The sequence below is a fragment of the Ochlerotatus camptorhynchus genome, unplaced genomic scaffold (assembly GCF_037179485.1).
Source record: "Ochlerotatus camptorhynchus isolate MF236.1 unplaced genomic scaffold, CSIRO-AGI_Acam_v1.1 ptg000976l, whole genome shotgun sequence".
NCBI lineage: Eukaryota > Metazoa > Arthropoda > Insecta > Diptera > Culicidae > Ochlerotatus > Ochlerotatus camptorhynchus.
Genome location: NW_027041410.1, coordinates 8,414 through 80,502, shown reverse-complemented (window position 1 = coordinate 80,502; position 72,089 = coordinate 8,414). Strand labels below are relative to the sequence as shown.

Here is a 72,089-nt window from a genome sequence, read left to right as displayed (position 1 = left end):
ACACCCGAAGAACGTTAAATTTTAAGGTTTTGTACGTCTAAAATCATCTAAAAAATAAAAATTCGATTAAAATTCTCGACGTCAGAACCTCGGTCAGAACAACATTTGAATAGCAAAATTTTATTTCACGTTACATCTAAATAGCAATGTTTTCTAATGTTTGATGACAGGAATATATTTTATTTCAATGCTGATGTAGACATCAAACGTTAGGCAAACGTAAATTTTTATTCGGGTTCCCCCGGGACACCCGGAATATGTCCGGATGTGGCCAAAGTGGTTCTTGTTCTGGTTCTTGTAGTGGTTTGAGTTCAACTGAACCAGAAATTGAATTCTGATGTATTTTTTGTATTTTGTCGCATGATGGGTTTGACCATAATCAGATGTTGGCCTCTTCCCCCGGGACACCCGGAATATGTCCGGATGTGGCCAAAGTGATTCTTGGAACTAGATTTAAGTTCTATTGAACCAGTCGTTGAATTCTCATGTAATTTGATGTGTCGCATGATGGGTTTGGCCCTAATCAGATGTTGGCCTCTTCCCCCGGGACACCCGGAATATGTCCGGATGTGGCCAAAGTGGTTCTTGGAACTAGATTTGAGTTCCATTGGACCAGAAATTTAATTCTCATGTAATTTGATGTGTCGCATGATTTGTTTGATCCTAATCAGATGTTGGCCGCTTCCCCCGGTACACCCGGAATATGTCCGGATGTGGCCAAAGTGGTTCTTGGAACTAGATTTGAGTTCCATTGAACTATGCTTTGAATTCCTGTGTATTTTGATGTGTTACATGATGGGGTTGACTTAGTTTGTAAGATATAATTGTTAGGTTAAGATCTATTTAATAAAAAAACATATGTTATTAGAATAAGATAAATAAAGATTATTGATGAAGTCATGTTCATGCTTCAACAGTTTTTATTTTTATTGATTTAAAACCCATTGAAAAAAAAATGGTGGTGAACAACCGGGAGCACGCCGGGGCGCCTGGGGGCGGACAAAATGGCCGAAACGATCAGTTTTTTGACAGGTATCGTTTTCGCCTCAGGCGCCCAAATGTTGCAAATATGGTCGCCCCCGGCGTGCCGGCGACCAAATTTGCACCAAGTGGCGCCGCGAGGTTCGAGTCGCCCAAGTCCGCCCAAGTCCACCCCGTCCGCCGAGCGGTCCGGGGGCGAGCCGTGGGCGACTAGCCCGCTGTATGTGGGTGCTGAGGGCACTGCCCACCCGAATTGCCGGCGAAAAATTGACGTCATTTGACATTGGGCGACTTGAAGACTGATCGTTCGCCCTTTGTCCGGGATGCGGACGAAGGGCGACTCGCCCCGCTAGAGTAATTTCATCCGAAGGGCGACCAAATGGCACTCAGGGATCCGGACGAAAGGCAACTCGCCCCGCTAGAGTAATTTCAAGCGGCGGGCTACCAAATGGCGGATGGAACGAAGCCATTTTTTTGTGATTTTTTTTGCGTTTTTTTTTTTGCGGTGGCTGATTACTTGGTAAGCCATTTTTTTATCTCGTGCGTGTTTAGTACACGTATTTTTTTATCCGGCCGCGAAATTAAATTCCGATGGTTATCTCGGGAGTTTATCGGCACGATTAACGGAAGAAACAAGCCGGCAAATGGAATAAGAATAGGTAAATATGGTAAATATGCTGCATGCAAAAAAATAAGCAATGTTGATAATTTTTGCTGACATTTTTTTTCAGCCAGATCCAGTACTATTCTAGATTAAAGGAGGTGGGGCAGGAATTAGCTCTCGAAAACTGAATGAAGGTAAATATTATACTTATACTTATTGTGAACACGAAGTGTCTTTTAAGTGATCACTGTGAAATAACTTTCCAAAATGTTTGTTTTAGAGGACACCCGGCAGGATTTCAGCACTTCTACATACACCCGTGTTGGAAATAGGGAACCGAAGCCAGATCTCGGATCTCAATAAGGACAATGAAGTTAGATCCGAACATAATTACTGTTCCATCCATTGTTTATGGTGATGTGAATGAGAGCGATTGGGAAATTGAAGCAGGAACCCGATAGGAAGTTCTGGGATGTTCTTCGGAACTTGGAAGTTCTTGGGAACTTCTTGGAAGTTCTTGGGAACTTCTTGGAAGTTCTTGGGATCTTCTTGGAAGTTCTTTGGATCTTCTTGGAAGTTATTGGGATCTCCTTGGGATCTTCTTGGAAGTTCTTGGGATCTTCTTGGAAGTTATTGGGATCTCCTTGGGATCTTCTTGGAAGTTCTTGGGATCTCCTTGGAAGTTCTTGGGATCTTCTTGGAAGTTCTTGAGATCTTCTTAGAAGTATTTGGGAAGTTCTTGGGAACTTCTTGGAAGTTCTTGGGATCTTCATGGAAGATCTTGGGATCTTCTTGGAAGTTATTGGGATCTCCTTGGGATCTTCTTGGAAGTTCTTGGGATCTTCTTGGAAGTTATTGGGATCTTCTTGGAAGTATTTGGGAAGTTCTTGGGAACTTCTTGGTAAGTTCTTGGGATCTTCTTGTAAGTTCTTGGGATCTTCTTGGAAGTTATTGGGATCTCCTTGGAAGTTATTGGGATCTCCTTGGAAGTTATTGCGAACTTCTTGGAAGTTCTTGGGAACTTCTTATTAACATCTTGTAATTGGATGTTGACACACTAATAAAAACTAAACATTGTTTTATATGTCCCACACATGATTTTTTGCAATGTGATCAACAAATGATATCTATGTGTCGGACACATACCCAATGTGTGTACACATAAAAGCGATGTGTAGTCACACATACTATTCATTTGACTCATAAATTTCATGTGTAACTCTGTGTGGATTCTGTTTATGTGTGGTCACATGAAAATCTTGTGGAATTTTACATATAAATTCGTCGATAAGAATGTGTAGAATTTATTATGTGTACCAATTTTAGGCTAAATATGGTTAATATGGTAATCTGCACCTAAAAGTGTTAGTTGGGAAGTTTAGTTTAAGTCTAGTTATGTTGATGTTAAATTTTCGATAATGTTTGGTTGAATTTAAGGTGAGTTAAACTTAAAGTTAAGTTAAGTTAATAAAATAAAGTTAAGTTTAATATATCTTAAAAATATGATGGTGTGTACGGCTAAAGTTAATTTTCAATAATGTGAAGCTAAAGAGAAGTTAAATATTGATTAATGTTATTTTTAAGTTTTCTTAAAGTACAGTGAAAGTTAAGTTAAATATATTTCCAGAGAACTTTATGGAAGTTTTTTTTTAAGTTCTTGCCACTTCTTGCAACTTTTTGAAAGATCTCAGAATTTCATGGACCTCCTTGAAACTTCTTGATACTTGTTGGAAGTTCTTGTTAAGTTAAAATTGAGGAAAATTTATCAAAAATTTAAATAATTTTTAGTTAAAGTTAATCGTTTTTGTTAAATTGTAATTAAAGTAACGTTAAAAGTATTATCAAGATAAGTTAAAATTTAGTTAAAGTTAGTGAAAATTTAGTTGAAGTTTTTAAATTTAAGTTAATGGTGCATTAGAGTAAAGTAAAAGTTATGTTAAAGTTAAGTTAATGTTAAGGAAAAGTTAAGTTAGTGTTACTTTAAATTAATTAGACAAGTTTAGTTAAATTTTTGTAAAAATTTAGTTCAAGTTATGTTAAAGATAAGTTATGTAAATGAATTAAAGTTTAGTAAAATTAAGCTTATGTCAAATATTATAAATTAACAATATGGTTCACTTCCAGAATGCCCATATATTTCCGAAAAGAAAGTTCAAAATAAAAATAACCCCCGTTAATATGCACGAAGTGTCATTAAGATTAGCGGGGGTCCACACTATTGTACACGGTAAGAAAAAAGTACCCAATGGCCCAGTTCGTTTTTACCTACTTTTGACTAGTTTGTCTCCTTTTCTCCTTCTAATGTTGCCAAAAACGGAGGAGCAAAACTACCCAACAAGGGTAGTAAAGTGTGGGAACCCCACTTTGAGTATAATCATATTTACCTACTGTGGGGTACAACTTAGTGAAAATTACTTTGAACCGCTTTACCTACTTTTAGGTTCCTGCACTATAGTGCCGAGATGAGTGAAAAGAACTTAATTTTGGGTAATTTTTTCTAACCGTGTAGTATATTTGGGCACCGCAAAAATTTCCCTTTTATACCTGCACCATATTCTAAACATGCGATTATAACCATTTCCCCAGAATTTGGGTACATTTTACTCATCGTAATAAAACTGGTTTACTCAGATTCTGCCAACTCCTTAGTGCACATAAGAATGGGTACCGTCTACCCAGTCTCAGGGTAGAGTCAGAATAGTGTGTAGAAGAAGTAAATTCTACTCAATTTAGAGTTGTTTGCATGGACCACGTACCGCTAACATCTGTCAATTTCTCGGTTAGCTAAACATTTAAACTATCTGGATCGTTTTGGTTAATAGTTTTTTTTTTAACGCTATGGGTCGATCATTTTGCGCTGTTTCTGGATGTTCCAGCTCGAAAGAAGGCCCTTCTAGGATTTATTTCTTCCGGATTAATGCTTCAAACAGGTAAACAGATTTGGATATATAGTAAATTTCAGCTAAGCCATACCAAGTTTGCAAAATTTTAGGGAAGTGGATGCCTGGACAAACTTCTGTCGCAACCCGTCACTCAACAAGAGCAGTATAATTTGTTCTTTGCATTTTCAAGATTCCGACTTCTACAATCCGAACAACAAAACCCAAGGGTTAGTATATACGCTAACGATTTTAAATTGATTCACTACTTGAATAGCCTATTGGTCCCAAGCAAATCGATTAACGTATCCTATTCTAGTCGAAATTCTAGTACTACACTATGTTTGTTTTGATTCCGTATGGAAGTTTGACAGATAAAATTAGGGGTTCGTGGATTTTCCTATGTTTCGAGGGGTGAATCGATTAGCTTGGGACCAAAGATAGTACCAGAACTGAGCCAAAAAGTAGAGCACATTTTTACGGGACTTTCTGGTCTTATACCATAGTGGTAACTCTAAGACTAGAAGGTCCCGAAATAACGTGCTCAACTTTTTGGCTCAGCTCTGGTACTCTCTTCGGTCCCAAGCTAATCGATTCACCCCTTGAAACATAGAAAAACCCACTAACCCCTCATTTTATCTGTCAAACTTCCATAGCGAATCAAAACAAACATTGTGTAGTAGTAGAATTTTGACTAGAATTGGGTACGTTAATCGTTTGCTTGGGACCAATAGGCTAGTCAAGTAGTGAGCCAATTTAAAATCGTGAAAACTAGATGTATGAGTGCTCATTGCAAGACAGCGTATATCACGTGATATACGCTATAATGTGAACGGGGTATTAGAGTTACCTCTATGGTACTATCCTTTGACTTCACCGAAAAATCCCATAAGAAACTGTCAATCATTTCTAGAAGAGACCATTTTTCGACGGTGCCGTCAACGCCAATAATGGAGCACGAACGAAGGCGATGAAGCACACAAAAATGACAGTATCAAAGGCAGCGCAGGTTGCTATGATTTTCATCCAAAAATAAGTTAAAATTTCCCAATGGTGAAAACATGACGGTTGAGTACTTTTAACTGAAAATCGAATTCATTTTTATATTTTTGTTTTTGAGCTTTTTTTAAACTCAAGTGTTTTTGAGTGTTTTTTTCTTACCGTGTTTGTTAATCTATTACCGAAAATTGGGTTAACGATTATTAGCGTGTTGAAAGTTTTCTTCCTGTGAGTTGCCAATGTGGTATGTAAAGAGGGATGGCAGATATAATCTGCATTTTCTTTTATTTGTTTGGATTACCTCTAAGCTTATTGTACATTCAAACTATAGCAGATATCACGTTATTTAGGCACTTTTTATATCATATTATATTACGTTATTACGTTATTAACATCAACAAACTATAGTCTGAACGTAGTATAATTTCATGACGTCAGGGTAGGCGTGTAACATGCATGAGAAGCTAATACTGTTTGCCACACCTTTTATTTGACTAAACGTATGGATTGATTACACGCTTAAATATTGTCGTTCAAGTTGGACATCGGAAAATCCCACACGCGACATTCGATTTTACCCTCGTTCTGTACGTTAAACATAACGTCGGACATAGTGCGCTGAATAGCGCATCATTGTGTGAATACAGCGCACTATGTCCGACGTTATGTTTAACGTACAGAACGAGAGTAAATTCAATTGGCGCGTGTGGAATTTTCCGGTTTTCTACTGAAACGATAATAATAAGGCCACGAATGTTTTTAGTCACCTTTCTCACCGGGAGAGGGTATTACTTATGCGTCTTTTCGGAAATATATGGGAATTCTGGAAGTGAACCATATTGTTAATTTATAATATTTGTTGTAACCCTATGACCATTAGAAATTTGAGTTTCTGGTAGCCTTATTTGCGGTTTTGTTTTGATTCTGCTTTCCATTTAGCATCTTTTCATTCCGCTTTATTATTTATTACGCAATTACAGCGGAAGCGGAACGGCAGCGCGAAAAGCGGAAAAGTCCAATCTGAGTAAGCCTACTTGTCGGATTAAAAACTATTCAGAACAAAATTGACTCCGGCTAGGCATCTTGATGTCATTTGTGACAACTGCCAAACTGCTCATAAAGACGATAATGAATAAAAACTGAAAATGTTCACGCATTTCCAAATGGCTTCCTACCATTCCCATATATTCGAAAGTGACTGGCCCTCTGGATGTGGATGATGTCAAAAACAACAAAACATGATTAATTGAGTACATGGGACTTTACTTACTTTTGGCTTCCCACATAGTACCTAGTAGGGTGAAATAAACTTTTTCCCTTGATTTGTTTTCCGTACTGAATACCAATGCTACCGACGCCCGAGAAGCAGCTCCCACACCTACCCTTCGTGATCAGATATAAACGCTTGAGATATAAACTTAATTTTGACTATTTTTTTCTTACCGTGTGTTAAATTTTACTCAACAGTGAGTTGTTTTTGATAGCCTTGTTACGCTCAATTTACAGTGTACTAGTCGCCTTTCGCGTCACTAGAGCCGCTACACAGAAACAAAATCCCGAGCAAAATCCATTGGCAAGAATACTATATTGATGGTTTAAATTAAATACTCCCACCAATAAATTTTTGCAGAAACGAAATTCATTTAATTTTACTATTTTTTGTATCAAATTACTATGCCGTTTGAGTAAGCACAGTACTTTTTACAGAATGGTAGTGAATTTGAGTATATTTATAGTCAACTATACTGAAATCATGGTAGATTTAACAGTATTAAGCGTAGTTATACTGAAAATAAGTTTTTTTCTGCAAAATAGTATTCCTAACTATGGTCTTTGTTTCAGTGTAGTGTCGGGAAAAATCGTGTCTTGGGGATAATACAAGAGTGAACCATATTGTTAATTTTATAATATTTGCTTATGTGTACTAAAAAATAAAATCAAGATAAAATTTATGCAAATGCAGGTTTAGTTAAAGTTAAGTTAAAGCCATATTGAAATTATTTCAATGTTAAGCTAAGTTAAAGTAAAGTTAAAGTAAATTTAAAGTGAAGTAAAAGTAAAGTTAAAGTTAATTTAAAGTTAAGTTTAAGTTAAGTTTAAGTTAAGTTTAATTAAGTTTAAGTTAAGTTTAAGTTAAGTTCAAGTTAAGTTTAAGCTAAGTTAAACATAAAGTTAGGATCAAATTTTGACAAATTTAAGTTAAAGTTAAGTGAAGATTTAGTTTAAGTTAAGTCAACACTAATTCAAAGTTACGATAAATTAATGAGTTGAAGTTTAAAAAATATAATAAAGTTTAGTTAAAGCTAAACTCAAGTTATGATAATATTAAATCAAATTTAAGTTAGTCATTAGTTAAAGTTTAGTGAAGGTTAAGTTAAAGTTTAGTAAAAGTTAAAGCAAAAATATGTTAAAAGTTAATTAAACTTAAGCTAAGTATGTGTTGAAGTTAAGTAAGACATGTTGAAGCTAAAGTTGAGGTTAATTTAAAGTTTGGTTAAAGTTAAGATAGTTATGTTAAACTTAAACTAAAGCTATGTTTAAATTTTTATAGAATTTGTTGACACTAAAGTTAGAGTTAAGTCAAATTGCAGTACAAGTTATAAATAAGTGAAGTTGAACATATTACAAGGAAACTTCAGGGATCCTTTCAGAGCACATCAGGAATACTTCAGCTCTTGGAAGTTATTGAAATCTCTTGAAACATCTTGAATTTTATTTAACTTTTTGCAAGTTTATGGAGCTTCTTTAAACTTCTTTACATTTCACTTGGATGTTCTTGTTAAGTTAAGATTAGGTCTAAATTTTGTTAAATTTAAGTTACTGTTAAGTTGAAATTAAAGTTATGTTAATTTAACAAGTTAATGTTTAATTAAAGTTAAGTTGAAATTTAGTTACATAAAATCGAGCTGAGTAATAATTAAGTCAAAGTTAAGTTAAAATTTAGTGAAAGTTAATATTAAATTAAGTTAAAATTAAGTAAAAGGTAAGTTAAAAATATGTTAAAGTTAAGTTAAAGTAATGTTAAAGTTATGTTAAAGATAAGTTAATGTTCAGTGGCAGTTAAATTAAAGTGAATGTTTATTTAAGGTGTATTTAGTTAAAGTTTAATTGAAGATAAGCTAAAGTTTAACTAAAGATATTTTGAAGTTATGTTTAAATTTCATTAGTTATGATAAAGTCAAGTTGAAGTTATGTGAAAGTTATTTCCAGGCAACTTCAGAGAAACTTCATTCTTTGAACATCTTGGAAGTTCTGTTCAGTTAAAATCAAGTCAAAGTTAAGTCAAAATTGATTAATATAACTAACGTTTAGTAAATGTTAAGTGAAAGCTAAAATAAACTTAAATTAAGAAAACAGTTAAATCTTAGTTATGTTAGAAGTTATATTTATGTTACGTAATACTCAAATCGGAGTTAGGCTGGACTTAAAGAAAAGAAGTTTCCAGCCTTCCAAGAACAACATAGAAGTTCCTGGGAACTAACTTAACTTTAACAGAACTATAACATAGTTTTTACATATCTTTAGCTAACAACTTTAACTTAAACTTTCACATAACTTTAACTAAACTTGAACTGAAAACTAACGTAAATTTAACTTGGCTTAAATTTAACTTTTTTATAGCTCTAATTAAACTTTAACACATCATTAGTTAAACTTTAAATAAACCAATAACTAATAATACCTTAAATTTACTTTTTCTTTAACTTCCCACATAAAAATGTTATGGTTAATTTTCTTAACGATGTGTTCGGGGTATCATCCAAACCATTTGTAGAATAGTTCGATAATTCGGGTTATCGTTCGTTTATGGTAATTTTTTATTAGGGTTAGCTTCAACTAAAACTCAACTCAACTTAAAATTATCATTACTTTTAATTAGCTTTATCATACCTTTCACTTCACTTTAACTAAATTTTGAATTAATTTTTACTATTTAGTATTCATCCCGATTCCAAAAATAACAATTTTGATGGGTGTTTGAAAGTTTTTCCCAAATTTTCTGAAACTAGAAGCCACCATATTGGATTTCAAAATGGTGTCGGATATCAATTTGTGCCTTCTATTCGGGGTGACAAAAATATCCATAGTGATGGGACAGTGTTTTATACTTTTTCTGAAACTGGAAGCCGCCATTTTTATTTCAAAATGGAGTTGGACATCGATTTACGGCCTCAAAACGTCACCCCGATTCCAAAAATATCCATATTGATGGGAGTTTGGCAGTATTTTCCACTTTTTTTTTAAACAGGAGCCGCCATCTTTGATTTTTGGCCTCTATTTGTGACCCGAATTCCAAAAATACCCATATTTATGGACTTTTGAAATTATTTTTCACTTTTTCTGAAACTTTTTTTTTCCTTTATTTAACGTCGGTCTCTGTTCCGCAATCTAGTGCCAATCACCGACGGACATCGGTTGCCATCCATTGACGGCAATCGAATGTGCAGGAAGGCAGCTTCCACACCTGCGTAGGATATCGCACCCATTCATCAACACACATGGGCCGGGATCAACGGCTTTACTTCCCTTCCGAAGGAAGACGTGACCAGAGATTTTTATGCCTCAGAAAAATCCCACCGACCTCGACTGGGATTGAACCCAGACCCATTGGGGTGTTAGAAAGCAGTCACGCTTACCTCTACACCACCGGCGCCGGCTTTTTCTGAAACTGGAAGCCGTCACATTTGATTTCAAAATGGCATCGAATATCGATTTTCTCTAGACGACAACCTGATTCCAAAAATTCCCATATTGATTGATATTTGACAGTAATTCCCACTTTTTCTGAAACCTGAAGCCACCTCTTCTTGGATCTCGGAATTCAAATTGGCGTCGGTTATAGGTCCAAACTCTAGACGTCACCCGATCCCAAAAATACCCATTTTATAGATAATTGACAGTAATCCCATTTTTTCTTGAACCAGAAGCCACCATCTTTGATTTCAAAATCTCATCGGATATTGATTAGCGGCCTCTAGTCATTACCCCAATTCTAAAAATACCCATATTTATGGATATTTTACAGTATTTCCCACTTTTTCTGAAACAGGAATCTTCCCCCGGGACACCCAGAATATGTCCGGATGTGGCCAAAGTGGTTCTACACGAAACGAAAATCAATTATTTTATTCATGTGTTTCACTTATACATTTTTGCCAAAGCATCAGCCTTATATATTCCATAATACAAACCACATAGGTCCTACAAGAATGCATAAAAGGTATGTGTGACCACTTATACATTTCATTTGACACATGAGCTTCATTAACGTTTTGCAAGGCGTCTGCTTATTAGTTGACTTATACATTTTATGAATAATCAGCAATAGAAATTTGCCAAAAGGTATAAGGAGATTTCTATCCGTGTAGGAACTAGATTTGAGTTCCATTGAACCAGAAATTAAATTTTCATGTATTTTGATGTGTCGCATGATTGGTTTGACCCTAATCAGATGTTGGCCTCTTCCCCCGGGACACCCGGAATGTGTCCAATCTGGCCAAAGCGGAACTAAATTTGACTTCCATTGAACCAGAAATTGAATTCTCATGTAATTTGATGTGTCGCATGATGGGTTTGACCCTAATCAGATGCTGGCTGCATCCCCCGGGACACCCGGAATGTGTCTCGATGTGGCCAAAGTGGTTCTTGGAACTAGATTTGAGTAACTAGTAATTAAATTCTCATGTAATTTGATTTGTCACATGAGGCGGTTGACTTAGCATGTAAGATATTATTGTTAGGTTAACTTCTATTTAAAAAACATATATGTTAGTTATAAGAATAAGATAAATAAAGATTATTGATGAAGTCATGTTCATGCTTCAACTATTTTTATTTTTAATAATTTAAAATCCATTGAAAAATAAAATGGTGGTGCACAACCGGGAGCGCGCCGGGGCACCTGGGGGCGGACAAAATGGCCGAAACGATCAGTTTTTTGACAGGTATCGTTTTCGCCTCAGGCGCCCAAATGTTGCAAATATGGTCGCCCCCGGCGCGCCGGCCAAATTTGGACCAAGTGGCGCCGCGAGGTTCGAGTCGCCCAAGTCCGCCCCGTCCGCCGAGCGGTCCGGGGCCGAGCCGTTAGCGACTAGCCCGCTGTATGTGGGTGATTTTTTACACATTTTGCTGTAAAAATCGTTCTTGAAAAATGTGTAAAAAATGCAATTCTATTGACGTTACATTTTATGAGTAGGTCCCTTTTTTCACGAAATGTGTGAAATTTTACACGTTAATGTGTTTACGCTGGTTACAGTGAAAAGAACTTATTTTTGGGTAATTTTTCGGTTCCATGTACGATCGACTCACTGGGTGAGTAAGCTGAAGTTAGCGTGTAGCGTTATAAATTTGGATGTTTTCGTGTTGGAATACTTTATTATATAAACCTTGGCATTTTCGTGCAGTTTCTCCGTTACACGAAATCGTTGTAAGCCTGCCGCCGAACCGGCATCACGCCAATTTTTCAGCAGAAAATCATTGGCAGCCATCTATTCAGCAGCCATCATTCGCCTTGTTCGAACGCAGAGGAAAAATCTACTGCAGGTGAAAACGTGCGAGTCCAGTTTCCAAGCCGCGGATTGTTAAGGGTTTTACAAGTTTTAAAGTTTGTTTCTTTTTATTGAACAGTTTCAGTGAACTCCAAAATGTCTGAAGAAAAGAAGGTAAGAGGAATTGTGTAGTTGAAAGTGTAGAAATGACAATTGGAGCATAAAAAGTGCTAGTGGCGAGAGGACGCCGTACAATGGCGCACTCTAAAAAAATCTCCAGGCTACAATAGTGTTCGTAAAGTGGAACAAACTGAAGAGCTGATTGCTTTTTTTTTCATTCCTACAGGACTCTAAGGGATCCGAATCGGAGCACATCAACTTGAAGGTGCTGGGTCAAGACAATGCCGTGGTGCAGTTCAAAATCAAGAAACACACTCCTCTGAGGAAACTGATGAACGCCTACTGCGATCGAGCGGTAAGTTTTTTTTGTCTTAAATTTCGTGGAAACTTCCGGCAAATCCTTTGCATTGTTAATGGCAGTGTGTAATCGACCCTGTCAACGACTTCTATGTGTGCGCTCACGCTTGTTAACATAGAAGCTTATTGGTGTGCGTAATTATTTTTCTTTACCAGATCGCAGAACAGTATTATGATCGTTTGGATGTCGATATTTATCTGATTTTATATAAATATATATTGCAGGGCTTGTCCATGCAGGTCGTTCGATTCCGCTTCGATGGCCAGCCGATCAACGAAAATGATACCCCGACAACGCTGGAAATGGAAGAAGGAGATACGATCGAAGTGTACCAGCAGCAGACCGGCGGAAAGCTTTATTTTTAAAATTTAATTTTAAATGCGTGTAAAAACAACCATCTATCCAGAAAGAATACAAAATACAATTCCTTCAAACTGTCATACAAGATTCCAATTAATTTAAACGATTTTAAGTTAATGTGCACCGAAAACAAAACGTAATAACATGAAATGGATGTAAATTTCTTTCTCAACAAATTGTGAGGAGTAAAACAATTCACTCAAATCCCCGCGGAGAGCTCTTCTAATGGTAAAATAAAACTAAACATAATACATTTTGAGCTAATTTATTACAAAACAAAAGAAAATCACATTCGATCAGATATTTTATTTGAAACAGTCCGCAAGTTTCCATAAACCTTACTGGCAGGTGAACCAAGGATCAGATGACTGACGGCACGCTTGGCATGCTGAATGTTTTTGTAATTTCCTAAGATGTGTATCTTGGAGTCTTGCAAAACGATGCGTGTTTTAGTTGAGTTCTCCAACGTAAATTTAGTTCGTCCTCCTTTGCCGGCTAATCGACCAATCGCTCGACTCAAATGGTCCCCTAGTAACATAAAACATGTTAAAAATTATGTATGTACAGCTAGCCATATGTAAATAAGCTACCTTTCAACGTTTTAACGTCATTTACTTCAAACGATTCTACAAATAGGTCATCGAGTCTCAGCAATGCTAGGGCATCTTCGACTTCGAAGCCGAGCACGAAAGCCCGAACAAAATCAGCTCCTTTCTGTAAGTTGGACGGCTCCTTCGTTTCTGGTCCAAGGCGGATTTCCACTTGTTTGCTTTTTACGTTGTACCTAATCTGCAGTAGAAGCTGGTCAACAACTGGTGTAAAGATTTTCATCCATTGCTCTTTTAATGCTGATTGCCTATAGGAAAAACGTAAAAATATTAACCGCTGCGCATTTTGAACTTAAGATACATTACCTGGAACGAGGTACAAACACTTTACGAACTTCCTTCTTAATTTTGGGCTTGGGCTTGGGCTGATCAGAATCTGTAACAATATTTTGAATATCTACCTCCATGATATTTGTGGGAAGCACACAGCATAAATTTACAATTTAATAAAATTCTTTGTTTTTTTTGTCTATGTTCTTCAATGATTAGCACATGGTGATAGATGATGGACCCATCGGTAAAATTGGGCGATCTCTGATCACTCAAATTGAGTCGAATCGAATTGCAAAGTTGAGTCACTCAGTTTGTGAGTAAATCGAGTAAATGGAGGGAGGTATTTTTTACACATTTTTCAAGTATGGTTTTTACTGCAAAATGTGTAAAAAGTAATCATTTATAGAATTTTAATATGATGGGGACGAATGGAGTTTAATTATTTGTGCCATTGATTAAATAAAGATTGCTCGGATTCAATACAATTTAATTAAAAAAAAAATCACAGCCAGACAGCGGGCAATGAAAAACTTAAAAATGTTTTTTTTTCTAGGGCTAAGCTATGAAAATAATATAAACCACTTACCCTCTAGCTTGTCCATCGTTGCTCTTTAAAGTTTGGAACGTAGTTCCTCATCCTTTGCCTAAAATTGCTGAAATTTATTCGCTTAGGCAAATGGCGTGCATCAACGAAGCAGTATGCAGCAAGTTTTGAAGTTTTTTTTACCCATTAATGAGTATTAAAATACACATTTTTGACTGGTACTACATTCTTAAAATGTGTATTTTTTCACACATTTTAGGATCTCCTAATTTACACATTTTTTGACAGCTGCATATAAACATAAAAAATGTGTATTTTTTTACACATTAATGTGTTTACGCTGGTTAAGCCTGGTACGCAGCTGAAAAGAAAACGGAAAAGTAATTTTTGAGGATTTTTAAATTTTGAGATTATAGGGAGATGTTGTCAAATTGTAAAATCAACACTTATTAGTGTTTATGTTGTTTAAATCGAGGGGGACGACACATCTAAATCTCAATTCTACATGCTCAAAAAATCTCACCCTAGCGAATCAATCCTCGAAAAATCATCTTTCATTTCTCGCATCTACTTGCATCGTGCTTCATCTTTTTGCAGGAAATCTTCAAAATTGACATAAATCTTCCTTCTATCTACTCAGCGTGCGTGCAGCTAGCCACAGCAAAACACAATCTTTTCTGCATCGTAGATAGAGTCGTCCCCCTCGGTTTAAATGCATCCAAAACATCAGTTTTGCAATAAACGCCAACATTACCTAACGGAATAATTGGAAGATTGCCGTAAAAGCTCGACGCAGATGCCGCCACTGCATGATGATGATAATGTTGACAGACTGCATATAAAATTAGTGAAAATTAGCCTTAAATCATAATTTGCATCAAGCCTGCGTAAAATCCATACAATATAACATTCGAATTGAAGAAGAAAATGTTTTCACGATCAGACTGATGTGCATCTTTGACTATTCCAGATGAACTTTCATAAGATATATCCATTTCATTTCACAGCTCCATCAATGCTGCATCGCACATATGATGTAAACAGAAGTAAATTGCTCAATTACTCAAAATAAAGATGATTTGTCATCTCGTTATCACTTTATAAACCATCGAGCACCATTTTATAGTATGGTGCGTGTTGAGTAAGTCAAGTTCTGTTGCGTTTTCCGTCGAAAATTGTGAGTATCAATATGTTTACCTAAAAAATGCCAAAATGAACATTTATTGAATATTGGCGTCCTATACAACCATTTCTCCATTATCACCAGCATGATACAATCTTTCCTAAGTAAATTCACTTAATTTCCACTTTCATCCTAGTGGAAATCACACATATTCACCATTTTCTGAAAAATGCAGCTGCGCAGGAGGTAACCTCTACCTGTGGGTGCAAACTTGTTATGCATAATTTTCCATGAAAACATCTCCGATCCATACCGAAATAATAAAAGTTAGTTTGCAAACACGTTTTCTTACACGATTCAAGCAAAAGTTTCCACCGGAAATTATTAGTTTTTTTTTATGTACCGATTTGCCCCAAAATCGTCTGTTTTACTTGGAAAATTTGGAAACTATCCTCCTTCTAGTAGTTCTCACTTCGAAATGTAGGTGGCGAAAGCTTGGAAAAGTTTCACTGCAAGACGCCATCAGACCATTATTCCGCAAGGAAAGTGAAATTGCATTCAGAATGCGCCACCTTCATGTCGATCACGATACTAATGTAATCGATCTTTCCTTTACCGATTTCTTTTGAACTGCGTACTTGGTCAAGAAATGCTGAGAAAAAGTAATTTCTTTTGCATTCCGTGTCCTATCCGGTAGCACATAAAAACGTCATTACTTTTCAGCTGCGTACCAGGCTTTACCGTGTGTAGATGATGGACCCATCGGTAAAATTGGGCGATCTCTGATCACTCAAATTGAGTCGAATCGAATTGCAAAGTTGAGTCACTCAGTTTGTGAGTAAATCGAGTAAATGGAGCACTGATAAAATTCGACACATTTTTATTGGCGAATACCCACATACAGCGGGCTAGTCGCCCACGGCTCGCCCCCGGACCGCTCGGCGGACGGGGCGGACTTGGGCGACTCGAACCTCGCGGCGCGCCGGGGGCGACCATATTTGCAACATTTGGGCGCCTGAGGCGAAAACGATACCTGTCAAAAAACTGATCGTTTCGGCCATTTTGTCCGCCCCCAGGCGCCCCGGCGCGCTCCCGATTGTTCACCACCATTTTCTTTTTCAATGGGTTTTAAATTAATAAAAATGAAAACAGTTGAAGCATAAACATGACTTCATCAATAAATTTTATTTTTCATTTTCTTATAACTAACATGTTTTTTTTATTAAATAGATCTTAACCTAACAATAATATCTTACAAGCTAAGTCAACCGCATCATGCGACACATCAAATTACATGAGAATTCAATTTATGGTTCAATGGAACTCAAATTTAGTTCCAAGAACCACTTTACCCTCATCCGGACACATTCCGGGTATCCCGGGGGAAGAGGCCAACATTTGATTAGGGTCAAACCCATCATGCGACACATCAAATTACATGAGAATTCAACGACTGGTTCAATGGAACTCAAATTTAGTTTCTAGAACCGCTTTGGCCAGATCGGACACATTCCGGGTGTCCCGGGGGAAGAAGCCAACATCTGATTAGGGTCAAAAAAATCATGCGACACATCAAAATACATGAGAATTCAATTTCTGGTTCAATGGAACTCATATCTAGTTCCAAGAACCACTTTGGCCACATCCGGACACATTCCGGGTGTCCCGGGGGAAGAGGTAAACATCTGATTAGGGTCAAACAAATCATGCGACACATCAAAATACATGAGAATTCAATTTATGGTTCAAAGGAACTCAAATCTAGTTCCAAGAACCACTTTGGCCACATCCGGACATATTCCGGGTGTCCCGGGGGATGAGGCCAACATCTGATTAGGGTCAAACAAATCATGCGACACATCAAAATACATGAGAATTCAATTTCTGGTTCAAAGGAACTCATATCTAGTTCCAAGAACCACTTTGGCCACATCCGGACACATTCCAGGTGTCCCGGGGGAAGAGGCCAACATCTGATTAGGGTGAAGCCCATCATGCGACACATCAAAATCCATGAGAATTCAATTTCTGGTTCAATGAAACTCAAATCTAGTTCCAAGAACCACTTTGGCCACATCCGGACATATTCCGGGTGTCCCGGGGGAAGAGGCCAACATCTGATTAGGGTCAAACAAATCATGCGACACATCAAAATACATGAGAATTCAATTTCTGGTTCAAAGGAACTCATATCTAGTTCCAAGAACCACTTTGGCCACATCCGGACACATTCCAGGTGTCCCGGGGGAAGAGGCCAACATCTGATTAGGGTGAAGCCCATCATGCGACACATCAAAATCCATGAGAATTCAATTTCTGGTTCAATGAAACTCAAATCTAGTTCCAAGAACCACTTTGGCCACATCCGGACATATTCCGGGTGTCCCGGGGGATGAGGCCAACATCTGATTAGGGTCAAACAAATCATGCGACACATCAAAATACATGGGAATTCAATTTCTGGTTCAATGGAACTAAAATTTAGTTCCTAGAACCACTTTGGCCACATCTGGACATATTCCGGGTGTCCCGGGGGAAGAGGCCAACATCTGATTAGGGCCAAACCCATCATGCGACACATCAAATTACATGAGAATTCAACGACTGGTTTAATGGAACTCAAATCTAGTTCCTAGAATCACTTTGGCCACATCCGGACACATTCCGGGTGTCCCGGGGGAAGAGGCCAACATCTGATTATGGCCAAACCCATCATGCGACTCATCAAAATACATCAGAATTCAATTTCTGGTTCAATGGAACTCAAACCACTACAAGAACCAGAACAAGAACCACTTTGGCCACATCCGGACATATTCCGGGTGTCCCGGGGGAACCCGAATAAAAATTTACGTTTGCCTAACGTTTGATGTCTACATCAGCATCGAAATAAAATATATTCCTGGCATCAAACATTAGAAAACATTGCTATTTAGATGTAACGTGAAATAAAATTTTGCTATTCAAATGTTGTTCTGACGTCGAGAATTTTAATCGAATTTTTATTTTTTAGATGATTTTAGACGTACAAAACGTTAAAATTTAACGTTCTTCGGGTGTTTTCAAATGTAGATGCTCCCTGATGTTGTCAAATGTACAAGACATTAAAACAAAATGATTTTCGGGTGTTTTCAATTGTACTAAGAACTTATTGTTTTCGGATGTTTTCAAATGTGCAAAACATTAAAATCTAACCTTTTCAAATGCTTTCAACCATACAACACATTAGAATTACAAACATGATTTTGTAAACAGTACACACCATTGTTGTTAGATAACGTTATAGAAATGCATACATAATAGTCATAGCTAAAGCTCCCGTTCCCCACCAGTCAGTTAACTGACCTTAGCTAACCTAATATCATTGTAGCAACTCTCTATGCGGCATTGGAACCATGCCATCAGCGCGCTAAGAGTTATTAGACTACTGACATAGGCGCCAATTCGTGGATGACGAGGCACTAGGTGACGTTACAGCGAACTTGACGATTGTTGTATCATTTTTTAACGTACTACCAGACAATGATGCGTAGTGTTTACATGATCAAGTTTCCAACTCTACTACAATCTACAATCTACAATCAACTGGAAATCGATATCCGACGCCATTTTTAAATCAAATATGGGATATATTGTCATATACCGTTGATACCATTGACATCGATATGGGTATTTTTGGAATCGGGGTGACATGTAGATATAGGAAATCGATATCCGACGCTACTTATAAATATGGGTATTTTTAGAATCGGGGTAATGACTGAAGGCCGCTAATCAATATCCGATAAGATTTTGAAATTAAAGATGGCGGCTTCTGGTTTAAGAAAAATTGGGAATGCTGTCAATTATCTATAAAATGGGTATTTTTGGGATCGGGTGACGTCTAGAGATTGGAAATAGGCATACGACGCCATTTTGAATTCCGAGATCCAAGAAGAGATTGGGAATTACTATCAAATATCAATCAATATGGGATTTTTTTTAAGGTTTTTGGAGGTTGTCGTCTAGAGAAAATCGATATCCGATGCCATTTTGAAATCAAATGTGGCGGCTTCCAGTTTCATGAAAAGTGAAAAATAATTTCAAAAGTCCATAAATATGGGTATTTTTGGAATTTGGTTCACGAATAGAGGCCAAAAATCAATTTTAACATAACTTTAACCTAACATTTACTTCCCAACAAACAATTGCCTATTGAAGAAACGACTTCTTGACGATTTTATATCACTTCATGCTTAATAATACTTGTACTATTTTAAATATTAACTTCTGTTCAGGCTTTGTTCACACAAATATGGAGAATTTATTCAACTACAACATCGAAGTATTTGGTGTTGAATAAGGTATGTCGAGAAGCTTTTCTTCGACTTACAAAAATTGGAACAGAGCTTATTCGATCAAATTTTTGATTATTCAGCGTTAATTAGACATCATTACTTCCTTAAACAGCGATATATATAATAAGGTGTATATAGACGCTTGATTATTATGTGAAATAATGTTTCATTAGACACTATTCTACATTTATTAAACGATTATTAAATTACGGGATAATTTAACTTAAACTTAACTTAAACTTAAGTTAAACTTAACTTAACTTCAACTATATTTTAACTTAACTTTAAATAAACTTTAACATAACCTTTACTTAATTTTAACATAACTTAAATTTTAACATAACTTTAACCTAACTTTAACTTAACTTTAACTTAACTTTAAATTTTAACTTAAATTAAACATAACTTTAACATTAACATAACTTTAACTCAAACCGAACATTAACTTAACATATCTTTAACTTAACGTAATTAAATTAACATAACTATCCTAAAATTAACTGAACTTTAACTTAACTTAAGCATTAACTTTAACTTTAACATAACTTTAACTTTAACATAACGTTAACTTAAATTAAACTTAACTTTAACTTAACTTTAACTTAACTTTAACTTAAATTTTAACATAATTTTAACTTTATTTAACTCAACTTTAACTCAACTTTAACTTAACTTAAACTTAACTTTAACTTAACTTTAACTTAACTTTAACTTAATTTTAACTTATTTTAACTCAACTTTAACTCAACTTTAACTTAACTTTAATTTAACTTTAATTTAACTATAACTTAATTTTAACTTAACTTTAACTTAACTTTAACTTAACTTAAATTTAACTTAACTTTAACTTAACTTTAACTTAACTTTAACTTAACTTTAACTTAATTTTAACTTAATTTAACTCAACTTTAACTCAACTTTAACTTAACTTTAACTTAACTTTAACATAACTTTAACTTAACTTTAACTTAATTTTAACTTAATTTAACTCAACTTTAACTTAACTTTAACTTAAATTTTAACTTAATTTTAACTTAATTTAACTCAACTTTAACTCAACTTTAACTTAACTTTAACTTAACTTTAACTTAACTTTAACTTAACTTTAACTTAATTTTAACTTAATTTAACTCAACTTTAACTTAATTTAAACTTAACTTTAACTTAACTTTAACTTAACTTTAACTTAACTTTAACTTAAATTTAACTTAACTTTAACTTAACTTTAACTTAATTTTAACTTAACTTATACTTAACTTTAACTTAACTTTAACTAAACTTTAACTTAACTTTAACTTAACTTTAACTTAAATTTAACTTAACTTTAACTTAACTTTAACTTAACTTTAACTTAACTTTAACATAACTTTAACTTAAATTTTAACTTAATTTTAACTTAATTTAACTCAAATTTAACTCAACTTTAACTTAACTTTAACTTAACTTTAACTTAACTTTAACTTAACTTTAACTTAATTTTAACTTAATTTAACTCAACTTTAACATAACTTTAATTTAACTTTAACTTAATTTAAACTTAACTTTAACTTAACTTTAACTTAACTTTAACTTAACTTTAACTTAAATTTAACTTAACTTTAACTTAACTTTAACTTAACTTTAACTTAACTTTAACTTAACTTTAACTTAAATTTTAACTTAATTTTAACTTAATTTAACTCAACTTTAACTCAACTTTAACTTAACTTTAACTTAACTTTAACTTAACTTTAACTTAACTTTAACTTAATTTTAACTTAACTTATACTTAACTTTAACTTAACTTTAACTAAACTTTAACTTAACTTTAACTTAACTTTAACTTAACTTTAACTTAAATTTTAACTTAATTTTAACTTAATTTAACTCAACTTTAACTCAACTTTAACTTAACTTTAACTTAACTTTAACTTAACTTAACTTTAACTTAACTTTAACTTAACTTTAACCTAACTTTAACTCAACTTTAACTTAACTTAGCTTTAACTTAACTTTAACTTAATTTAACTCAACTTTAACTCAACTTTAACTTAACTTTAACTTAACTTTAACTTAACTTTAACTTAATTTTAACTTAATTTAACTCAACTTTAACTCAACTTTAACTTAACTTTAATTTAACTTTAACTTAATTTAAACTTAACTTTAACTTAACTTTAACTTAACTTTAACTTAAATTTAACTTAACTTTAACTTAACTTTAACTTAACTTTAACTTAACTTTAACTTAACTTTAACTTAATTTTAACTTAATTTAACTCAACTTTAACTCAACTTTAACTTAACTTTAATTTAACTTTAACTTAATTTAAACTTAACTTTAACTTAACTTTAACTTAACTTTAACTTAATTTTAACTTAACTTTAACTTAACTTTAACTTAACTTAACTTTAACCTAACTTTTACTTAACTTTAACTTAACTTTAACTTATCTTTAACTTAACTTTAACTTAAATTTAACTTAACTTTAACTTAACTTTAACTTAACTTTAACTTAACTTTAACCTAACTTTAACTTAACTTTAACTTATCTTTAACTTAACTTTAACTGAACTTTAACTGAACTTTAACTTAACTTTAACTTAACTTTAACTTAATTTTAACTTAACTTTAACTTAACTTTAACTTAAATTTAACTTAACTTTAACTTAAATTTAACTTAACTTTAACTTAAATTTAACTTAACTTTAACTTAACTTTAACTTAACTTTAACTTAACTTTAACTTAACTTTAACCTAACTTTAACTTAACTTTAACTTATCTTTAACTTAACTTTAACTTAACTTTAACTGAACTTTTACTTAACTTTAACTTAACTTTAACTTAACTTTAACTTAATTTTAACTTAACTTTAACTTAACTTTAACATAACTTAACTTTAACTTAACTTTTACTTAACTTTAACTTAACTTTAACTTATCTTTAACTTAACTTTAACTTAACTTTAACTTAACTTTAACTTAACTTTAACTTAATTTTAACTTAATTTAACTCAACTTTAACTCAACTTTAACTTAACTTTAACTTACCTTTAACTTAACTTTAACTTAACTTTAACTTAATTTTAACTTAATTTAACTCAACTTTAACTCAACTTTAACATAACTTTAATTTAACTTTAACTTAATTTAAACTTAACTTTAACTTAACTTTAACTTAACTTTAACTTAACTTTAACTTAACTTTAACTTAAATTTAACTTAACTTTAACTTAACTTTAACTTAAATTTTAACTTAATTTTAACTTAATTTAACTCAACTTTAACTTAACTTTAACTTAACTTTAACTTAACTTTAACTTAATTTTAACTTAACTTATACTTAACTTTAACTTAACTTTAACTAAACTTTAACTTAACTTTAACTTAACTTTAACTTAACTTTAACTTAAATTTTAACTTAATTTTAACTTAATTTAACTCAACTTTAACTCAACTTTAGCTTAACTTTAACTTAACTTTAACTTAACTTTAACTTAACTTTAACTTAAATTTTAACTTAATTTTAACTTAATTTAACTTAACATTAACTTAGCTTTAACTTAACTTTAACCTAACTTTTACTTAACTTTAACTTAACTTTAACTTATCTTTAACTTAACTTTAACTTAACTTTAACTTAACTTTAACTTAACTTTAACTTAACTTTAACTTAATTTTAACTTAATTTAACTCAACTTTAACTCAACTTTAACTTAACTTTAATTTAACTTTAACTTAAATTTAACTTAACTTTAACTTAACTTTAACTTAACTTTAACTTAAATTTAACTTAACTTTAACTTAACTTTAACTTAACTTTAACTTAACTTTAACTTAACTTTAACCTAACTTTAACTTAACTTTAACTTATCTTTAACTTAACTTTAACTTAACTTTAACTGAACTTTAACTTAACTTTAACTTAACTTTAACTTAATTTTAACTTAACTTTAACTTAACTTTAACTTAACTTAACTTTAACCTAACTTTTACTTAACTTTTACTTAACTTTAACTTATCTTTAACTTAACTTTAACTTAACTTTAACTTAACTTTAACTTAACTTTAACTTAATTTTAACTTAATTTAACTCAACTTTAACTCAACTTTAACTTAACTTTAACTTACCTTTAACTTAACTTTAACTTAACTTTAACTTAATTTTAACTTAATTTAATTCAACTTTAACTCAACTTTAACATAACTTTAATTTAACTTTAACTTAATTTAAACTTAACTTTAACTTAACTTTAACTTAACTTTAACTTAACTTTAACTTAACTTTAACTTAAATTTAACTTAACTTTAACTTAACTTTAACTTAAATTTTAACTTAATTTTAACTTAATTTAACTCAACTTTAACTTAACTTTAACTTAACTTTAACTTAACTTTAACTTAATTTTAACTTAACTTATACTTAACTTTAACTTAACTTTAACTAAACTTTAACTTAACTTTAACTTAACTTTAACTTAACTTTAACTTAAATTTTAACTTAATTTTAACTTAATTTAACTCAACTTTAACTCAACTTTAGCTTAACTTTAACTTAACTTTAACTTAACTTTAACTTAACTTTAACTTAAATTTTAACTTAATTTTAACTTAATTTAACTTAACATTAACTTAGCTTTAACTTAACTTTAACCTAACTTTTACTTAACTTTAACTTAACTTTAACTTATCTTTAACTTAACTTTAACTTAACTTTAACTTAACTTTAACTTAACTTTAACTTAACTTTAACTTAATTTTAACTTAATTTAACTCAACTTTAACTCAACTTTAACTTAACTTTAATTTAACTTTAACTTAAATTTAACTTAACTTTAACTTAACTTTAACTTAACTTTAACTTAAATTTAACTTAACTTTAACTTAACTTTAACTTAACTTTAACTTAACTTTAACTTAACTTTAACCTAACTTTAACTTAACTTTAACTTATCTTTAACTTAACTTTAACTTAACTTTAACTGAACTTTAACTTAACTTTAACTTAACTTTAACTTAATTTTAACTTAACTTTAACTTAACTTTAACTTAACTTAACTTTAACCTAACTTTTACTTAACTTTTACTTAACTTTAACTTATCTTTAACTTAACTTTAACTTAACTTTAACTTAACTTTAACTTAACTTTAACTTAACTTAACTTTAGCTTAACTTAACTTTAACTTAACTTTAACTTAACTTAAACTTAACTTTAACTTAACTTTAACTTAATTTTAACTTAACTTTAACTTAACTTTAACCTAACTTTAACTTAAATTTAACTTAACTTTAACTTAACTTTAACTTAACTTTAACTTAAATTTTAACTTAATTTTAACTTAATTTAACTCAACTTTAACTCAACTTTAACTTAACTTTAACTTAACTTTAACTTAACTTTAACTTAACTTTAACTTAACTTTAACTTAACTTTAACTTAATTTTAACTTAACTTTAACTCAACTTCAACTTTACTTTAACTTAATTTTAACTTAACTTTAACTTAACATATACTTAACTTTAACTGAACTTTAACTTAACTTTAACTTAAATTTAACTTAACTTAACTTTAACTTACTTTAACTTAACTTTAACTTAACTTTAACTTAACTTTAACTTAACTTTAACTTAACTTTAACTTAACTTTAACTTAACTTTAACTTAACTTAACTTTAACTTTACTTAACTTTAACTAAACTTTAACTTAACTTTAACATTAACATAATTTTAACTTTACTTTAGTTTTTACATACTTAATTTTAACGTAACTTAAAAATAACCTTAACTTTAACATTTACTTAATTTTAATAAAACTTTTCCTTAACTTTGTAACACAAACTTTACCTTAACCTTTAACATAAACATCGGGATCCGGCATGCGTTGCATCAGTAAGGATGCTTAACTCAGCCGAGTTCCTCCAGCGGATCAATTTTGGAAAATAATTACATCAAAATTGATCCGCTGGAGGAATCCGGATGAGTTGATGCGTTGCAGTTGAGTTAACTTTAATATAATTTTAACATAGCTGTATTATAAGTTTAATTTACCTACACATAACTTTAACTTAATTTTACATTAACTTTAACTTACTTCTCAATCGGGTTCCGGCATCGGATTCTTATCGGAATCCGGCATCGCATTCTCTATTCGAATCCAGCATCTGATGTCCTAATGTTGTAATCCAGCAGGATGTCCTTGAAAAGAAAACAAAATAAAAATTATTGTACATACTGTGCATCACTTACGAAAATCACAAACAGTTCATTTACCACCAAAGGAATTCCTTCGGATGCCGTATTGGGATCCCGCTTCGGATTCCCAATGTCCACGTATGTCCGGATGTCCTGAAAAACAAAATTTTTGAAACATTATTTCACTGTGAATCACAAACACATTACAGTTCACATTTCCATCATTTAAAAAAAATCACATTTTCAACGCGTATCAGGAATGCTGGAATCCAGATTTCTATGAAAATTTATCTTACCTCTTGACACGATTGACGTCTATCCAGCAAAATGTTCAGCTGCACCAACCGATTCTCACTCCCGGAACTGGCCATCGGAGGCAAAATAAAATGTTTCCCGACACGACCCGACCGAACTGACGTGCGAGATTTGTAAAATGGCTGTCAGCGTAATCAGCCGACGCAAAACAAAAACGCAAAAAAATTGCTAAGTTCCATCCGCCATTTGGTCGCCCGGCGGATGAAATTACTCTAACGGGGCGAGTCGCCCTTCGTCTGCATCCCGGAGCGCCATTTGGTCGCCCGGCGGATGAAATTACTCTAGCAGGGCGAGTCGCCCTTCGTCCGCATCCCGGAGCGCCATTTGGTCGCCCGGCGGATGAAATTACTCTAGCGGGGCGAGTCGCCCTTCGTCCGCATCCCGGACAAAGGGCGAACGATCAGTCTTCAAGTCGCTCAATGTCAAATGACGTCACTTTTTCGCCGGCAATTCGTGTGGGTATCCATGTAAAATTCCACATGATTTTCATCTGTCCACATATAAACAGAATCCACTCAGAAGTACACATGAAATTTATGAGTCAAATGAATAGCATGTGTGGTTACACATGAATTGTATGTGTACACGTAAAAACTATGTGTAACATATATATCATCTGTTTATCACATTGCAAAAATTAATGTGTGGGACACATAAAAATAATCATTGAATTTTTATTAGTGAGGGGAACGAAAGTAATCCACATTAAATACATTTAATTTAATGGATTTCGATTCAATTTGTACGATAAATGTCGGATAAATTCGATTCGTAATGAATCGATACAGGCGCTACCCGAAAAAAAATAATTATATTTAATAAAACAACGAAATTATAATGATTTTTTACTAATGAGTACATTAAATTTTTTTGTTAAATTATTGTACGGGAGAAAAAATAGATTTAGATTTTTAACGATACAATGCTCAAACAATGAAAATTAGTGTGATGAGATCAAATTTGTATACGGGAAAAATCACTTTTTCTATTGACAACCCCCTTTTTTTACTGTCAATTTCTCAAATACCATGATTTTCATTGTTGTGAACAATGAATTTCGTTGTGATTTTATGGTAATGGACAAAAATGTCCAATGTTTTGACAGTAAACATCATGGTTACAATGACAATGAAAATCATTGTATTTTTATAGAGATTTTCACGTCCGGTTGTATCTGTGTAATATATGGGAGCGTATTAGTGAAAATCCGAGGCAAATACATAACAAATTGCTGTCAAACTCATTTTGGCAGATCTAATTTCATACATTTTTTAGGTTAGCCAGAGGAAAATAATAAACAACTTTACACGGCGATGCACCCACTAGTGTGCGTGCGTTAAACGGCACTAATCTCTACTTGATTTTTTTTTTAGGGTTAGATATTATCCGATTTCATCCAATTGGGTTCTTTAATGGTGGTAAGCTCCAACTCGGATTAACTTTTAATACCGTCCCTGTTTGGATGATCTGCAAAATATTTGCTTAAAGCCGCGTTGATTCACTCTGATGTCGACATCAAAGCAGCCGGACATTCTTGATCGGGATTTAATCCGAGGATAATATCAGTTGGAGCTTACCACCATAAGGGAATTAAGGTAAATGAATATTCGTAATCGGCATTGAAAATGGAACCCAAACCCAAAATTTCATCAATTTTGGCACACTGGCACTATTTTAAATAAGTACGATTACATTTGCAAAAATCACCTAATTAGCACCCCTCGGTGTCACTTTGAATGGGAGCGAGCTGTCAGTTTGTCAGTTTAGTGTCAAACAGTGAAGTTATTATTTTGCTTTAAATCATGATTTAAAAGTCGAGATGAAAGTGCGTGGGGTTGAAAAAAATATCGCTGTGCTTACACGGTGTTTCGCGAAAACCCATTAAAAATACCCATTTCCGCTAAAAGTGCCCCTCCTCATTTAATGGGTAAACTATGGTTTACTCATAAATGGGTAAATGGGTGGTCTGTCAACAACTGGGTGTTTTTTCACCCATTATATTAAATTGTGTTTATCGTAAAATGGGTGAAAAAATACCCATTTTTACAAATGGAGGATGCTAGCAAAGATGAATACTAAGATGAAACTGTCGGAAGAAAAACCAAAGATGAATACTAAGATGAAACTGTCGGAAGAAAAACTTTCTGTTTTAGTGTCCTCTTTCACGGTCCCTTTCATCCAATGAATACCCCTCGTATGTAAGGTAATTTTGTGGTTTTGATGCCCCCTCGGCAGAGAAAAAATTATGCGCACTTTTTTATCAAAACAATCACCAAAATCAGAGATGTCCCATTTTTGAATTACTCGAGTAACAACAAATCGATTATTTTTTGTTCGCTGTGCTGTCATTTTTCCACCAATGAGAGTGCAGCCAGGCCAATGACAAGGCCTATACTAACAGCAGTGTTTGACAGTAGGCAGCATGTCCCGGGCTCAAATCGTTTATTTTGCTCTGCTGGGCCCGCTGTCACGGTATGACATGTTGCCTACGTGCCTGCCAGTGGGCTGAGTGCAGCACATGTTTGAAACGATCGGTGATGATCCTCTGATGATTAATGCTTATATCGCCATGATATAACCGATTACAAATATTTTACTTTTCGGTTCGTTAATCGATTAATCGATTATTCGAATGTAAATCGGCCATCACTACACTCATAAAATTCGACACATTTTTATTGGCGAATATCCATGTAAAATTCCACATGATTTTCATGTGTCCACACATAAACAGAATCCACTCAGAAGTACACATGAAATTTATGAGTCAAATGAATAGTATGTGTGGCTTCACATGAATTTTATGTGTACACATAAAAAATATGTGTCTGACACATATATATCATTTGTTTATCATATTGCAAAAATTCATGTGTGGGACACATAAAATTAATCATTGAATTTTTATTAGTGATGAATGTGAAACGTCATTTCAAATATTGGCGTCTTGCAGTGAAACTTTTCCAAGCTTTCGCCACCTACATTTCGAAGTGAGAACTACTAGAAGGAGGATAGTTTCCAAATTTTCCAAGTAAAACAGACGCTTTTTGGGGCAAATCGGTCCATAAAGAAAAACTAATAATTTCCCGTGGAAACTTTTGCTTGAATCGTGTAAGAAAACGTGTTTGAAAACTATTTGTTATTATTTCGGTATGGATCGGAGATGTTTTCATGGCAAATTATGCATAACAAGTTTGCACCCACAGGGAGAGGTTACCTCCTGCGCAGCTGCATTTTTCAGAAAATGGTAAATATGTGCGATTTACACTAAGATGAAAGTGGAAATTAAGTAAATTTACTTAGGAAAGGTTGTATCATGCTGGTGGTAATACAGAATTGGTTGTATAGGACGCCAATATTCAATAAATGTTCATTTTGGCCTTTTTTAAGCAAACATATTGATACTCACAATTTTCGACGGAAAACGCACCGGAACTTGATTTACTCAACACGCACCATACTATAAAATGGTGCTAGATGGTCTTCAAAGTGATAACAAGATGAAAAATCATCTTTATTTTGAGTAATTGAGTTATTTACTTCTGTTTACCATCATATTTACGATGCAGCATTGATGGAGCCGTGAAATGAAATGAATATATCTTATTAAAGTTCACCTGGAAAATTCGAAGATGCACATCAGTCTGTTCGTAAAAACGTTTTCTTCTTCAATTCGAATGTTATATTGGAAGGATGTCACGCAGGCTTTATGAAAATTATGATTTATTGCTAAAGGTATCAGTACACGAGACAAATATTTGTCTTAATTTGACAGATACATTAAATGTATCTGTCAAATTAAGACAAATATTTGTCTCGTGTACACCTTAATTTTCACGGATTTTATATGCAGTCTGTCTACATTATCATCATCATGCAGTGGCGACATCTGCGTAGAGCTTTTGCGGCAATCTTCCAATAAGGACCATACATAAATAATAATACAATTTGAAAGGGACCGGGGTGAAAAACAAATTACGTCCCCACGGTAACTGAAATAAACACGAGTGTTCACCGGTTGGAAAAACTTTCTATTTTAGTGTCCTCTTTCACGGTCCCTTTCATCCAATGAATACCCCCCGTATGCAAGGTAATTTTGTGGTTTTGCTGCCCCCTCGGTAGAGATGAAATTTTGCGCACTTTTTTTATCAAAACAATCACACCAAAATCAGAGATGTCCCATTTTTTAAATACTCGATTAACAACTAATAGATTATTTTTTGTTCGCTGTGCTGTCATTTTTCCACGAATGAGAGTGCAGCACATGTTTGAAACGATCGGTGATGATCCTCTGGAGATGTTAATGCTTATATCGGCATGATATAAACAAATATTTTACTTTTCGGTTCGTTAATCGATTAATCGATTATTCGAATGAAAATCGGCCATCACTAGATGAATGTGCACGAAACGGAAATCAATTATTTTATTTATGTGTTTCACTTATACATTTAAGCTGAAACATCAGCCTTTTATACCAGACCCCCTTCACTCTTTGGAATTTATAGAGACAGATAACAGCGCCAATAGGTCTTTGGCGATACAACGTTGAACTGCAGCGTTGGAAGAAAACACGCACACCATCATCTATACATTCACGAACCCACACCACTGAGTGGAGGGTACAGCGCAAATCAAAACACGAAGTGGTGTCATTACTCATCGTCATCACTCAGCTTCGGCAGCTTTAGTTTACGATTTAATTCGCCGTCATTGAAAAATACCTTCTTTATAAAATAGAAAAGTTATCATTATTCCAACGTAATTTTTGAATAGCCAATAGCGTGCAGCGTTGGCCAAGGAAGACGGCATATTTTATTACGTTTGTTTAGCAATGATTTCGAAACGTTGCGTTTTTTCCATGTATACTTCTATGCAACTTCTATTATGTTGAGCAACAGCTTCATAAATCATCAATTCTCGATTACTTTTTCGAAGGGACGTATCTGCATTTATTATTGTTTTCTCAAGGTTTTCTGATGCGTATAACGTGGTAATGATTGAAAATGGATGCAATCATAACGAAGTGAGAATCTTGCTATCGCAATATAATGATGATGACATCGATCATCCTCTTCCCTCGGCTGATCATCAACGTCCACGCTGACATATGTCATACTGACACCTGTCATTTATTGAGCCCTGGTGGTAAAGTTGGCGGGGGACTCCCAATAGTTTTAATGTGCACTCACGAGATGGCACTGCGATCACATAAGGGTGGTGTATCCATTGCCTTGTTCGAGGAATTGATTTGTGGGATATCTTGTTAATGAAATATCTTTGCCCGTATGTAATATAGGCTCAATGAGCTGGATTACCGAGGTGAAGCAATCGGTTAAGTTGTGTGAGTAAAACCCCTGTGCGATACAAGCAATTAGTGACGTCACTACTTGCGTTTAAGTTGATTTTTTGTTTTACTAATAAAACCATATTTCATGATCTGCTTCACCTCTCTCTGTACCACATTGATATAGGCTGTCTTGCAATGAGCACTCATACATCTAGTTTTCACTGAAAATCCTATATGTGAGTGCTCATTGCAAGACAGTCTATATTACATGATATAAGCCATAGTCTATACGTCCAGTGAAAACTAGATGTATGAGTGCTCATTGCAAGACAGCGTATTTCACGTGCTATACGCTGTAATGTGAACGGGGTATTACCATAGAGGTAACTCTAAGACCACTGGGTCCCGAAGAAAATCATTATTGTTTTTGGCTCACTCAGTACCAGAACAACGGTCCCAAGCAGTCCCAAGCTATTTCACTCACCCCTGCATGTTCTGCATGAATCCACACACCCCTGATGTTATCTGTCAAACTTTCATAGCGAATCAAAACAAACATAGTGTAGTAATAGAATTTCAACTAGAGTAGGGTACGTTAATCGTTTGCTTGGGACCAATAGGCTACTAAAGTGGTGAGCCAATTTAAAATCGTTAGTTTCGTATTGATTGTTGGTATTACCAACAATCAATACGAAACTAACGATTTTAAATTGGCTCACCACTTTAGTAGCCTATTGGTCCCAAGCAAACGATTAACGTACCCTACTCTAGTTGAAATTCTATTACTACACTATGTTTGTTTTGATTCGCTATGAAAGTTTGACAGATAACATCAGGGGTGTGTGGATTCATGCAGAACATGCAGGGGTGAGTGAAATAGCTTGGGACTGCTTGGGACCGTTGTTCTGGTACTGAGTGAGCCAAAAACAATAATGATTTTCTTCGGGACCCAGTGGTCTTAGAGTTACCTCTATGGTATTACACATTTAAAGCCTGGTACGCAGCTGAAAAGTAATGAAGTTTTTACGTGCTACGGGATAGGACACGGAATGCTAAAGAAATTTCTTTTCCTTAGCATTTCTTGACCAAGTACGCAGTTCAAAAGAAATCGGTAAAGGAAAGATCGATTACATTAGTATCGTGATCGATATGAAGGTGGCGCATTCTGAATGCAATTTCATTTTCCTTGCGGAATAATGGTCTGACCTAGAGTCGGTGTATAATGAGTCACGCCAAGAGTGAAGCCAAGTCTACCTATTGAACTGTCAACTGTGAGATTTACACTAAGATGAAAGTGGAAATTAAGTTCATTTACTTATGAAAGGTTGTATCATGCTGGTGGTAATGGAGAATTGGTTGTATAGGACGCCAATATTAAATAAATGTTCATTTTGGCCTTTTCTAAGAAAACATATTGATACGCACAATTTTCGACGGAAAACGCAACGGAACTTGCTTTACTCAACACGCACCATACTATAAAATGGTGCTAGATGGTCTTCAAAGTGATAACAAGAATACAAATCATCTTTATTTTGAGTAATTGAGCAATTTACTTCTGTTTACATCATATTTACAATGCAGCATTGATGGAGCCGCGAAATGAAATGAATATATCTAATGAAAGTTCAACTGGAAAAGTCAAAGATGCATATCAGTCTGATCGTGAAAACGTTTTCTTCTTCAATTCGAATGTTATATTGGAAGGATTTTACACAGGCTTGATGAAAATTATGATTTAACGCTAATTTTCACGAATTTTATATGCAGTCTGTCAACATTATCATCATCATGCAGTGGCGACATCTGCGTTGAGATTTTACGGCAATCTTCCAATAATTGATCAGACCATTGGCGTCTTGCAGTGAAACTTTTCCAAGCTTTCGCCTCCTACATTTCGAAGTGAGAACTACTAGAAGGAGGATAGTTTCCAAATTTTCCAAGTAAAACAGACGATTTTTGGGGCAAATCGGTCCATAAAGAAAAACTAATAATTTCCCGTGGAAACTTTTGCTTGAATCGTGTAAGAAAACGTGTTTGAAAACTAATTGTTATTATTTCGGTATGGATCGGAGATGTTTTCATGGAAAATAATGCATAACAAGTTTGCACCCACAGCGAGAGGTTACCTCCTGCGCAGCTGCATTTTTCGGAAAATTGTGAATATGTGCGATTTCCACTAAGATGAGAGTGGAAATTAAGTGAATTTACTTAGGAAAGGTTGTATCATGCTGGTGGTAATGGAGAATTGGTTGTATAGGACGCCAATATTCAATAAATGTTCATTTTGGCCTTTTCTAAGCAAACATATTGATACTCACAATTTTCGACGGAAAACGCAACGGAACTTGCTTTACTCAACACGCACCATACTATAAAATGGTGCTAGATGGTTTTCAAAGTGATAACAAGATGACAAATCATCTTTATTTTGAGTAATTGAGCAATTTATTTCTGTTTATACATCATATTTACGATGCAGCATTGATGGAGCCGCGAAATGAAATGAATATATCTTATGAAAGTTCAACTGGAAAAGTCAAAAATGCACATCAGTCTGATCGTAATAACGTTTTCTTCTTCAATTCGAATGTTATATTGGAAAAAAAATACACAGGCTTGATGAAAATTATGATTTAACGCTAATTTTCCCGAATTTTATATGCAGTCTGTCAACATTATCATCATCATGCAGTGGCGACATCTGCGTTGAGCTTTTACGGCAATCTTCCAATTATTCCGCAAGGAAAGTGAAATAGCATTCAGAATGCGCCACCTTCATGTCGATCACGATACTAATGTAATCGATATTTCCTTTACCGATTTCTTTTGAACTGCGTACTGGGTCAAGAAATGCTGAGGAAAAGTAATTTCTTTTGCATTCCGTGTCCTATCCCGTAGCACGTAAAAACGTCATTACTTTTCAGCTGCGTACCAGGCTTAAAGCCTGGTACGCAGCTGAAAAGAAAACGGAAAAGTAATTTTTGAGGATTTTTCCCAAAAGAAAATTTGACAGCTATAGTCTGCTAAATTTTGAGATTATAGGGAGATGTCGTCAAATTATAAAATCAACACTTATTAGTGTTTATGTTGTTTAAATGCATCCAAAACATCAGTTTTGCAATAAACGCCAACATTACCTAACGGAATAATTGATCAGACCATTATTCCGCAAGGAAAGTGAAATTGCATTCAGAATGCGCCACCTTCATGTCGATCACGATACTAATGTAATCGATGTTTCCTTTACCGATTTCTTTTGAACTGCGTACTGGGTCAAGAAATGCTGAGGAAAAGTAATTTCTTTTGCATTCCGTGTCCTATTGGCGTCTTGCAGTGAAACTTTTCCAAGCTTTCGCCACCTACATTTCGAAGTGAGAACTACTAGAAGGAGGATAGTTTCCAAATTTTCCAAGTAAAACAGACGCTTTTTGGGGCAAATCGGTCCATTAAGAAAAACTAATAATTTCCCGTGGAAACTTTTGCTTGAATCGTGTAAGAAAACGTGTTTGAAAACTATTTGTTATTATTTCGGTATGGATCGGAGATGTTTTCATGGCAAATTATGCATAACAAGTTTGCACCCACAGGGAGAGGTTACCTCCTGCGCAGCTGCATTTTTCAGAAAATGGTAAATATGTGAGATTTACACTAAGATGAAAGTGGAAATTAAGTTCATTTACTTATGAAAGGTTGTATCATGCTGGTGGTAATGAAGAATTGGTTGTATAGGACGCCAATATTAAATAAATGTTCATTTTGGCCTTTTCTAAGAAAACATATTGATACTCACAATTTTCGACGGAAAACGCAACGGAACTTGCTTTACTCAACACGCACCATGCTATAAAATGGTGCTAGATGGTCTTCAAAGTGATAACAAGAATACAAATCATCTTTATTTTGAGTAATTGAGCAATTTACTTCTGTTTACATCATATTTACAATGCAGCATTGATGGAGCCGCGAAATGAAATGAATATATCTAATGAAAGTTCAACTGGAAAAGTCAAAGATGCATATCAGTCTGATCGTGAAAACGTTTTCTTCTTCAATTCGAATGTTATATTGGAAGGATTTTACACAGGCTTGATGAAAATTATGATTTAACGCTAATTTTCACGAATTTTATATGCAGTCTGTCAACATTATCATCATCATGCAGTGGCGACATCTGCGTTGAGATTTTACGGCAATCTTCCAATCCGGTAGCACATAAAAACGTCATTACTTTTCAGCTGCGTACCAGGCTTAATGAGTTAGGCCCCTTTTTTCACGAAATGTGTGAAATTTTACACATTAATGTGTTTACGCTGGTTACCGTGTGTATGTTTGACATCGACCCTGACTGTGTCATCTGTCAATTCGATCAAAACAAAGTTTTGCGTAACAATTCAAAGCAGGTACGTTTTTTAACATAATGAAAATTTTGTAAAATTAATAATATACTATGCAATATTTTCAGGCTTCATGTCTATTTTGGCTTTCTGGCGCCGATATCGTATTGTAGTAATCTTCCCGACATTGGCAATCAGTTCCATCGTCGCAGATTACGCCTATACACGCAAGTGGAAGCAACAACAACGCTTAGCTAACGTTTCGCAAGTTCAGTAGAGGACAATATGTTCGGACTAACTCGACAGTACTTCCTGGCAGCTATCCCATTGGCCGGATATGGTTTTGGGTGGTTTTTAGATAACAAGGAGACTGAACGAATGACCATGTTCCGTGATAAGAGTGCGCTATATGGCAGAGTTCTGAAAGAAGGCGAGAAGCCCTCTTGGCCATAAAGATCACTCCTAGTCTATGAGGCGTAATTGTAGTGGGAAATATACTTGGTAAAGCAAACTACTGATTTGCTTTTCATTAGTTCGAAATATTCCATGGGGTATTTAGCGGTGCCCACAAAATGATGAATCAAAAATTAAAAAATATTCAGTCAAAACATTAATTAATTAATTTAGCTTTATTTAGGAGGCTTTCAGCCTTAGGCTGGTTCGCCTCCATCAGTCAAAACATATCCATATAAAAGGATGCTACAATATGTAGGTTGGAGGCTGTTCTATGTTTTATGCAACCGTGTGACGTGCGTATGACTCAATTTCACTATTTCTTAAGACAAAGTGCGGAATTTTGAGGTTTTAGGTATAATATCAGGGATGGCAATGACAACGCTATTGGCGTTGACGGCGACTCTGTAGCTCTTTACTCCAATGAGGAAATCCATAAGCAAACGTCAGACTGTGCGTGAAAATGGCGGACTTTGTACTATCCATTCACTCCACCGAAAATTCTCTTAAGAAACTGGAAGAGAAAATTTTTCGACGGTGCCGTCAACGCCAATTGGAGCATCGTTCATTATATATATCGACAGTGAGCATTCATAAAGGCGTATACGCGATGATCGATTCTCTTCATCGGTTTTCTCTTTGCATTGCTACAGGTAAGCGAAACAATTCTCTAGAATAAGTTCAATGCAGTGCTGTAACAGGTTGTATTGGCTATCAAAAGAACTAGCAAACGCACCGAGAAACGTTAATCCAAGCGAGTTATTTACAAAAGAGAAAATCGATCATCACGTGTACGCCCTTATGCATGCTCACTGTCGATATATACCTTCTACATACACTGAAACAAATCGACATGTACCGTTTATTGGATCCATCTTATAACATAGCAATGTCAGCAGATTTATTCATTCTATGTGATGATTGATAGATTCCATTGGATTATCACTTAAAAACTATGACTGCGATATGGAATGATTTCTATCGTAATTTCACATACTTAGTACTTGATAATACTTTGCTTCGAACGTGGTTAGCGAAGGTAAGAATTATATGAATATTGTCTGATATATTTCATGGTGAAAAACTGTTGATATGTCATGGGTGGGAACAGACATCTAGAAACTAATGGAAAATCATATAAGTTTGCACTATGAGAAAATTCAGTAAAATATACCTGTTTTGATGATGAATATTCCTCACTAAAATATATATCTTATAAGATAATCATGTATATTTTATTGGAGTTGCTTTTACTGATTTTTGACGTTTGTTGATATGTCGCGTGTAAATAGACATGTAGAAACTATTAGACTGTCATTTAACTTTTCAGTATAGGAAAACATGTATATCTCATTGGAATAGCTTCCTTTGATTTTTGAGGTTTAGAGATTGTAAACAGATCTATCCCAATCATTAAATAGTCATACAGAAATGCCTTTTAAGAAATCCAACAGCAAGCATTTGTTTTGGCATGTTTTTCTGGGATGAATATCGCTCCCAATAAAATACATCTTACATGATTGTTCTTTATAAATTATTGAAACAAATTTTCAACGATGTTAACGTACACTCATTAAAATGATTAGTTGAACTAAATACTACTAACAACAATGATACTGTATTGAATAATCTTTGTTTGTTATTGTTTCATAAGATAATTGGTTCCGGAAAAGAATGTATTGAGATTGAAAAAAAAATGATTCTACTGTAATATTTACTTTGCTATGATTCTAATTGTAAGCCTTTTACACGGCTAATTCAGATTCCAGCCCTGAGTAGTACTCGAACTTCATGAGCCAGTTCTATCAAATTATATAATTTAGTCGTTGATTTATTGCACACAGGTGCATTAAGAAAGATTTGAACAAATCACACCACCGAAACGGAACATAAATTTGTCAGTGCTATTTGTCTTCACTCTAGCAAAACGAGCATAAAGTTGCAATACATTCCATGTCGGGAGAGCTGTTCTTACTTTATGCTATTTGAACGAGCTTAATCTTGAAGTCAGCCGTGGCCCAGTGGAATCGAGCACAGACACCGAAAGCATCACACCTCAACAGTTCTTGATCGAATCCCAAATCAGCTACAATAAAAAAAAAGGCACAACTGTGAAAGCTCCCACTGCCTGATGTTTATTTTTTCGAAATTATTTTTAGAAATCGATTTGATATATGTGTCAAAAGAAGAAGTAAATTTCATGTTATTTTCACATAAACTTTACTTCGATTGATTAATGACACATATATTATATTGTGGTGAAAAGTATAGCTTATGCTTATGGGTTTCAAATCCATTTCAGTTAATTATTATAATTTGATCGATTTTCATTTATCATATGACGATCATATAAAAGTTACCAAATTATCAGCATTGTAAATGTATCAGATATTCATATAGAATTTACCTGACACATTTTCAATCATACCATTTTCAATGGATTATCTTATAGCGCAAATTTATTAGACTTCCACATAACAGGAATATGTCAAATTCGTTCAGGGTAGAAAATTACATAATGCTCCGTTCACATTACAGTGTCTATCGCGTGATATACGCTGTCTTGCAATGAGCACTCATACATCTAGTTTTCACTGGAAATCCTATGTGTGCGAGTGCTCATTGCAAGACAGCCTATTACGTGATATTGGCGTTGACGGCACTGTCGAAAAATTTGCTCTTCCAGCAAATGCAGACAGTTTCTTACGGGAATTTTCGGTGGAGTGAAAGGATAGTACAAAGTCTGCCATGTTTCACGCACAATCTGACGTTTGCTTATGGATTTTCTCACCCAAAATTAAGTTCTTTTCACTCATCTCCCATGTTCCGTACGATAAGCCAAATTTGAGTAAACCGGCTCAAAGTAGTTTGCATTTAAGCACGGCAAAAAAAATAACCCATCGCTAAGTTATTTTCAATTTTTTTTACCCAAATTTAAGTTCAATTAACTCAAATTTGGGTATATCGCATATTGCTCAATTTTGGCTTCTCGTACGGAACTAGACACGGCGAATGAGAACGACTCAAATTTGAGTTTAGTTCACTCATAATCGCCAAAAGTGCAGGAACTCAGCGATGAGTTAATTTGCCTCATGTTTTCCCAGGTTTTTCCAGGATTTTCCAGGGAAAAATTCACGAATTTGAGAAAAGTAAAGATTGCATTCACTCACTCTATTGGTACTACTCCGAGACTGAATAAAATTTTCGTCAATTTCCTCATTTTCCGGCAGATTTTTTAGGTTTTCCACAGGAAACCATGAGACAAATTTTACTCATCGCTGAGTTCCTGCACTTTTGGCGATTATGAGTGAACTAAACTCAAATTTGAGTCGTTCTCATTCGCCGTGGACGGTTGAGTCGAATCTTTCGTTCTATTTTTGACAACAATAGCGAGAGGAAATGAAACGGGCAGAGGTCAAATAACTCAAATTTGAGTTTAAAAAACCCAAGCGGTGGGTAGTTTTGTTTTTCTGTGTACAGAGTCGCCGTCAACGCCAATAGGCTGTAATTGGCGTTGACGGCACCGTCGAAAAATTTGCTCTTTCAGCAAATATAGACAGTTTCTTATGGGAATTTTCGGTGGAGTGAAAGGATAGTACAAAGTCCGCCATGTTTCACGCACAGTCTGACGTTTGCTTATGGATTTTTTCATAGGAGTAAAGAGCTACAGAGTCGCCGTCAACGCCAATGTGAACTATAGTCTATAACTATAGAGATGAACTAGCCTCAGGCTAAAAATCTCTAAAATAAAGACAAAAAAAAAAAAAAAAAAGTCTATAACTACTATAATAACTATAGCGACTATAATGTGAACGGGATATAATGGATATAATACCTCGTACACGGCGAATGAGAACGACTCAAATTTGAGTTTAGTTCACTCATAATCGCCAAAAGTGCAGGAACTCAGCGATGAGTAAAATTTGTCTCATGGTTTCCTGTAGAAAACCTAAAAAATCTGCCGGAAAATGAAGAAATTGACGAAAATTTTATTCAGTCTCGGAGTAGTACCAATAGAGTGAGTGAATGCAATCTTTACTTTTCTCAAATTCGTGAATTTTTCCCTGGAAAATCCTGGAAAAACCTGGGAAAACATGAGGCAAATTAACTCATCGCTGAGTTCCTGCACTTTTGGCGATTATGAGTGAACTAAACTCAAATTTGAGTCGTTCTCATTCGCCGTGTACACGGCAGAGAGAATAGGTACACGGAAATAGAAAACTACCCAAATTTGAGTTCTTTTCACCCAACTCCGAACTTCCGTGCAAGAAGGTATTTTTGGGTAAACACTAAAATACCCAATTTTGGGTAAATAGCCCAATATGAACCAGTGGGTAAATTTTATCACCAAAAAAATAACCTACCTTTGGGTTAAAATTACTCAACGGACAGAACTGCTTTGGTGGAACTTTTGATGAGGGAAAAGATAATCAATAATAGGAGTGGATGTAGGGGTAAGAGGGGCATAGTGAGCATCCCGTGCACCAGCTTGGACTTCCGGCCGTTCGGAACAAATTTATTGGTGGTAGGATCAATATCATAATGATATTGAACCTACTACCAGTTGATTTGTTTCATGCAGCTAGAGATCCAGGGCCAAACTGCGGGATGCTCACTATGCCCCACCTGTTCACTATGCCCCTCCTCCCCTAAATAGTAATAAAGCGTGCCAGGAAACGATTTTCTATAGTTTTATTCAAAAAGTAACAATCGTTTGATTCAAAAACAATATTACATCACTTGTATTTCTTATTACAATCTTATTACAATGGGCCTTATTACGGGTGATAAGGAAGTGATACTCAGAATAAGAGCCGTGATTGCCGTACAAATCAAATGGGAATCACTTCACCGTGACGATTAGTGACAAGTTTTTACCGTGAAGTGACATCCGTAATAAGCCCCAATTATTAAACTGCCATGTTGGTACGGTTTTTACATTGTTACTTTCGTTTACCATTTACATGGAGCCATTATTCAGATTTTGCAAGAATTCCTTATATCTTAGTGTAAGTTCTGAAACTGTTTTACATTTGCTGCTGCATTTTGTTCCGAAAGCATTGATGGCAAGCATATCATTCAATTTACGTAGCATTATGGGAATTTCAAGGGCAAACACAGGCAAACATTTAAATAGTACTTCAATAGCACGAATGGATGACATTCCACATGGGATGACATTTCCATGAAACGTAACATACATGTTTCCGCGTTTGTAGCGACTAGCTACGCATACAATATGGGGCTCAGTACACGATGTTACCGTTTGTTTCACGGCCAGCATCTCGTCGAAACCGGCACCCAGTTGAACGAAGTTGACCCATCTTATTAAACTTGACGCCACAATTTCGGCTGTTGATGCATAGTCGATGTTGGCAGTCCTCTTAATCCCTCTATTTGCGAGCTTCTTCAAGATGCGTAGTGCCCCTCGGACGTATTCTAAAACCAAAAAGAATAATAAAGAAGTAATGAAAAGTATGTTGGCGATTATAATGACTGTATACCATCTTCTACATCATTCCAAGTACTGTTGTCGAACAATAATCCAACTCGAAGAAGTACTTTGAGATCCCCAACAATTCCACTTGTTTCATGAAGTCTGTCGAATGCTTGGATGACCTATAGTAAACCAAAATAAAACAAATATTAAAGGGGAATAGTTAAGCAATTTATCACTAGGGGTAAAAATAAGTGCTTGAGAATCATGAGAGGTCCAGTAGAGCGAAATAATTTCCATTGGCAAATCAAAGTTGGCACTCGTGGAGAATAGAAGAACTATAAAAGTGATGATGGTTTCAAAATTTTCCACGGGGAAGTATACGAATGCAATCTTAAAATGCTTTTATTTTGCAAATGGAACATTTTATTTAAATCTGGTTGCTACTACAGTGGTAGAAAAGCTCAAATCTATGTGTACACCTAAAAATCTGAAAAGAAATTAATTTTTCTGTATTATTTGTCTATTGAGTAGTCCTTAAGTTTTCTACTAACATAGCATCAACCAGATTTAAATAAAATGCTCCATTTGCAAAATAAAAGCATTTTAATATTGCACTCGTATACCTCCCCGTGGAAAATTCTGAAACCATCATCACTCTCATAGTTCTTCTATTCTCCACGAGTGCCAACTTTGATTTGCCAATAGGGAGAAGTCGCCTATGGCCAGACAGCGCCAATGACCGGACACTACTTAATAGTCACAAATAAAGAGTGATAAGGTTTTTGCAACAGTAAGTGACAAGTATTTATGATGTACACACTAAGACAATTATTCTCTCTTTGCATTATGATTAATGGGTAGTGTCCGGTCATAGGTGACTTCCCTCAACACAAAATTAATGAACACTTAGTTCGCTCATTTTTTTTCCACAAGTTCCCCAATTCACATCTATGGTGACAATAATAAACTATGGTATTATCAAGGTTCACATTTACCCTACTATAAAAAAGAACTTACCATTTCACCTTCATATGACAAGAAGTGAGGGAATGTATGGATGATCTCCATATGACCAGTTAGTTTTTGCAACAATAATTTGTGCAAATTCATTGTTTGTGCCAAACCTTCTGAAATTTGCCTAGCATTAGCAGGCGTGGGCATCAACGCTGCCAAATGAGCTGAAACCAACATGGTATCCTCCTCAAGCACTATTTTATCTGTTTTTGTACGTCAGAATTTTCGGTCCTCGGGTAGCACGTCCTTTCTCATGTTACTGACGCGAGTTTCAATTAATCCGGTATGAGCTCCTCGGTTCATTCCTCCGAAACGCCAAAAAAAGTATGACTACAATAGGAAAAAAAAAACATATTTATGAATGAAGGCGGAACTAATAAAATTATACTTTAAAAATAGTAGACTGTTTGTTATGTTCATGTCTGTTAAGGTTCAATTTACTTTGAAGTTTTTTTCTTCGGAAAATTTAAAAGCAGTTTTCTTTAACACATTAATTCACGTTGCGTCATTATTTTCCTTTTGCTATTTTACACAAAATGACGTGAGCTTTTTGCATTCTGAATTGATGTGTCGAAGAAAACTGCCTTCGATTTTTTTATGTATCAAAGTTAATTGAACCTTAACGCTTATAAAACTACAGTTTATATTAAATATTTTTGGTGTTTTCAGGGCACTCTTGTTCTTGGTTCATAAGGAAAAACCGTGCCGAAGACACCAACAAGATTTAAGATAAACCAATAGTTTTTTAGGCGTTTGTGTGCAAGTTATACATGCTTGGGAACGACAATAACCTTATTGAGATCTTGTTACCTCAAAAAATCAGACAAAAAAAATTGGTATTACAATGAAAATAGGTGTCTATTTAAAAAATTACAATCATGAAAAACAAAACCACGTAAAACAAGATTGATTGTGTGTCTTACGTCTGCGCATGTTAAAACACAGTTGCGTTGTATACTCACCTCTTTTGGTGCGTTTTCATTTATCCGAGTTTTTTCCAAGTGTGGAAACTCTTCCAAGATTTGGACAGCCAATTCTGATTTCTCTTGCCAAGTAGGGTATCTGATTCATGTAATGAAGAAAAAATTAAAATTAGTGAACAAAAAAATGTATAGTCTGGTATACCTGTTTTCCTTAAACATTTGTTGAGCAAAGAAATGGTTGGTCAAAATTCGATTCATCAAAAGCAACTGTTTTGAATCCGGAATTAATTCAAAATCTAACTTCTGAGTCAAAATTTTGAGAAATTTTGAATTCTTTTCGAGTATGGATCGCACTGTCTGTAAGTTGAAAACAGTTATTAAATATAGTTTTATAATTAAACAACAATTTGACTTAACCTCTTTGTGCTCTTGTATGGAGACGTTCTGACCATTTTCTGCAATGTTTTCTGATGCTTCTTTAGCTGTATTATGTCGTTCAATTAATCCAAGAATTATCTTGCGCGGGCCTTTTTCAGTTATCCCGATCTCTTGCAAGTCCTTGTCCTCCAAATCCCATAGAGACAAGTTGTCGATAAGATTAGCTGCAACATAATGAAAGTCAAATAATTATGAAACATTTTGTACCGTTATTGAGTTATCACTATATATTAATTAGTTAGTTACAGTATCCCCTTGAAATTCCGACACTCTTCAATCGGACATCCTTTTAATCCGACTCTCAATAATTCGACAATTTCCGATTAAAAAGTACCACACGTCATTAAGCATCAGCTGTCAATGTCAAAATCACAAGTAGTAATGGGGGTTTCCTCGTGTTTATCTTTTCATACCATATAATTTGACAACGTCGGATTAAAAAGTTGTGTCCAACCACATTTTTGTCGAATTAACGAGGGGATACTGTATAAGGTTATTTTGTGTAATTTTTGCTTCAGGAGATAAGTTTAAAATGTGTTCGTAACTATGTGCTGGTTTATTTAAGCTGGTTATTTTCAGTTTTCGCTGTTCTAAGTGTTGTGTTGAGTTGATTGAATAATAAATCAACGCTGAAGATGCCTTTAAATGTTGAACTAAGATTTATAGCACAGACAAACAGACGTAACACTGCGAACATTCTCCCTTTTAAAACCATCGTCACGGAAAGCAGCAACGCCATCTCACGAACTATTCTCGGAAAATTAGTTCGCTTGTTAAATCGTATCCAATGTGGCTATAAACGGACTCACGACCAAACTTAATTAAATGGCACTGGTTGGAGGTCCAGAAGATACCTTTTCTTATGTAAAAAACTCCAAGGAATTGGTGGCAGTCCCATCTTGTGTAGACTGCAGAAAATTGTCCGCATGGCACAGATTCTCTCCGCATATATGATAATGTGGTATTGTGTAGACTTCAGCGAAATATCCATTTTATTATATTCTCCCCCAGATTTATCATATTTTTTCGGGAGAGGTGCCCACATATGGACAATTTCCTTAAGTCTACAGTACACGGAGAACAAATTCGTTAAGTTAAGATAGCAATCCTAATAGTTACTTTCACATGGAAAAATATTGTTGTTTGAAAGAAACCTATAGTTATTCCAACATTAATTTGACCGTCAACTCAATCATATCTACCTAATAGATTCAACTGTTCGTCTTATACTCAATTCAACTATAACTTTGATCAATTATAACAACCGTTAAATGTAATTTATTTATATAATTTGGTTTCAAGTGATCATCATAAATCCACATACTTTTAACTTGTGATGCGTAGAGCAGGCGATAAGATAGCTGGCTCTCACGCAGATGAACACGGTTCAAATCAAAGCTGAATGTTCTTGTTAACTTTTTTATGATTTTGCAGTTGTGTGCGATCGATAAAGAAGCAAAACAAACTTCCTTAGTATGTCGATAATGAAGAGCAGTTCGTTTAATAAACATTGTAAAATTTTGCTTTCCTAACAATAGTTTTCTTGAATCAACTAAAGCATAGTTGTATTTTGAAGTTTGACGTTTGTTCATCTACTGAAAAATATAGTTGAGCCAACCGAGGAGCCAACTATGGACTATAGTTGTTGCCCTCTATATATAGTCAAATCAACTATAGTTTCGGGTTATCTCTAAAACAATTGAACAATATAGTTATTTTGACCGGAAAAATAATTGGTTCTGCTATAATTTGTTCTCCGTGTACACAATACAAAATGTATATCATTTATTAGCCTGATCATTTTACATTGGACAAGTGTTATTTGAGTTCCCGCATAAACGCGAACCATAAATTAACCTTACCGAAAATGGTTAAAAATTGTTTATAATTATTGCTAAACTTAGTTATAAGTTATAAGTTATAGTTATAAGATAAAGTTTTAACCTTATGTATTATGTTTTTTTAGAAGTGGACCTTACAAATAATGGGTTCTTAAGAACCATTACCATTCCAAATTCTTGTTTTCTCCTTACATTTTCGGAAAGCGACCTTTTAACTTATGGTTTGAGAACTTTAATGGTAATGGTTATGGTTGTCCGTAAGGTCCATGAATGGTTTTGTAACATCGATAAACTTTATGTGGAATATATCTCGGAATATATTGCGAATTGGTGCCTGCAAATTAAAGATTACCAATTCACGATATTGAATGTGGACAAGGTTACCAGGACGCAGATCACATTATTTGGTCATGTGCTGAGCACCGTGGAGTCAGATCCGAGTTGTACGATTCCCTTCGGGCTCGAGGTAGACAACCTAATGTTCCAGTTCGGGATATTTTGGCTAGACACGATCTGGAGTTTATGCAACTCATATATGTTTTCTTGAAGAATATTAACCATAGATTGTAAGTTTGAATAACCTTGTGTTTAGTTTGTGTTTTGTATGTGTGTGTGTATTTTTTTTTTGTAGATTTGTTTCTGTAATAATTGTATAATTACAGAGTTGATATAACGTCGATAGGATTAAGTATATGTTTTAGAAATAGTGAAATTTTAGAATCATATTCCAAATCTCCTTTTCCCTCTCCCGATCCAAACAATTGTCATCCAATAACCTCGAGAAGACCGCGAGTAATCGGTTCCAATCCTTTAATTTTAGATTTAAGACATTCATAATGTATAAAGAAAATGATAACTTGGCTCTGTAAAGTTTATTCGATTGAGCCTGTACAAATAAAGTAATTAACAAAAAAAAAAAAAAAAAAATTCACGATATATTCCACGTAAAGTGGACCGATAATACAAAACCATCCATGGACCTTACTGACTACCATAACCATTACCATTAAAGTTCTCAAACCATAAATAAAAAGGTTCTAATATAGTTCTCTTTCCGAAAATATATGGAGAAAACAAGAATTTGTAATGGTAATGGTTCTTAACAACCCATTATTTGTAAGGTCCTCTTCCAAAAAACCATAATACATAAGGTTAAAACTTTATCACACAAACGTTCATGTAAAGTTCCATAACCATTTCAGTTAAAGTTTAGGAGGGATTATAAACAATTTATAACCAATATCGGTAAGGTCAAGTGATGGTTTGCGTTTATGCGGGTTTATTATCAAGGCGTCAAATCAGTGGTTTGTCTGTTGAATTTGCTTCTTGCATTTTTTTTTGGAGAGAATCAGGCCACGTGGATAATTTCTTGAAGTATACGCAAGATGGAGCTACCGCCAATCTGTTTATTATATTTTTTTTACATAAGAATACGTATTTTCTGGACCACCAAATTAGCGATACTAGACTAAGTCCGGTTGAGGGTTCATTTTATCCCCTAAGTGAAATTAATGAATAGAAACATGTAACCGTTCCAATTTCAGTGCTGCGACGATTTATCAGCGAAACTTATAATACAGTAATGACCCGATTTTGTCAGCTATTTTTTTAAAAATATTTTATTATATCCTATGAAACCTATGCACTTTATGAGTGTTTTTATTGCACCAAAATACATCCAAAATAATCCTCTTGGAGATGATTGAGAAAAAATTTGAATTACTGTAATTGGTTATCTGAAATTACAGAAAGTCTGATACGCGGAGGGGCTGACAAAATCTGACCACTAATGTATTTGAAATGGTTAAACGTGTGATCGATAATCAAACATTAAGTGTTAGGTCTGTTGGTTTGAGAGCTACTTTACCCTAATAAAAAATAATAATAAACGAACGATAACCCAAATCATTGAACTATTCCACAAATGGTTTGGATGATACCCAGAACACGTCGTTAAGCAAATTAACCATACAATTTTTATTAGGGTACCTCGCTTGCCACGCAGAGTAGACCTGAAATTCGCATAGATTATTTCCATTGAAAGTGCTGATAAACCTTTTCGAGTTATCGACCCATCCATACGGTAGATTCTTTATTTCGCATATCATGCTTGTTTATTACACTATGAATCGAACTTGCTTCTAATATAGCGTTACTTTATTACTATGCATTTATCGAGTGAGCTAAGTAAGATCTTTTTTGTGATAGACGTAAAAAATTCCGGATTCAGAGCAAAATACCTACATAAAGATATACATTTCATTATTACATTTAACAAGTTATCAATAATCATAATACTTCAAACTAATATAGTAACAATCTTTATCAGCAAACTCGTCCACAATCTGCCACAAACTATAGCTTTTTCTGTTTAGTAACTTTTCAAATGTAATTCTTATTATGTTTTGCGACACAGATACCTTATAGGCAAAGTATTGATCATCAAATTCAACTAAATCTAATTCTTGTATCATAAACAAAATGTCTGAATCGTGTGCTACCGTTGCCAAAAGAATTCCATAATAATTATTAAAACACTTTTTATACTTCACTACGTTTCCTGGGCGAAAATTAACACCATTAACTTTTAAGTGACTGATTACATTAATTTTAGAAGGAAGTTCAAACAAAAGTGTTGCTGTGTCGATTGTATCTTTAGCAATTACAGCTGAGGAAATAATGTTCGGCTTGTCTACAACGTAATTGTGTTTCAGTATAGAGTTTATCTGTTTCAGATTTAATCTTTTTGTGAGACTGTACGATAAATTCTTAAAATTACCACAAGTTTTACTCTGACTTTTAGATTCCTTGAATTTTGCCTCGTACATCATACAGCTGCAATTAGCGACTGGGCCGCTTTCCCGACACACTTGAGAATAATGGGCAATATGATGCATTTTATTGATTGCATTCGTCAAAGGGAAACATTCCTAAATAAATTTTGGAATCTACTGACTGCCTCTGACAAATCTTTTATCATTGATTCTGTTAATTTGTTCGAAAAGCTGATGTACGTAATACGAAGTAACATGGAGATTATTTCTTTATACTTTGGATTCGACTGCAATACTTTGTGGAAAATGAAAGGAAAGGCCCGTAAAAGAAGCCAGGTTTGAGCAGCTGATTGACTGAGGTTATTATACTTGCTTCTGAGATTCTGTTTAGAAAAATTACTAGACGGCTTATCACCTACTTCAGTGTCTCCATACTCGATGTTTTCGATCATTAAGTTGATGTCATGCTCAGTAAGAGTTTTGTTTCGATAAACAAAATTCTGTAAACATTTTTTCAGAACCATTGGAATAACTCCCTCTAGAAGGTCATGCATAGGGTCAAATGTAAGACTGGCGGGCCATCTGAAATACGTGAGCTCATGAAGAGCACAACCTGTTTTTATACCATAGATATTTGATGGCGTCCCTCCCATCTCAGAATCAATCAAAGCCTTTTGTACTGATTCCACTGTTCTCGGGGTAAAGTTATCGCCAAAATCTCCCGATAATAGATCTTTTCGCGTTATATGACATGCTCTACAGAACATATTTGATGATGGTCCCAATAACCCATAGATATCGTGGATTGCTAATGTATCACCAAGGACGTCTACAAGTACTGCTCGTAATATCCACACTCCAGAGTCAGTTTTAACTGGGATTACTTCATCTGATTCTAACTTAGAAAGGTCATCAATTAAAGGCTGAAGTACTTTTTTATACCTAATAAAAAAAAAAAAAATCTTAATATGTGCTGGTGCTGCAAAACGATAAGTATTGTTGGCAAATGAACAACAGGGACGCTGAAGTAACTGAACCCCTATCAGAGAAATTGGCAACACGGCGAGTAGAGAGAATGACAGCCAGGCGGTGTTTTGAAGTATAACCTCATTCCTTTTGTTACAGTGCGAAATAAAAACACGTTGTTTTTTCAAGTCCGATATTTATAATTTATTTTGACGCGTTTACAAATTCCCCACGGTTAATTCCACTTCGGAACGTCCACCTAATGCCCATAGGTTATGGGCCCAGTTCGGGAATCGTGAAATCGGGACGAATATCGGTGAAAAAGGAAGTTTTTGCGTCGTGGTCGGCGGTCGGTATCGAAAGTTTGTTTCGGCTGCTGTTTGCGTTTTGCGGAGGAGGTACAGTGTACCGCATAAATACTTGTACCGATCCGATAGCTGTGAGCATGGCAGATCCCGGAAAATTTGCCATCAGTAAGCTTGGAAACAGCAACTTTGCGACGTGGCGTTTCCAAATGGAAATGTTCCTCACACGGGAGGAACTGTGGCATGTCGTGGCAGATGACAGACCGGATCCGTTGACGGACGCGTGGATACGCGCGGATAGGAAGGCCAGAGCGACGATTGGCTTGTGTCTTGAGCAAAGCCAATACATCCTGATCAAGGACTGCACAAGTGCAAAAGCGGTTTGGGATGCGCGGAAAGCGTATCACGAAAAAGCTACGATTACGTCGCAGCTATCGTTATTGATCCGGCTGTGTGAAACGAAGCTGAGTGAATCGGGAAACGTAGAGAAACATCTACTGGATATGGATTCGCTCTTCGAGCGCCTGGAAGATGCTGGTCTCAAGCTGGAGGAGAAACTGAAAATCGCCATGGTACTTCGGAGTATGCCAGAGTCGTACCATTTTCTGGCATCGGCTTTGGAAGCTCGCCCCGACGGTGATATCACCATGGAGCTGATCAGGACTAAGCTGCTGGATGAGTACCGGAAGAGACAGGAACGTGCAGGAAAGTCGGACGCTGATGAGCGGGTACTGAAAACGCAAAAGGTGAGCAAGGACGTAGTGTGTTTCTTTTGCAAGAAACCAGGCCACTTCAAACGGGATTGCCGAAAGTGGTAGGCTCAAAACGCGGAAACGCAGGGAGCATCCCGAAGCAAACCTTCGAAGGGCAACCAGCGGCAAGCGAAGGCTAAGAAGACGACGGATTCGAGTGATGGAGCTATTTGTTTTTCGGCGAGTGAAACCAATGAAGCCATCTGTGCAGCAGTGAAGCCGGGAAAGTCGTGGACAATTGACAGCGGTGCGTCGTGTCACATGGCTGAAAGTTTGGAATGGCGCCGAAGGATCAGTCGACATCCAGCTGGAGAAGGTGTTGTATGTACCGGAACTGGACAGCGGGCTGTTATCCGTAAGCAAAATCACTGATAACGGATATAAAGTGCTTTTCAAGCAAGATACCGTCGAAGTCCTGAGCAATACGAACAAAGTTGTCGTTCAAGGTGAGCGGTGTGGAGGATTGTACGTCCTTAAGGAGGAAGAGCGTGCAACGCTGGCGGTAACTCATAAGCACACCGTGAATTGCCAACATACTTGGCATCGCAGGTTCGGCCATCGCGATCCTGCGGTAATGGACCGACTGCAGAAGGAACAGCTAGTGACGGGGATGAAAGTGGTCAATTGCGGAGCGAAGATCGTTTGCGAGTGCTGCATGGAGGGAAAGATGGCCCGACTGCCATATCCGCAGCAAGCAGCACGGAGGACGACAGAACCGTTGCAGCTTATCCACACGGATCTGTGTGGACCTATGTCAAACGTGACTCCAGGCGGTAAGAAATACTTCATGTCGCTGATTGACGATTACAGCAGGTACATGGTGCTCTACCTGCTGAAGGACAAAGCGGAGGCGAAGGACTGTATCAAGGATTTTGTACGGCTGGTGCAGAATAAGTTCGGAAGAAAACCTCGGGTGATTCGCTCCGACCGGGGCGGTGAATTCGTCAATAAGGAATTGAAGCGCTTTTACCGGAATGAAGGCATTGAAATGCAGCTGACGGCGGGATATGCACCACAGCAAAACAGCGTGGCAGAACGCCGTAACCGCTATCTGCAGGAAATGGCTGTCTGCATGCTCCTTGACGCTAATATGGAGAAGCGTTATTGGGGTGAGGCGATTGCAGCGGCAGCATACGTGCAAAATCGTCTGCCATCGCGTTCGGTACAGAAAACTCCGTTCGAGCTGTGGAACGGTGAAAAGCCAGACCTGAGTCACTTGAAGGTATTCGGGTGTGACGCTTTCGTATATATTCCGGACGCGAAGCGCGGGAAGATGCAGAGCAGAGCCGAGAAGCTAACCTTCGTCGGGTATGCGTGTGGTTCGAAGGCATATCGTTTTCTGGACAAGAGGTCTAACAGAATAACGATCAGTAGAGATGCTAGGTTTGTGGAGCTTGGTCCAGAGCTTCAGGAGGAGTCGAAACTCCGCGAGTCGAACCAAGAAAGAGATCCGCCGAAGACTAGGAATGATTCACCGGAGCGGCAGGTTGCCGAGGAGATCGAAATTGATTTTTCTGGTGGAAAGAGTGATGCGGGCAGTATCGCCAATGAGCCTGACTTTGAGGGTTTTTCGGATTCAGACGAAGAGTACTTCGGATTCGAAGAATTGTTCCGAGACAACAATGAGCCTCGCAATGAGCCTAGGAGGTCACAGCGTAGTAATCTGGGAACGATGCCGAGTAGATACGGAGATTTCGTGGTTGGAGTAGCTCAAGTTGCAGTAGCGGAGCCGGTCAGTTACACCGAAGCCGTGGAAGGTCCGGACAAGGACAAGTGGGTCCGTGCTATGGACGAAGAATATCAGTCGCTGTCGGTGATGAACACTTGGTCGCTCGTACCGTTGCCAGCAGGACGACAGGCGATTGGATCCAAGTGGGTTTACAAGCAAAAAAGGGACTCATCAGGACGTGTGACACGTTTTAAAGCCAGATTAGTCGCACAGGGATACGCGCAGCGGTTGGGTGCAGATTTCGGAGAAGTATTTGCTCCAGTCGCGATGCAATCAACTTTTCGAGTTCTCTTGGCAGTTGCGGGACATAAGAACTTGGAAGTGCGGCACATTGATGTAAGGAACGCATATCTCAACGGGCGGCTGGAAGAGGAGGTGTATATGCGGCAGCCTCCGGGGTACGATGTTCCTGGAAAGGAAGAACTGGTGTGCAGGCTCCACCGAAGCCTGTACGGACTGAAACAGCCGGCGAAAGTTTGGCACTCCATCGTGAAGAAGGTGTTGCTGGAGATGGGATTCCGGCAGTCCGAGTCGGACGTCTGCTTGTTTATGAAGCAGCTGAACAGCGGAGAGTGGGTCTACATACTACTTTACGTAGATGACATGATTGTGGCGTGCAGAGACAAGCAACAGCTAGACCGGCTGGAACAGGAGTTGCACAAGCGATTCGAGATTTCCTGTTTGGGAACAGTGAACCATTTTCTGGGGATCAGAGTTCGTAAGGACGAACAGGGATTCTATTCTCTGAGTCAACAGGGATCTATTCGAGAAATAGCAGTGCGTTTCGGTCTTGAAGGAGCTAAAAGCTCGAAGTTTCCTTTGGACCAAGGTTACCTGAAGTACCAGGAGAGTGAAGCTTTGCCGAACAACATCCAATACCAAAGTTTGGTGGGAGCACTTCTATACCTGGCGACAAATTCAAGACCGGATATTGCAGTAGCAGTTTCAATCCTTAGTCGGAAGTCTAGCAATCCGACTCAACGCGATTGGATAGAGTTGAAGCGCGTCGTTCGATATTTGATCGGTACGGCAGACTACGAATTGAAGCTTTCCAGTGACCGAACGAAGAGGCTGACCCTAACCGGCTATAGTGACGCTGACTGGGCAGGAGATTCTGCAGACCGCAAGTCCACAAGTGGATATGTGTTTCTTGTCGGCGAAGCAGTAGTCAACTGGGCGAGCAGGAAGCAGGATTGCGTCACCACGTCAACGATGGAGGCCGAATATGTGGCGCTTTCGGCGGCAGCATCCGAAGCTGTATGGTTGCGTAGATTGCTGAGCGAGTTAGGAGTTGTGTCAAACCAAGCAACGATCATCTACGAGGACAATCGGAGCTGCATCGATTTTGTGTCTCTGGAGAAGCAAAATAAGCGAAGCAAACATATCGACACGAAGGTTCATCATGCGAAGGATTTGTGTTCACGAGGAGTCATACAGTTGGAGTACTGTCCTTCCGACGAGATGGTGGCAGATGTGTTCACAAAGCCACTGGGACCAACCAAGATGATGCAGTTTGCTAAGCAGCTAGGACTTGTTCAGTGAATCAGCGAGGAGGAGTGTTGGTAAATGAACAACAGGGACGCTGAAGTAACTGAACCCCTATCAGAGAAATTGGCAACACGGCGAGTAGAGAGAATGACAGCCAGGCGGTGTTTTGAAGTATAACCTCATTCCTTTTGTTACAGTGCGAAATAAAAACACGTTGTTTTTTCAAGTTCTATATTTATACTTTATTATTCCCCACGGTTAATTCCACTTCGGAACGTCCACCTAATGCCCATATGTATAACATAGTTAATACATGCACATGCTTTGAAAAATGGACAAGTTAGCTTGCCTCTCTCTTTTAGGGTGGTAAGCTACAACCGGTATTATCCTCGAATAAAATCCCGATCAAAAATGTCCAGCTGCTTTGATGTCGACACTAAGCAAACATTTTGCAGGTCATCCAAACAGGGACGGGCCTAAAAGTTAATCCGAGTTGGAGCTTACCGCCATTAATGCCATAAAATTATTAAAGCCGGTAGGTTTGTTAAAAAAATGTAGATCTTACCCTTATTTTTTAAGTATACTTGATTTAACCATTAATGTCAAACACACACGATCAAGCGATGAATTAATTTTTGGGTCGAATTTTTTAATTTTAAAACAAATATTTGTCAATTTGTTCTTCCCTTTGCGTGATCCTAAGGGATTTCAATATTCTCCTTCGTCAATATGAATTGAGATCCTCAAACAAGTGGAGTAGATCTGCAGAAAAGGGTGTCTCTTGAATGTGTTTCCATCTTTATACGATTGTATTGTTCCGTCACCGTTATCCATCGATTTATCAATTACCATTTCTCTTGCTTTTGGGTTAGACATAATTAAACGAAGTGTTTCCGAAATAGGTATGAAGTGTAATACGTCCTTGTGAGTTTTAACTTTTGTTATATACTCCTGATGTCGGATCTTTTGTTGGAACTTTTTTCCTCGTTTTCGGCAAGTTAATACTCGTTTTATTTGTTTTCGTTTCCCCAATTCAACTTCAACAGGTTCCGGTACAGGACAATTAGCTTTTCTAGCTAAGAAAGCTATATTTTCAGTTGGTGTTCGAACATCATTGGTCAGATCAGGAATTTGCCGTTCATTTAATAGCTGTATAGTTTCAGCATCCTCTAACATGTTTTTCGAAGTCAAATATGGTTTTATTTTTGACATGGTATACTGCTGAATCCAGTTTGATATTGACACATATCCTTTCATGAATGTTTTAAGTTTAATTTCTTGTAGCGAGACGTCACTTCTGAGGTCTGTTATTAATAACGATATTGAAGAAGTTATTTCCTCCAAAGTAGCTGATTTTTCAAAAAATGTGGGTTTTGAATTCTTGAAGCTAATAAATCTTCATTATCAACATGCTGTGGCTGAGAACAAGTCTCGGTAGACAGATCGATTGGTATTATCTCGAAATCCGATATGGGATGGTTTTCGACGACGTGTGTTTTGAAACTGAAGAAGTATGCATATAAAGATCCACACAAAGAACATTTAAAAGGATAATTCGCTTGAATACTTGTTGGTAATCCGTGTTCTGTGACAAAGTGGTATTTTAACTCGTCAATATACCCTTTAACAAACTGGCCGCATTCTGGCACATGGCAATGAAAACCTTTAATATTTAACAAAGAAAAAAAAAAATTACCGATTTTGTAGCAAATTTATTTATTTATTTCAAGCAAATAATTTATTTGCATCAAAATTAGAACTTTTCTCTCTATATAAGGCATAGCGAGCGAAACTGGTAGGTACATGTCCACTTGAGTGAATTTTACAGGAGACACATTTCTTCAAAATAGTCGAATAATCTGTTCAGCAAATTTTCTCCACTTAATTTCACTAATGTGTTGCAGGAAAGTTGATTTAATGTGCCAATACATAAAATACAGAAATTTTGTTAAGGGAGTGCTTCTTAATTAGAAAACGTCTTTTTAGCAAGTTGGAAAAACCTCGGTTTTGACAACACGAAAATTTACATGTTATATGAGAATTCTAAAAACATGTTTCAATAACTGTTCAACGGGATTCACATGCAGAGCATTGATCCAAAGTGCTAATTGACATAATGAATATTTTGTGCATATATCGATATCACACACATTTTCCCAGACTTGGTTGATCTAGCAGAACAAATCATCTGAACTCCAGGACGGTTTGGAGAACCTAGAACATCTGATATACTTGACAATAGGTTGTGCTTGATCCACACTGACACTTTGAATCTATTTGGACATATTTCGATACCACACACATTGCCAAAGTCTTGGTTGATCTAGTTGGACAAATCATCTGAACTCCAGGACGATTTGAAGAGCTTAAGATACCTGGTATACTTGAAAATAGGTTGTGTTTGATCCATATGGACACTATGAGTATGTTTGGACATTTTTCAATACTACAGCCATTGTATCAGCCTTGGTTGATCAGGTTGGACAAATCATTTGAACTCCAGGACGATTTGGAGAACCTAGAACATCTGATATACTTTAAAATAGATTGTGCTTGAACCACACTGACACTATGAATCTGTCTGGACATTTTCAATACAATAGACATTGTTTCAGTCTTGGTTGATCTGGTTGGACAAATCATCTGAACTCCAGGACAATATGGAGAACCTAGAACATCTGATATACTTAGCCACTTTTGGTACTGAATACTAGGTCGTGCATGATCGTGCAGAAACACTATGAGTTTGTTCGGACATATTTCGATACTGCAAAAAATATTCCAGTTCCGGTAGATCTATACACCAAATTTCCATGAAATCTCGAACTTATAGGTCGTCAATTGGGCCATGAACCTTCAATTTTAAATTTTTTCCTAATAGTTAGCATCACTTAGTACAACTTTTCTGAAGAAAGTATGTAGCTTACTATAATCTGTTTTTTTTTATACAGCCGATCGTAGCACATGAATGTCCACGCCGTCCCGAATGGGTTAAATCAGCGCTGCCCAACGTGCGGCCCGCAGACCATAAGGGGTATTTTGGATCTCACCAATGAAATCATTCTAGTCAAATTTTATTCGAAATTATTATCCAAACCGAATGAGAAATAAGCAACATTCAGCATAAAACATGTTCATCGTGCTTAGATAGAGCCATTTAAAAAACATGTTTTAAAAGATTGGGCAGGCCTGGGTTATGAATAAGAACTTTGATTTCAAATTATTCTATCAGTAAAATTTAAAAAAATCATTGTTTTTAGAAATCCAACAAACAGAATAATACTCACCGGTCAGCTTACCAAAGCTACCAGCATCCAATGTTTTCTTTAATTGTTCCATTATTATTGACGATGATGTTGACACGTTATTCGGAAGCGGTGATTGAAATAACTAAAGATAAAAAAAACCTTAACCAAGCAATCAGATAATTTAAATTCAAGTCTTACCACACAGTGTGATGAATGTCCTGGAAACTCCGGAAAAAAAACAAACCAAACTAATCGATGATAGCCGTGAGAAGCTCGTCCCTTAAAAACCCGCAATAATGCTGGAACATCCGGACCGAGAACAACGTTCTTCAATCGCAGTGACTCGTTAGTCGGTCCTCATAGGTCCTCATGCTAGAAGCGTTGCATAATCGAAAACTTAAAAAATAAGGAATCAGATAGCGAAAAAGTTGTCTTACCAGACAGCGTTTGCAACTAGGCCGGAAGCTTCAGTATTCAGAACTCATGCGAAGATTGTTCTAGATCGAGATATCTGTTGATGTCAGTGACACTCACGTCGCACTAGCAAATGATGCTAGAAATGCCGTATCAAAACCTAAAAAACCAAAACAATGATGTAAATCGAGCTATGAAAACGCGATGATTGGAATAACTGAAGATAAAAAAAACCTTAACCAAGCAATCAGATAATTTAAATTCAAGTCTTACCACACAGTATGATGAATATCCTGGAAACTCCGAAAAAAAAAACTAAACTTATCGATGATAGCCGTGACAAGCTCGTCCCTTAAAAACCCGCAATAATGCTGGAACATCCGGATCGAAAACAACGTCCTTCAATCGCAGTGACTCGTTAGTCGGTTTTTATAGGTCCTCATGCTAGAAGTTTAAAAAAAAATAAGGAAATTTAAGAAATAAGGAATCAGATAGATAAAATAGCGAAAAAGTCGTCTTACCCTCGGTTTTACCAGACAGCGTTAGCTGGTCCTCATGCTAGAAGTTTAAAAAAAAATAAGGAAATTTAAGAAATAAGGAATCAGATAGATAAAATAGCGAAAAAATCGTCTTACCCTCGGTTTTACCAGACAGCGTTAGCAACAAGGCCGGAAGCTTCAATATTTAGAATTCATGCGAAGATTGTCCCAGATCGAGATATCTGTTGATATCAGTGACACTCGCGTCGCACTAGGAAATGAAGCTTGCCACATCGAAACCAAACAAACCAAAACAATTATTTAAATCGAGCTATGAAAAAGGTTACGAGAAAAATTCACAACAGAACTGTTGTATACCTGCACATTTCACGAGATACCAAACGTCAATTGACGAAACTATGTTTATAAACCTTAAACTGGCAGCACGGCCAGCTGCATAAAAACACATTGAATACATAGAGCTGGGCTCAGTTTACTCTGGAAGTACAACAAAAACGGTGATCTTTTTATTTCGGTTCCGCAGTCCGCCTAACTTGCCCTTTACTTAGTTTAGACATACATAAAAGTGGCGACGATAGCAAAAAAAAAAAGAACATTCGCGTGCAATAGTGGGGTCACGAAAAGTGAAAGTGAAGTTTTAGGAGAAAAAAAAAGGAGCTTAGTTGTGCGAGGTGTGTAGCTGTCATACGGCAGTGCACTATCAACGACGGCGACAGTGCCCACCTACACCAGAATTATTCCTCCGTTTGGGTTACTGCGCTGAAGGTAAAACTTGCCGGTAACTTTCCGGGTATCGAAGGCAGGGTGGAAAACCGTCCAGCGAAAAGTGCTCCGGGCGGCAGCCAATTAGTTTCTCCCTAGTGTTCATATCACAGAGTGTGATTATACGGAGGCCGCTAAATTAATCAAGAAGGAAGCAACGGCTTTTAGTGGTGGAAAAGCTCCACTTGTGCGCAGCAGGAAGTTCTGCAAACCCGTTCCGTTGGTGGCATACTCGGAACGTGGAGGTCAGCTGAAGGTTAGCGGGGACATTTTGGATTCGTTTGGTGAGTCAAAACGTTTTGTTCCCTGATCCTTTTTGTCTAAGTTCCATTTCAAATAGGGTCCATTTTATTTTTTTTTTCTTCCTTTTATTATCACGACTATATTGTGTTTTCGGCATTGAAATTCATTATATGATCATTTTATTATTCGGCAAATACCTTATATATTTTTTTTGTGATATTATCAAAGATTGGTGCCTGAAATTGTGTTCTAATCCAAAAACTCCTCGAATATTGCCATAAATCATGAGTTCTTCTAACGTGGCTTTCACGATTGAACCATATCGTCGTGGTGCTTCCTTCAGCGATTGGTTCACTCGGCTGACATATTTTTTTCGGGTAAATAAAGTGAAAGATGAGGACAAGATGGCTTACTTCATCACGTTAAGTGGGCCAGTCATGTTTGAAGAGATCAAGCTACTTTATCCCGCGGGTAATTTTGAGGAGGCGACTTTTAATGACTTGATTTCCAAGCTCAAAAGTCGTCTTGACAAAATAGATCCAGATTTGGTCCAGCGCTATAAATTTAGCACGAGGATGCAAAACACAGATGAGACTATGGAAGATTTTGTTTTATCTCTCAAGCTTCAAGCTGAATTTTGCGGCTTTAACAATTTTAAGGAAGTGGCCATATTGGACCGTATTATAGCGGGAATGAGGGACAAAGGCCTAAGACAAAAGCTATTAAGTGAGGAAAAACTGACTTTGAAAAATGCTGAGAAATTGATAGCCACGTGGGAGGTTGCTAGAGCAAATGCCGGAACAGCAGACGGTCATAAGGATGAAGGACTGGTAGGAGCCATTGGTAAAGGCTATGCACAAAGGAAATTAGAAAGGACTTACGATTGGGCGCGTCACGAGGCAGGCAACAACAGGGGACCGGTAAAAAACCGTCTAGGGTACACGCCTTACCAAACGACACCACAAAGGAGTGACGGAAGAAACACAACAACAGGGTCCGGTGAATTCCGATTTGGACAAAACTTTAGACAGGGACAGCGGCCGGATTATTCAGAGATGATATGCCATTTCTGCGGGATGAAGGGTCAGTTAAAGAAGAAGTGTTTTAAACTGAAAAACCTTCACAGAGACGCAGTGAATCTGGTGGATTCCTATAGACCAGGACCTTCAGCGGATAGGCACATCACGGAGCTGCTCGAGCGGATGCGCACAAACGAGTCGGAGGAAGAGGATAGTGACTCAGGTACAAATTGGAAGCGTAAGCGCGATGGCGCACCGTTCTCAGCTTAGGCCGTACCAGGAGGTTGTCTGGGACTTCCCGAACTTGGTAGTGACGGTGAATACACCACGAACGGACACGAACTGTGAACCCGACAGTACTACGATAGAGGAAGCTAGTGATAGAAGAGCAGGAGGGGGGAAGAAAAAGGAAGCAGCTGGGAACAAAGGAGGAGGAACCAAGAAGGTCAAAGAGGGTTAGAAAAGAAAAAAAGCTCGAAGATTATTACTACGACTAAGGAATTGTATAAATTGAATCTTGAATTGTTTGACAATGGTCAATTTTTTAATATAGAATTTGTTAACTGTCGAAAGGGGAAGAATTGTTGTATACCTGCACATTTCACGAGATACCAAACGTCAATTGACGAAACTATGTTTATAAACCTTAAACTGGCAGCACGGCCAGCTGCATAAAAACACATTGAATACATAGAGCTGGGCTCAGTTTACTCTGGAAGTACAACAAAAACGGTGATCTTTTTATTTCGGTTCCGCAGTCCGCCTAACTTGCCCTTTACTTAGTTTAGACGTACATAAAAAGAACAACGCGGACAATGTTTTTTATACCGAACGCAAATTAGAAATGGCGTCATTGAAGCCAAATTGACAGGGGTTTTGTTTTTACCCATCTTTGGGTTATTTTTCCTCAACGACAACATCAAAGTTACTTAGCGTTGGGTAAATTGAAATAATTTTTGCGGTTATGATTTATAAACCAAATTTAATGGAGAATTTGTCTGAAAAAATGATGTTAAATGGTGTTAATAATAAGTCAGATTATAAAAATATATCGTGAGAATCAAAGATTTAATCGAAATCATGATACAATTTATAAAATTTATTACTCTCGCACCCTGACAAAAATTGTCCAAGTTTTTTTCTACCTAACTTCTACATGAGGCAAATTTACTCATCGCTGATTTCCTGCACTTTTGGCGATTATGAGTGAACTAAACTCAAATTTGGGTCGTTCTCATTCACCGAGTAAGCATTTTCGAGGGAAACTGGGACTACCCATTAAATGAGTAAAAATATTTCCCATGTATGAGTATTTGTTACTCAAAAATGAATACTTACTACTTGTTTTTGTAGTTGTAATTACTCATAAATGGGTAAAATTTTACTCATTTAATGGGTAGTCCCAGTTTCCCTCGAAAATGCTTACTTTGTAGTCATTATTGGATATTTTGCGGTAAACGTGTACAGATTATGGCTTATATCATGTAATACAGGCTATCTTGCAATGAGCACTTATACATCTAGTTTTCGCTGGAAATCCTATGTATGAGTGCTCATTGCAAGATAGCTTACACGAAACGAAAATCAATTATTTTATTCATGTGTTTCACTTATACATTTTTGCCAAAACATCAGCCTTATACATTCCATAAAACAAACCACATAGGTCCTATAAGAGCATAAAAGGTATGTAAGCTGAAACGATATGATAATTAATTGCCCTTTTTGTGGGGGGCTTATGGCTTCTTCAGTTTCTGGTCTTAACGGCCCGGGACTACCATTCCAGTTCAGCTACAAAACTCGACTCATTTATTCATTAATTCTTTAGCGAGCGCAAGCTCGCGGGCTGTGGTGCCTACGTGACCCTTTTCGTCGCATCAGCATAAATGCGTTCATCGCCCGGGTGGCGTGATCGCATTTATGCTGATCCTCAATGTTTATAATCGCTCATGGATAAATATCCGGGCTCGCGCAGGGTTGGCATCCACCACACGCCCTATTTTATAATTTTTAAATTTTAAGCTATAGTCTAAAATTTAAAACTATTTTTATCTTTTTCTTTTTTTTTTTTTTAAACAACCTACCGTGTGTGCGATACTCCGTATCAGCACCACGTAGACCTATATTCTATCATGAAAATTTCTAACCATACTTGTGTGTGATACCCCGTATCATACACCTAGTCCTAAATGAGGTTTTATGGATATCTCATACCCGTGATGAACCTCTTATCCTAGTGTGGCAACATCCACCACACACTCTATTCTACTCTTATCTATCATTACCTATAACACTTTCTAATACCCCGTTCACATTACAGCGTATATCCACATCTATGACACAAACGTCATTCCCATATACTTTGCGTGAAGCCGAAAAATCCTGGTTCTCTGGTTCGATCGAACCAGAGAACCAGGATTTTTCGGCTTCACGCAAAGTATATGGGAATGACGTTTGTGTCATAGATGTGCGTATATCACGTGATATAGGCTGTCTTGCAATGAGCACTTATACATCTAGTTTTCACTGGAAATCCTATGTATGAGTGTTCATTGCAAGACAGCCTTTATTACGTGATATAGGCTGTAATGTGAATGGGGTATAACTCTATCCTTATGTATTATTTCGCTTTTGTTGTTCATTTCAATTACTACGTTTGGCTCTTTCTCCTCTATCACGGCAAATGGACCAAAATATTTGGGGTCGAGCTTTGTTCCGGTCTCCTGTCTGACCAAAACAAGCTCTCCCGGATTAAATTTAGAAACTGTTTTGTTCACGTTGTATTCTAAACAGCGTTTTTGTTTTGATGCCAAAAGTTTACTCCTCACTTCTGATTGAAGTGTCTGGAGTTTGAATTTTAAAATTTTACAATAATCCTCCATGTTATAAATTGGTTCTATAGGTGATTCGTCCGCTAAATTAGAAGGCAGTTTACATTGCTTTCCAAATACTAGTTCAAAAGGCGTAAAATTGGTCTCAGAGTGGTACGTAGTATTGTAAGCAAATTGAAAGAATGGCATCCAGGATGCCCATTCAAATATTTTGCTACCAGCGTAAATTCGGAGAAAGTTACCCAGAGATTTATGGGCATTTTCCAAAGCTCCAATGGACTGATGATGGTACGCGACTGAATTTAATTTCTCAATCTTGAGAAGTTCACAAATATCTTTAAATACCGCGGACATAAACTCAGTACCTCTATCCGTCGCAATGATACTTGGAATACCAAAATTTAGGATAACCTTCTCAACGAAAGCTCTTGCAACCACAAACGAAGTGACAGACGGAGCGGCTCGAAATTTGGTTTGACGCACTTACATTTGAAATTTTCGAGTGTACCTCACGGCAACACTATCTACTCATATGTACTAGCTTAAAGTAGTTGATGCTATTGGGGCACCGCCTGTTATCTCTTTTTCTCTAACGAAAATTGAAAGGGAGAGCCTGTTGTCAAACTGCATGTCACCATGTTGTGTTCATTGTTATCTGCACTTCTTTTGTATAATGAAAGACCTTAGGCCAAAATGATTAGGAGTAAACACATCGGGTTTACATTTGCTTACAAATAAACGATGTTGAGCTGTCAATGACTCGCGCTTTTTGGCGGCAATTGTTGCTAAAGATTTCATCAGTCGGTGCTCCTAACCAAAGCCATGGTCATTCGCGACCGAGAAGATATCGTTGTTGGACGCCAAACAGGACCCGCCCGTAAAAAAATCCAATAAAAATACAATGATTTTGAATGGAGATTTTTGTTGATTATCATAAAATCAAAACGAAAATCATGGTATATGAGAAATGTACAGTAAAAAAGGGGGGTTGTTAAGCATCTTAACAATAAAAAAACTGATTTTTCTCGAACAAATTTGATCTCATCAAATTAATTTTCATTGAGAATTGTATCTTTTAAAACGAAATTTATTTTTTCACCCGTCCAATAATTTAACAATAAATTTATAATGTGCCCGAAATTCAACCGTAAAAATCATTGTAATTTCGTTATTTTATTATAATTATTTTTTTTTCGGGTGGCCATACTCGGTATGCATTTGCTCCTCCGTAGAGGAACTGAAAGCTCTCGACGAGGGCGATCTGAAGAAGGAAAATTTACTCCAAAATCATGCCGAAATCCATCGAATCGATCGACGTGCTGAAGGTGAGATGGTGAGAATGAAGGAGGATCGGATGAAACCAATTTTGTTCAATTTATTATTTATTTCGGCTAAAGATGCTGTATGTCACGCGTTTGAGCATGATTGCGGTACGATGGTGCGATGCTCTATTCTGGACCGGGCTACTAGACGTGGCAAAACTAGTCATTATACCTGCTACGTGTACCTTGTTACCTGAAGACGAGGAGGGAATCTTCGGATTAATGGAGGAGGACATCAGAAATGAGGAAGCTCGTATCCGAGGACAAAAGTGTTACATCTGCAAGGAACGGTATGCAAACGTTTGGTGTTGCGCGAAGAAGTGCTTCCGTTCATTCCATACGCTTTGTGAGATGCAGAATGAGTGCCTGTCGCATTACGTGGAAACGTTCCAGTCGTGGTGCGATAAGCACGTAGCGCTGGTGGATAAGGTGAAACACTCCGAGACCGAAGCCTGTGGGATTTGCTACGATGATATGGGACCGTACAGGAAGCTGGAATCGATTCGTGACCCGTGCTGTCAGAATGGCTGGTTCCATCGGAGCTACGTGGCACAGTTTGCCCAATCGGCGAGGTACTTTTTCAATTGCCCTTTGTGCAACAAGGACGACTTTAGTTAGCAGATCCATCAGCGTGGCATTTATATTCCGGAAAATTAAGCGAAGCGGCGGAGGTGGGTGAATCGGTATTTGAATACTGAATATTTTATTTTAATTGTTCGAGGGATGCCTCGTGGGAGCTGGAACCGAATGTATTCAATGATCAGTTGGAACGTCCTTCGGAGTGTGACGCTGAAGAGTGTCGCTGTCGGTATGGGCGAGATTACGACGATTGCAAGCGTTGGGATCTGATCCTTTGTGCAACGTGCGGTTCGACTTGTCGCCAAGATCAGTGCATGGAGGTTCCCTCGAAGAACTATGTTTTCACCTTTTGTCGTCCGATTGTCCGAAAGACGCCGGAAGCGGTTTTGAAGCTAGCCGAGGCTTCCCGAAGAGTGGAAGCAGCAAGATGGGGGAAGCCGGTAACGATAGCAGAGAGGGGAGTTCTAGAGGCCGATCTAGTGGCAGACGTCAGATTGAATCGGATGATTCAGATTCTGAAGAGTCAGTTGCATTGACGACCAAACGCAAATCTCAGAAAAGACGAACCGCAATAGACAGTGACGACAGCAATTCCGATCTGGTTTCTACACGAAAGAAACCAACGTCGAAATGACGGCTGTCCACGTCTTCATCTAGTTCTTCCTCGTTCGTTTCTTCGAAGCGAAGAAATCAGTCTGGAGGAACTGGTCAAGAAGATTCCACTGCCACGAGGAACTTCCGTCGAAAAATTACTTCGAGTCAAACCGGTCGTAAGGCTCGAGAAGCTCAGCTCGGAAAAGATCAAATCGTTGACTTCTTCGGAGAATGAAGACGAAGCATCCTCCGCCGGATCGTCGACCGTGTTCGATTTCAACTATCGTGTGAAGTTAAACAAAAAGCAGGGCCGAAAATCGATGGTAGAATTGCAGCCGATCAAACAGGTCATCCGCTCCGACACGAACACGCTAACGGATGCCTCGGTGGAGATCGTGCGTCCCAAGACGCCTGCCCAGAAATCTTTTGGAAAGCAGTTCAAACTGAAGCTTTTTGGGTCGAAAACCGTCCCACGAAAACGTTCCACCAGCGAGTCTGATCCGGAGTACGTTACAGCGAAGAAAAGTTGATTTAATTTTAATGACGAACTTGCAGAATTTTCCAGCACTAGTGCACTAAGCAGGTCTTTCCCACGGCGCAATAGATTACTGCCAACGGTGCCACCTCAAGCGGAAATGCGATTCGAGACCGGGTTGACGTTGATGCTCAAAAGCGAGAAAATGTTCCGGATTTCTCTACCCATGCAAATGTCAGCTGGTATCACACTGCTTACAGGTACTGAGGGAGAACCTTCCAAAACTTCTAGTGTTTGGACTGGTGGTATGGCACAAAGAATGCACAATTGACGAGTGCACGGATGGATTTGAGTTCACTCACTCGACAAAAAGTGACACAACAGCGGGGCCCTGTTTACTAAAAATGAACACATATGTGTTCATTTTTAGTAAACAGGGCCCCGCTGTTGTGTCACTTTTTGTCGAGTGAGTGAACTCAAATCCATCCGTGCACTCGTCAATGCACCACGAACCGACGGAGAATCGTATGTGCTGTGATCAATGTGATTGGTGAGGCAGAAGGAAACAAGCCAGCACTTGCATTATCACGACGTTCTTATGCATAATCTAGTGTGACGAAACGTTGGATCATGCGTAAGAACACCGTGAGAACGACAGAGTCGACTACATTCCTTCTGCCGCACCTATAGTAACGCACACGGCTCCCGCGCTGACTGTTCCTTACTTTCTCACTCTAATCAAAATTTCCTTCGATGAGTGAGAAAACAGCACCCCGTCAACACGAGCAAGGACACGAGTTGCCAGATCATTGCACACAAAACCAACTTGAATTAATTCAAAACAAAAATACTAGCGAACCTGGCGGTGAGGGGCGGAAGGTGGACTAAAATTCTATTACAGAGAACCACATTATTTTAATTCATTTCTTCGGAGAAAGTCGTCTGTAACTTCGTTTGTGCTTGCAACTGCGCTCGACGATTTTTCCTTAATCGGAGTCGCAGTTATGAATGTAGTCAACTCACACTGTGTGGTGAGGACGTATTTATTGTCGTCAATATCTGGTGGTAATGGACCAACCAGATCGAGGTATATTTTCTCGAATGCCGTGTTGGCAGTCGTCGTTACTATCATTGGTGTTCTGTTTGTTGGTAAATTCTTATTATTTTGACATAATTCGCAAGTTTTTATAAAATTGCTAATATCTTGCTTCATTTTTGGCCAATAGAACTTTTGTTTTATGGTGTGCAGGGTTCTATTGATCCCTGCATGACCAGCTGTCGGTAGGACATGATAGTCATTTATAATTGTCTGTCTTTCCTTTTCATCATTAATTTTTCTAACATCATCCCCGATTATGACTATTTTTGGCAAGCCTTCATATTTCAAATTTCTTAAATTTTTGATAATTTGTATAGCGCTTTTATGTCTTTTAATGAAAATGTGCACATTTTCCAATTTATTTTCCTTTATATATATCGCTATCCTTTCCATTAGTCTCCGTAGATGATCTAACGTACTTGTAGCCGGTATTTTTATTAATTCAGGGGAGATCTCAATAGTTTTCAATTCCGGACAGACTTTCATTTGGATGTATTTAGTCTCTGACACTTGAGGTTGATCAGACCCATCAGTGTCAGATTCTGTGTTTTGTAAAGTCAATGTTGATTTTGTCTTCGATCTTGTTGTTACTGGCATAGCCATAGCTTTTAAATCAGAAATAGATATACGTGATAACGCGTCCGCTATTACGTTGTCTTTTCCTGGGATATAGATCGTTTCGAAGTCGTATTCCTCGAGTGCTAATCTGAATTTGGTCAGGCGACTCGAAGGATCCGTCAGAGAGAAAAGGTATACTATGGCCTATGATCAGTATGAACAATGAATTTCCGTCCATAAAGATATGGTCGAAAATGTCGAATTGCCCATACCAAAGCCAACAGTTCCTTCTCTATCGTTGGATAATTTGTTTCTGCTTGGTTCAATGCTTTACTGGCATATGCAACAGGTTTGTCATTATCGTTAGATAAGACAGCTCCTATCGCGTAACCAGAAGCATCCGTATGTAGATGGAAAGTATTGGTTTTTTCGAAGTTCGGGTAATCTAATACTGGTGGGTCAATGAACTTCGTCTTTAAAATGTTGAATGATGTTTCACATTCTGAATTCCACATAAATTGTGCTCCTTTTCTCGTTAGACGATTTAAGGGTGCACACAAACTTGCAAAATTTTTAATGTGCTTTCGATAGTAATTAGCGAAAGCAACAAATCGCTTTACCTCATCAGCATTTAAAGGAGTAGGCCATTTTTTCACTGCTTCTATTTTAGCAGGATCAGGAGTAATACCTTCTGCAGATATGAGGTGTCCCAAATACAGTAATTCTGTTTTAAAGAAATTACATTTCTTAGGATTTAATTTCAAGTTCACTTTTCGAAGTTTTTCAAAAACAGAAATCAGATTTCTGTTATGATCTTCGACTGATTTCCCAAAAACAATGATGTCATCTAGATAGACCAGACATTTTGTCGTATCTAGACCTGACATAGCAATTGTCATGAGCCTTGAAAAAGATGAAGGGCTTATTTTAAGGCCCATGGGCAGTCTCGTCATCTGATACTGCCCCGAGGGTGTTGAAAATGCTGTCACGGGTCTATCTTCCGGTCTTAAAAGACACTGATAGTAACCCTGAGAAAGGTCCAAGTGTGAGAAATATTTCGCACCAGCAAGTGCGTCAATAATATCCTCGATATTAGGCAATGGAAATTTGTCATCTTCGATTACAGTATTCAATTTCCTGTAATCGATGACCAGCCTCCATTTCTTCTTATCCCCAGAACTCTTCTTAGGGACAAGTAAAATGGGGCTGTTCCATGCCGAAGTAGCTTTTTCAATAATTTGGTCGTTGACCATTTTTTGGATTTGCTCTTCCACTTCGGTTTTTTGCATATGCGGCAATTTATAGGGTTTACTATAAATTGGCTGTGCTTGTGGATTAGTTTTGATGACCGGACTGTAAATATTAGTTACAGTTAGATGGTCATTTTCGAGACAGAATATGTCAGCATATTTAGAGCAAATCTGTTCTATATGCTGCTTTTCTGATTTAGACAAATGATCTAAGTCAAGTTCTTTCAGAAGTTGACTTGATCTATCTGACTTAAGATCCTTGAAGTTGGTAGATAAAACCACATAATCGCTTGCTGGTTTGATTATTGGTGTTAGTTTCGAAATTTGTACGGGCTTATTTTTTACGTTTACCATCCGAACAGGTATTTTCCCATTCGATGGCTGTACAATAGCGTTTGCTATGAAGACATGTGATTGTATTTCCTGATTCAATACAACACATGTGTCGGTGAAGTTCGTTTCAATAAATTTAATCATTTCCGTTCTAGCCGGAATCGTAAAATATTCATCTCTCGGTTCAGTAAACTCCATTTTCATTCGGGCAAAGTCAATTGTTGCTCCGAATTCTTTTAAAAAATTGGTGCCTATTAATCCCACAACGTGAGATGGCAATTGGTCCATAACATGGAACCTTATTGGGTAACTCTTGGAATGGTATCCTAAAAAGGTATCTACAAATCCCAAGGTGCTGGTAATACCGTTTACCCCACTTACTTCCAAAGTCTGTGTATTATTAATAATTACATTTTTTGGTACATACCTCTTATCAAGTAGACAGCAGGAAGCTCCGCTATCTACTATCAATTCAAGGTTGGTGTCGAATAGTGAGAAATGGGCCCTCAAAGCCTTTTCCGCATTGAAATTAGCGAAAAAGATCGATGAGATTGGCCTCTTCCCCTTGGGGTTGTTGTTGGTTGTTATTTCTTGGCTGGTCTTGGGGTCTCTGTTCGGCTACATTAGCGGCTTGTGGGCCGTAGTGTCCACGCTGCTGATTGTAGTTATTTTGTTGGAATTGGTGCATGGTGCTATTGACAACGCAGCAACCATCGCGCTAGCTCTACAGGCTCTACGGCAAAAGTTTGCCATAAGGGTTACTCCACGAGCGGTGGGAGAACGAAATGAATACACAGAAACAAGGTAATAAGTCCATCTCCGATTACGGAGCAGAAATCGAAAAGCTTACTGCAAAGCTGGCAGCCGCACACGTATCAACGGGTACGTTGCGAGCGAAGCCGCGGCAGCGAACATCGTAGAACCAATTGCCGTTCAGGCATTCACAAATGGGTTGAAAGACCCAGCGACAAGATTTTTCATCAAGGCTCGCAACCCAGCGACCCTAAGCAAAGCGATCTCAGATGCGCTGGAATGTCAAGTCACTCCAGGCAACTCGGGATCGCAGGACAACATGATGGCACTATGGTGCACATCAGGAAGACCAAAGTACCACCACAGAGGGCGTGGTAGGGGCTTCCAATCAAATAGAGGATTCAGCAATAACTACGACAACTACAACCGTGGTAGGGGTAACCGTGGGAGAGGTTACCACCAGCCACAATACGAAAACAGGGGAATTGATTTCCACCCCGGTTGGACCTTTGTCCGTTTGGGTTCTGGTAGAAACCTCTTCCCCTGCTTTCGTATTGTGGCTGGTGGTAACATCTCCCACGGTTACCTCTACCACGGTTGTAGTTGTCGTAGTTATTGCTGAATCCTCTATTTGATTGGAAGCCCCTACCACGCCCTCTGTGGTGGTACTTTGGTCTTCCTGATGTTCACCATAGTGCCATCATGTTGTCCTGCGATCCCGAGTTGCCTGGAGTGACTTGACATTCCAGCGCATCTGAGATCGCTTTGTTTAGGGTCGCTGGGTTGCGAGCCTTGATGAAAAATCTTGTCGCTGGGTCTTTCAACCCATTTGTGAATGCCTGAACGGCAATTGGTTCTACGATGTTCGCTGCCGCGGCTTCGCTCGCAAACGTACCCGTTGATACGTGTGCGGCTGCCAGCTTTGCAGTAAGCTTTTCGATTTCTGCTCCGTAATCGGAGATGGACTTATTACCTTGTTTCTGTGTATTCATTTCGTTCTCCACCGCTCGTGGAGTAACCCTTATGGCAAACTTTTGCCGTAGAGCCTGTAGAGCTAGCGCGATGGTTGCTGCGTTGTCAATAGCACCATGCACCGCTCCGACTAATGTTGTTTTTAAAAACTTCAAGATGGCTGCCTCCGGCACATCCTCCGCATAGTCCTTTAGTAGTTCTACGCTTTCGATGTATCTTGTCAACCCGGTGACAGATCCGTCGAAAGGTCCAACCAACTTAAGGGCCAGCGAAAGATCAAGTTTCGGCGCCATCTTTGTAATTTTCTGTTGTATAATTTTCCTTAAAGCTTGATATGTGCTATTAAGCTTTTCTGTGTATTTATTTTGTTGGGCAGGATCTAGTTTTCCCTTTATTTTTAAAATTTCAGAGTTAGCCCTCTGGAAAATATCAGCGCAGTACTGTTGTTTCTTAACAAGCGTTCGGTGTTGGTATATCCTGTTTGGGCTCTTCTGCAAATTAATCAAATTTACTACTAGGTAGCCAATCAACTCTTCGATGCAGAGTATCGCACTTTCCATGAAAGGAAATGAATGCTCTACCTGCTGTTATTTAAGTTAAAAAAAAATATACTTCCATAGTTACATAGGTCATTTGGAAATGAATATATATATGTAAGACTATCGGCTCACACTCTGTATCACATTTCTCATGAAAAGGAAATGACTGCTCTTCTTTTGGTCTTCCTTCGTTTTCTAGGATTTCATCTTTGTTGTATTTGTTTCCTAAAACAACAAATGAACATGTATTACAAACAAGATATATATCAAAATTAAACTAACTAAAAAAAAAAATACTTCCCAACGTATCTCCTTGTCAGGTGTCTGTGCCGGGTTGTCGATTATTAGCGGTTGCCTGTTGATCGTCGGTGGAGGTCTGCATTTCCTTAACCGCGTCCAATGTCATCTTTAAGCCGTTGTAGGCCTAGTTTAATTCCTCAATCAGTCCTGGTAATCTGGGTCTCAGTGCAGCTCCTGCTGCCAGTTTATACACGGTTTCTATGATCTCGCACTTCGCGGCTATCAGTTCAAATATCACCTTTACCACTGCGGGGAATACGTTCCCAAAATTGTTTTTTTTTTTTTTTGTTCAAAATGTTCGATCGTTTGGGCAACGATATGATAGTCAATACTATTTACTCCTGACATGGTTATTATTTTTGCATTTCCGCGTAACGTAATTATCC

At 36.8% G+C, this 72,089-nt stretch overlaps 4 protein-coding genes and 2 pseudogenes across 5 annotated transcripts; 4 read left to right on the top strand and 2 right to left on the bottom strand.

Moving 5' to 3' along the window:
• Positions 1–11,920: 11,920 nt before the first annotated feature.
• Sumo (Small ubiquitin like modifier) lies at positions 11,921–12,863 on the top strand. Of its 2 annotated transcripts, XM_065238813.1 has the most exons (4): positions 11,938–12,014; positions 12,091–12,125; positions 12,298–12,426; positions 12,654–12,863. In XM_065238813.1, exons 2-4 carry the CDS (start codon positions 12,108–12,110, stop codon positions 12,792–12,794), a joined length of 288 nt encoding a protein of 95 aa, XP_065094885.1. In that variant the 5' UTR covers positions 11,938–12,014; positions 12,091–12,107; the 3' UTR covers positions 12,795–12,863. The 2 variants fall into 2 exon arrangements, with proteins under 2 accessions (XP_065094884.1, XP_065094885.1); XM_065238812.1 differs by having other exon boundaries at positions 11,921–12,125.
• l(1)G0004 (lethal (1) G0004) lies at positions 12,654–13,869 on the bottom strand. Its single transcript, XM_065238811.1, has 3 exons — positions 13,704–13,869; positions 13,380–13,645; positions 12,654–13,317 (listed from the first exon to the last, which is right to left on the bottom strand). The coding sequence occupies exons 1-3, from the start codon at positions 13,802–13,804 to the stop codon at positions 13,076–13,078; spliced, it is 609 nt and encodes a 202-aa protein (XP_065094883.1). The 5' UTR covers positions 13,805–13,869; the 3' UTR covers positions 12,654–13,075.
• Positions 13,870–35,889: 22,020 nt separating this feature from the next.
• Positions 35,890–36,147, top strand: LOC135715641 (uncharacterized; the record flags this gene model as incomplete). Its single annotated transcript, XM_065238814.1, has 1 exon — positions 35,890–36,147. A coding segment is annotated over one exon (177 nt), but the record flags the coding sequence as incomplete, so codon positions are not given.
• Positions 36,075–36,300, top strand: ND-MNLL (NADH dehydrogenase (ubiquinone) MNLL subunit). Its single transcript, XM_065238816.1, has one exon. It carries the CDS (start codon positions 36,075–36,077, stop codon positions 36,240–36,242), a length of 168 nt encoding a protein of 55 aa, XP_065094888.1. The 3' UTR covers positions 36,243–36,300.
• Positions 36,301–41,202: 4,902 nt separating this feature from the next.
• Positions 41,203–57,251, bottom strand: LOC135715640 (uncharacterized; annotated as a pseudogene).
• A 6,880-nt stretch (positions 57,252–64,131) lies between these two features.
• On the top strand, positions 64,132–66,453 carry LOC135715639 (pineapple eye protein-like; annotated as a pseudogene).
• Positions 66,454–72,089: the final 5,636 nt, after the last annotated feature.

Excerpts from the sequence above, each read along its gene's own strand:
- Sumo (XM_065238812.1), top strand. Across the intron at positions 12,427-12,653 it reads ACGCCTACTGCGATCGAGCG|GGCTTGTCCATGCAGGTCGT; the intron begins GTAAGTTTTTTT and ends TATATATTGCAG.
- ND-MNLL (XM_065238816.1), top strand. The coding sequence starts at position 36,075 with ATGTTCGGACTAACTCGACAGTACTTCCTGGCAGCTATCCCATTGGCC.